This window comes from Cupressus sempervirens, chromosome 1, assembly GCF_028749045.1.
Source record: "Cupressus sempervirens isolate cs-2001-9-10 chromosome 1, ASM2874904v1, whole genome shotgun sequence".
NCBI lineage: Eukaryota > Viridiplantae > Streptophyta > Pinopsida > Cupressales > Cupressaceae > Cupressus > Cupressus sempervirens.
Window position 1 is genome coordinate 285060621 of NC_143118.1, and position 72089 is coordinate 285132709.

At 32.4% G+C, this 72089-nt stretch overlaps 1 protein-coding gene and 1 long non-coding RNA gene across 2 annotated transcripts; one reads left to right on the forward strand and one right to left on the reverse strand.

Moving 5' to 3' along the window:
• The first annotated feature begins 40565 nt into the window (after window positions 1–40565).
• LOC149577211 (subtilisin-like protease SBT3.9) lies at window positions 40566–51378 on the forward strand. The gene is made up of 11 exons (XM_089822661.1): window positions 40566–40795; window positions 40931–41022; window positions 41129–41226; window positions 41464–41619; window positions 42107–42218; window positions 42518–43061; window positions 43383–43480; window positions 43558–43797; window positions 43915–44029; window positions 46145–46358; window positions 50762–51378. Exons 1-11 carry the CDS (start codon window positions 40727–40729, stop codon window positions 51319–51321), a joined length of 2298 nt encoding a protein of 765 aa, XP_089678787.1. The 5' UTR covers window positions 40566–40726; the 3' UTR covers window positions 51322–51378.
• Window positions 46798–49571, reverse strand: LOC149577212 (uncharacterized). The gene is made up of 2 exons (XR_016362882.1): window positions 48650–49571; window positions 46798–48412 (listed from the first exon to the last, which is right to left on the reverse strand). It is a non-coding gene; the product is annotated as an uncharacterized LOC149577212 (long non-coding RNA).
• Window positions 51379–72089: the final 20711 nt, after the last annotated feature.

Sequence of the window (72089 nt, forward strand, 5' to 3'; positions counted from 1 at the left end):
TCACTTTTCAATCTACACTGGGTGTCTGATGCAGGAGCATCCAGAGGTATAAGGGCAATCCTGTGTCACCCAAAAAAAATGTACTTAGACTTAGTTTTTGCTTCATATGTTTTCATTTCTGGATACCCATTTGGGTCAAATGAAGGTTCCAACTCTCACAGTTCCACTATCACTATTCTAAGATAGAGTATTTGAGCACCTTGGGATATGTGTAAATGCCAAAAAAATAGGAGTATGTAATTGAGCCATAATTTTGGTAAATTAGAGGGTATAAATTGGCCAGATGAATGTAATTGTAATTTAGAGCATTCCAAAAAAAGAATCAAGTCAAAAGGCCCCACGGTTTGAAAGTTATTACAATTTTTCAGTTTCTGGAGACCTCCTAAGAATGCTTCAAAGTCAGGTTAGGGGCATTAAATGACCTTGAATAGGGTCAAAAATGGGGGATGAGCAAAGCTAGTCCATATGGCTATAGAGCGCTTCGAGAGCTTTCAAAAAATGTAAACGGTTCATCAATCGGAGCTACGGTTCAAAAGTTATGCCTCTTGGAAGTTCGGTTACCATTTCTGGATTCTTCTAATTTTGTGCCAACTTCTAATGCAACTTCTAGAGCCTTCTATTTGGTTGGTAGATGCCAACTAACACTTTTTAGAATGTATTCCTAATCCTTAACCCTCCAGGGTCTATTTAAGAACATTTCTGGCATTGTAAAAGGTAGTTTGGAGTGGACATTGGGAGAAGGTATTGGGAGAAGAATTTATCTCCAAATTTATGCTATTGTAAGCCCTTAGGGCATGTTTTAGAGTTTGTTTCTCTGCACTAAGTGTACTAGCATATTTTCACAGTTAATAAAATTTTCTCTTTCCTGTTGTGTCCATTTTGTGCTTGGGCTATGTCCCCATCAGGCAAGAACATACAATTAACTCTTATTAGGTTCATTTAAGTTAGTATTTAGTGTAATGTTATCACTTATTAAACAACTTATGATGGGTTACCCCCAGGACCTCTTAGGGTCCCTGGCCCCCATTGCAAGCCACTTCCCAACACTACATATAGATAACCTACCTTGCGCTCATGAATTCACAAATCATAGAATCGTAGTAAAATCACCTCAGTCCTATACAAGTGACTAAAAAGCATCATAAAGATAACCACAATAATCACATCAGTTCTCTATGAGCAACTAAAAGGCAACAAAGATAAATCATAATATCCATCAGTTCTCAATGAGCAACTAGAAAGTAATAAAGATAAATCACAATATTCGTTGGTTCTTAATGAGCAATCGGAAAGTATCCCAACAATACTGATCAATGAATCAAAATGGTTAAATCAGGTATCTCATAGCATAAATCTTGCTATCCCACAAAGACACTGAAACATAGTAACCAACAATATAACATATTCATCATAAGCATACCATCACATACATGGCTGAGCAAAAGGATCAAGATTGAGTCAACATGATACCACACTCACAAAACCCCCAAGCCCTTGGGAGACGTCTTATAATCTGGTCAACAATCTAGTTGACCCCAAAACCCAAAACACAGATAGCATAAAGAAAACAAGATACAAATACATGTTTTGGTTTGCTTTTGCAATCACATGGTTAAGCCAAATATGAGGTTTTAGTTTTCATTTTAGAGTTGTTATCAAGTAACAAATATCTCCTGATTTCTTTATAATTAGCACATGTTTTTGTTTCAATAGATTAAGATTTACCCCCATAACTTTGAAAACAATTTTCTAAAGTTTTCTAAGGATAAATTATATGTTTTTTATTTTGATAATGACCCCCATTGTGTATCCAATGGAATAATTGAAATTCGATAAGAGCCAGTTTTAAAAAATCTCCCTTAATCATTATCTAACCTTTATTTTCAAATCAATTTAATTTAATTTAATTTAACTTAATTTATATATATTATGTTAAATTGATTAATATTTAAATACTTAAGTTAACTATATTTTAAAATTAATTATTAAAATATTAAATGATTAATAAAAGTTTTATCTAATAATAATTATTATTTTTATTATTATTTTAATATAAATTCTCGCTTAAAACATTTTTTCAATAATAAATGTTTATGATATATATTTTTTTTTTTAATAATAATCTGTGATATGAAATTCTGTACAGGTAGAATTACAACAAGGAAATCTTATTTGAAATATACATTTATTTTTTCAATTCAATTTCTCAACACTAATTTGATGGTAAATTTATAATTTCCAAATTTATATATATATCTAGAAGGTTTTTCCCTATTTATATTCAAACCCTTTGCCAATAAATTTTCTCATTCTAAAATCTATTAGTAGAAAATTCATATTGAACATTTAAAACATTCCATAAATGGAAGAATTTCCAAATATTCAGAATTCAAAACATGATACATTCTTCACAATAATTATCTAGACAATCATCTAACAAACATGAAGAAGATAGGAAAGAAAAGAGTGTATTTAAATTATGCAAAATCCACAAGCGTCTACCTAGACACTAATGCTAATTTTCTACGCCCTAGAAAAGCTATAGAGAACAATTCCCCTTTCAAAAGCTTCACCTTTCCAAAAAAATTGTCCTTCTACAAATTTTGTAGTAAATGAAAATGAATCCCCAAATTGTGATAAAGAGTTCTCTCCCTAAAATCAGGGCACTAATTGTGTGTTCACCCAAGAGAACTCTTTGCTCACAGCCTTTTAACTCTTTATTAACTTTTATTTGTCTTTCTTTTATCTTTTCCATGCACATTCGTTAATTAATTAAATTACTTTATTTAATTTTTTACTTTACCTCTTTTTAAATTAATTTATTTAATTTAGTCTCATGCATGTATCATGCAATCATGAAACTTTGAATAAATTAATTTCTTTTCCACTTCTAAATTTATTTTAGAACATTAATTTTGATAACTATTTATTAACTTAAATAATATTATTATTTAGCATTTATTTAAAAATGAACTCTAAATATATTATTATTACATTAAATAAATATTATCATGTTCCAAATTTAAACTTATAACTTCATCTTCAAACTTAATAATTGTTATTTAATTATTTTTATTTAATTAATTTCTCAATTAATAAAATAAAATAAAATATTAAAAATATCATATAAATTTTCCATTAAATTAAATCATTAATTAAATCTTTTAGTTAGACTTAATTAATAGAGAATTCACCAAAGACTCCCAAAGTAAAAATACGAAAACCCATCATAGAAAAATTTATAAAAAATCAAACTAAGGGGTTAAAATCATGAATTAACATCATTCGATGCATTCGAAGGGTACACGACTCAGATACTTGTCCTAATTGTCAATTAGGACAAATGGCTCAAAGGTTTAGGATTTGGACTTAAGAATTTATCTCCCCTCTCTTACCATTGAGATAATGTGATAGGGTACACTCATCCTAGCAATTCAGAGAAGTTTGTACTCGGTACTTGCAATCTGCATAAAATCCATGCATGTACAAGCACAATGTCTACTAAGCTAAATAGGCAATGGCAGGAATTGCTGCATCATATAGATCCTGACTAGCAGGTGACTATGACTCCCTTCCTTAACCACATCAGAAATGTCATACATAAAGAAAATAAACATGCACACCATACACATGTAGTATGGGGTAAGTATCCATAAGAAAATGCATATAATAATCCTTCTAACTAATCATCATCAATAGCTGAAAACACTATAATAATCATCATGCACACATGGAATATAGAGTACCAAGTAATCTCATCATATATCATCTGAATCTAAAACAATATCTAATAATCTCAAGATAATGCTACTAGTCATCAAACATAAAATTGGCCTAAAAGAGTTTGGCAATGATAGCAAAAATTTAAACTAGGAAAATGTAGACTAGGGGCAGGCACTACAGAAACTTGGCAAAGAAGGAACAAAAATGATGATGGTCAACATTAATAGGTTCACTTGGCACATGAAGGATCACTCAATACTAAAGGATTACTCAACACATGTAGGATCACTCGACACACACTGTGGAACTCAGGACATACTAAAGAACTTGGCACACACTACAAAGGGAAATGGGATAACACACTAACCCAAGGGTTAACATGACATTGAAAAACTTCAACTCGACAATGACTAAATAATTACTAGCACTCAACAATGTCTATAACTCAGCAACAACCAACAAAACCAGTGGGATAACACGATGACTAGGATGCTCCTGCATCAATTAATTCTAATAGGACCTTGGAGATCCAAGGATTATCTAGAGATAATAATACTCTAATCTTTTAAGAGATATATCTATCAACTCTTACAAAACTAGCATCAATTATCTCCTAGGATATGTCAGCTCTCCATAATTGTACTAGTAGATTTTTCCCTTCACATTCATTTTCTATCTTCATCTCCTTCTCAAATACATAAACTCCTTTAAAAAGGAACATATGCATAAGAAAAGGGTACAATCCAAAGGGCTTATTAACGCTTCCCTTACTTATTCCAATAAGTTTAATGTGAATTTCTTCAGCAAGATATGAGGAAAATTTTAAAAAAATTGAATCCATCCCATACTACAAAATTTGAACCATCATGTACATTAATGGAATGGGTATATAATCTTGGTCATCCATACAAAATTTTTTACAAAAAGACATGTATACAACTTGAGCTTTAGGATTGAAATATTTTTTCAATAGTGGCTCTAGTGCGGATGATGAAATTGGGGTTAGGTTTCCAACCTTCACAAAATGCTCTTGTAGAAGCCTACTTCTAAGGTAAACCCTATGAGCTTCATATATTGAATACAATTTCTCAAAACCAAATTACTTCTATTGTGACTTTGAAAAAGCCACCTCCAAAGTGATTCCTCACCAAACAAAAAACTAGGTCATATCCCTTAGAAATTAGGGTTAATAGATCAACATCTATAAAAACCATCTTGACAACCAATTTTCCTAAATAAAAATTCCATACATTATTGTGAGGAGCATCCTAGTTTTTTTGGGAAAACCATCTCTTGAAAAGCTCAAAACCACCTATAGATGTATGTGCATCTCTAAGAGAATTCCCCTTATTATACAAGCTCTCATAAATTTTCAATCCAGGAGATTTAGGGATTAATTATTTTCCCTTAGCTGAGTCATGTGTTGACATGTCTAATTGTTCTAGAAAATCATCATGGACACTCCTATCCTAATAGTTTGTTTTTCCACTAAGTTCCTTTTGAAGAGGTATTTTAGAATATAGAAAATGTCACACACACAAATAACCTTTTCTCAATTTCCTAATGCAAAACAAAAAAAATTAAATAGGAGGAACTACTTACCCTTCTGCTTCCAAAATTTGTGAATTTCCACACAAATGAACCCTAGCTTGCTCACAATTTTTTAGTAACAATGAATATCCTTTCTCTTTTCAAAATTGATCAAGAAATTAGAAACCTTTTATCAAGCATGTAGTGCAATTTCCAATTTTACAATTTATTACGATCACACAAATTTGAAATAAATTTTCTATCAAGTCTTTCCACACAATGGGAGGAAAATTTCAAATATGGATTCAAATATGATTTATTGATTCAAAACAATCAAACATTTTTGCTTCAATTCAAATTTTGAATCATCATCCAAGTAATGATGGGATAGTCAAACCAATCAAAAAGTGCTAATTGTAATTAGTCTATACTCTCTAGACCCTTGTCTTGTTCTTTTAAAAATTCTTGGACATGTGTCACATTGTCACATTCTTTCATTTGTTGAAAATCTTGAACCTTACTTTAGTGAGAATGTGATGGTTGTTGATCTTTCTTGGTTGAACAGTCTCTAGACTTGAGTAAAATTTTGAAACTCTTGGACACATGTCACATTATTAATTTATCGCTTTTGTTAAAGACCTTGCATTTTCATGATGCAAGGAAGCAACAACCATTGATCTTGCTTCACATTTGATGGCTGGGGTTTGCATATGTTTCAACATTCTTTATCTTAGATCTAGCCCCACTAAGACACATATTAACTATTCACTTTTCTCACATTTAGTAAAGCTCTAGCATGTTCATAACGTGAATAAGTGACGACCATAGATCTTCCAAGATCGGATAATAGAAAATTAAATGTCATTCACATTGTAACTAGGCCTACCATAGCCACATGTCATTATGTTGAATTGTTACATTTGTTAAATTTTATGCATCTCTACATGGCAAGTATGTGATCATTGTAGATCTTCAAAAGATCTAAGTGTCAAGGAGGAACAAGTACATATTGGGACCTTTGAGACACATGTCATACTATTAATTTTTTGCTTCTATTAAAAATAATGCATCTTCAAGATGCAATAAAGTAACATTTGTTGATCACTGCACATGTAATGGCTCCAAAATGTTGTTGATAAGTATACTTGTCCTACTTTGATTGGCCCCACTAAACACATGACAGATTCTCAAACTATTTTCTAAAACCTTGTATCTTTATGATGTGAGTAAGTAGCAACTATTCACCTATCTTGATCCAATGGTTGGAAATTAAGCAACTATTTTAGGTCATTTTCCTTAGTGGGACAAGTGTTCATCCAATAGAAACATGTCAAGAAACTTTAAATTAGTGCATCAAAAGACAACTTTGATGGTACCACATACATTTTATCTAACTTTGAAAGAAAACCCCACAAATGAGCTTTATTAAAGAATTTAAATCAAAAGGAGACGTTGGCCCTAAGGGGAAAAAATGATATAAAGGGTTTTTAAAAATCTCTAGGGATTCTCTTTGAAATTTTTTAGAAGACATTAAAAGGGCTAACAAAAGTACTTAGGATCACAATGAAAATTCAAACAAAACTTAGCCCTATAAACTAAACTAACACAAGGAGTAAAGAAAATGCATAAAGACTTGAAATGACTATACTTTTGGGTAGGTTTCAAGATAGATGTAGCCAGCTTCATGGCCAAATGTTTAGAATGTCAAAGGGTGAAGGAAGAAAATTAGCACTTGGCACAACTTTTACAACCACACTCTATTCCTAAATGAAAATAGGATATAATTTCTATAAACTTCATAGTAGGGTTTTCCTTGACACCATAGAGACATGATGTCATCATGGTAATAGTGGATAGACTCACAAAATTATCACTCTTTATCCCTATTTAGACTTCTTATACAGCTAACTTGGTGGCCAAAGTTTTCTTGAAAGGTGTGGTTTAACTTCATGGGATACCTAAGAATGTTATTTTAGATAGGGATCTTGTTTTCACCTCAGAGCTTTGGATGTCATTCCAAATGGTTTTGGGTACACAATTGAACTTTAGTTCAGCCAATCACCTAGAAATAGATGGATAGGTAGAAAGGTTAAATCAGGTCTTGGAGGATATGCTTTGAATGTATGTTATGGATCAAAAGAGTCATTGGGAGAATTACCTATTTCTTATAGAATTTTCTTACAATAATGGTAATCATAACTATATAGGTATGGCACCATTCCAGGCATTGTACAAGTGAACCTTCCCCACTCCTTTAAGTTGTGATCATCTAGAGGATATAGTGATTTTATGGATAGAGATAATTCAATATATGGAAAGACAAGTACAAAGGATCAAGGAACATTTGGTAACAACACAGGACTGGAAGAAGAAGTACATCGGTGCTTCTAAGATTGATAATTATTTTAGTTGGGAACAATTTGATGCCATGAAAGAGTCTAATCCAATATGGGAAAGGATCTAAACTAGCACCATGGTTTGTTGGACCATTTGAGATCTTGGAGAGGATTGGACCCATTTCTTACTAACTTTTCTTTCTTCCTAGCCTCATTTGCATACATGATATTTTTCATATATTTGATCTTAGGGAGTATATTCCTCATATTTTTCATGTTTTAGATTGTCATTTTTTATAGGTCACATACTTAATAGTTGGCTTTGGAGCTAATGGGCATACTTTAGCAGAGAACCCTACAAATTAGGGGTCATATTATGGAGTACATCAAGGTCCAATAGAACCCAAATGATGAGTTGTCTCCTACCTCAGTGGATGCTGATAGATACAGAATATCTTACCCATATCTATTTGTTAGCTTTTAGGAGAAAGCCTAGTCCTGGGGGAGGAGGATATAATGCCCACTCAAGTGACTTAAATTATTTTGTACCAGATTTATATTTCATGTTAGAGATAAGAGATGTGCTACTAATTTACATGAGACAATAGAGATACACTTCATGTAATATGCTTTATATAATTTCCATAGAACATTATTACTATGATTTCTAACTCTACTAACCCATCTAGTACTTATACTCTTGTATAAGATACCATGATGTTATGTATATGTATACTTATTGGTGATGTAGGTGTGTGCAAGAACATGTACAAAAGGCTCTATGATATTTTCTTGTCGGAGATAAAACCATGTTCCATAGGCATCTGGAGCATTGAAGAGGAGTTAGTCACCTTATTTGGGGATCTTGGAAAATTTGTATACTTGACTTGTTGACTTATGCATGCTTTAATTTGATTTTTATTTATGTTGTTGACCAAATATGCACAATTATCTGAGTTTTTATGGGTGTACACATATATGCCTGAGTAAAAGTGTATATATGTATTGGTGTATGAATTTTAATGTGGATTATCATTTCCTATTAAATTTTAAATAAATTAAGGAAATAAAAGACATCAAGAGATTTAAACCTTGACCCCATCACTCAAATAACTCATCTTAGACCTACTTACCTATAAGACTCTTCATGAACCCTTCATAAGAAATGAAACCTTAAGCTTATAATCATAAAGTGGGAGTGGTAAAATCTTACAAGATTGAAACCCATGACCTTATAAGAAGGGTCACACCTCTCAAAAAAATGCCACCCAATGATTTTGTGAATTAGCTTCCCAAGATACCTTGATAAATAGTTATCTAGAAGCTTATTTCATTAAAAAAAATTGGATTATTAAATCAAACCTTAATGAAGCATGTTCAATAGATACAACAATCCCCAATCAAATTGCTCCATATAAATAGGGGGCTTCCTAGAAAAATAAAGAAGAGAAATTATTAAGGAAAAAACTATAGTCCAAATTATAGGAAACATACAAAAATTAAAACCTACAAAAATTTGGAAGAAACTGAGGAGGGGAAGGATAGACCAAAGAATACTAGAGAACTTGGAAAAACACAAACCCAAACATTAGTAGATATTATCCTACACTTGTGTCAAGAAATCAAGTAGGCTTCCAAATTCTTCATAATTAGTGTCATTTACTTTTTGAAAATGAATTATAAACAAATATAAAAAAAGAATAAATGTGGTCTGAAGTGATTTTAATCTACCCTTATCATTGATATGAAATTGTGGTCTTTATGATGGAGTCCAAAAAAATTTCTATGAATCAAATCCTCATGAGAAGGATGGGTTGTACACTTCCAACCTAGAGAATTAGCCACAAGTGGTCAGAAATCCCTAATATTCCAAATTTCCAATGAGAATCCCATTCATAGAATTCATTATATATATATATATATATATATATATATATATATATATATATATATATATATATATATATATATATATATATCTTCATTTTTTTATTTGTTTCTTTCTTTGTTTATTTATCTATTGTCTCTACAACAAATGTGCAAGTTTACTCAATAAATGTGCAAGTCTACAAACTATAGTATGTTTTCCACTTATTAACCTGCTTAAGTAAATGTGTCACCCAATAACACCTATGTGCTGATATAATAAATGTGGCATTCTAACTATCATATGTGTAGCCTTGTTACTCAAATGAGTTGTAACAATATATGCACCTTATGTCTTGACATATGTATGAGAAATAGGGATTACTGAGAGGTGGGGGTGAATCAATAATCTACAAACTTTAGTTGCCAACTAGATATTATTTCTTACTTTAAACCATGCATACAAAGAAATAAAGTAATGTTGAATAGTAATAGTAACAATGCACAAAGATAACTCATAACACTATTTTTTTTAACTAGGGAAACCCTGGCCAAGGGAAAACCTTAGTGGGGTTGATACCCACTAGATAATATACTAATATATAAGTTACTTGTTAGAGCATGGACCCTATTAGGAGTTAATGAGAAAATCCAGTATAAGGAATCCCTATTAGGAGACTTTGAATCCCTGTTAGGATATTCCAACCCTATTAGTAGTTGTGGTACAATAAATGCAAGATGAGCTCATTGCCCAAACATGCACTTCTAATTACAAGAAGAGCTCACTGCCCAAACAAGTGATCAGACTTCTTGAATATAGGTATTATTTCTTCTTCCTTGACTAATCTCTGATCTTTAGCTCAATCTCAAATCACAAAATAACTTATACAAAACTTTTCATATATCACTTTCATAGTAAGTTTGCACATCACAATATTCGCATAACTTGCATCTCAGTTCCTTCATAGCACATCTCTTATCACAAGATGTCCTTTGCATAAATATCATTCCTTTACACAAATTTTTGTTGGGTTGGCTAGGACCACAATCCACTTTTCCAACTTAGAGTAAACATCTAGGATTTTGGCCCTAATTGGACAATTAATTATCTTATAAACAAAATAATTTGTGCCTTCAATTTCATTGTCCTATTTCGCAAAAACATGAGTATCTATGTTTCGTATAGTTTGTACTAACTTCCAAGGTTATACATGTCATCACCAACATGTATACTATCTCCATCTAACTTCACTAGTCATAATATGATGCCAGCAACAAGTTATAAACAAAACAATACATTGATGTATACCAAATGCTATACTTAAACAATTTTTTGATTACTAAACATTATCTTTATTTCTGAGGTTTCTTGCAAGCATGTACATCATGTGTTGTCATAAATGAAAAGAATTACATATCTCTATTAGCCAATTTTCAACAATCTTCCCCTTTGGCATTGATGGCAACAAAATAGGGAAAATTCACAAAGTAACAAAAACTACATAAATAGTATAATAACATTGCATCTATTACATTTGTCAATTTTTACATATGCTTCCCCTTACAATATACTTTACAATTTTTATTTTTCTTACACTTAACAATTTTAACAACTTTCATGTGTACATCTCTCCCCCTTTGGCATCAATGACAAATGTCAAAATGTCAAAAACTATCCAAAACAATCAAAAGTGTTGTCATTCCTTAAGATGGTAGGATTTTCGTGCAATCATCAAAGTTTTCCTTAAGATTATCCATACCCTTAGTCCATCTCTCCTTGGTGGATTTAGTTGAGGTGAGAATTGCACATAAAGCATATGATGTAATCTCAACTGCATTAAGATCTAAATACAAAAAGTTAGAGTAGTGTTCTTGGCCTTGACACATTCTTCCAACTATTTCTCAACAAAAGATACTTTCAAAGAAATAGACTCTCTAAAATCCAATATCCTTTTCAAAATTTGTTCCTTCTAAAGTTCCAATTTCCTAATATCGTTATGGATACTGGCCACTTTTCCTTCAAAATCATTAACTTTTCAAGATGGATGCTTGATATGGCTAGATAGAGCCTCTAGCTCACTCATCTTTTCTTCTATCTGACTATTAATTTCCTTGTTCGACTTGTATGATAAAGTACACTAAATATACAATGTTTTCCCATCTTGTTGACATTTCTAAATTTCTTTGATACAAGTATTAAGACCAACCAAATCATTCTTAATGTTCTAATAGATGGTGCTAAACAAGTTAGCATCATGTAAAATTTGTGCATTTGCTTCTACAAAATTTAACAAGTTAGTAAATTCTTCATCAAATTATTTTAGCACAACTTGTGCCCTCTATTTAGGATTTGATTATATGTGTTGTACTACCAAAGTACTATGCAGTCTGTTAGTAACCTCCATCAAGGTCTTCTACAAGCTCTTTACTCTTCTATTCTTCTAAATAAGCTTTGATAGGTATGAAATCAAATCAGTTTGATCATCATCATCGGATGCTAAGATGGCAAGTGAAATCGAAGTAGATTAACTAGAAGGTTTAGTGTCATCCTCACTTTGCTTCTTGGCTACTGCTTTCATTCTTCTCTCTTCTTCTTCTTTCTTTTCTTTTTCTTTTCTTTCATTTTCTTTCTTCTCTTCTTCTATTTTCTTCCTTATTTCTTCTTCTTCTATTCTTTTCTTTTCCTCCTCTTCCTTTCTTTTTTTCTCATCCTCAAGCAATTTCTTCTTGGCCTCTTCTATTTTCTTATTCTCTTCTTCAAGTAACCTCTTTTCTTCTTTAACTTGCCTTAGTTTATCTTCAATCTCATTGGTATTTAGTTCATCAAGTTCAGAATCTTCAAATCGATTAGTATTATCAATGTTAATGGTAATATTGTTCTGATCAATGTGCATAGTGTCACCACTCATTGACACTTCTGAGGTTTTAGGTGTTGGAGGAGGTGTTTCCTTTGATTCTATCAACATCTAACTAATAGTTGTCATAGTATCACTTCTTAATTTATCTTTTTCACCCACCATAAATAGGAATGGTCTTACTTTATTTCTTAAGTAAGGTGTGATATTATTCAACAATCTCTTAAACTCTTCTTCATCATTAGTCTTGCAAATAGTTCTTATCATAGACTTCCAAAGTTCTAAATCATCTTCTCTTGTGGGTGCTTTCTTCTAAAAAAGTCTATCATAGACTTTCTAATTTATTAAGCCCACAATATATTTCAATTTCATATTAATTGTTATGATGTATCTCACAATAGAGATAGCAATCCAATCCTTCTCAAAATGGTTATACAAATTATGAAATTTGTTCATCTGAAAAAAGTTACTTCATTATCAATAGTTGTGTTAATATTTTCTATCTTCGGCTTCCAAGGTTGAAGAGCTTTTCCTGTTGATTGCTTTAATGATGTCACATTCTCTACTTGCTTGATCTCTTGTTCTTCTTGCTCTTCAACACTGGACTCAACAATTATCAACAATGTCTTTTTCCTTTTGCCTAGTCTAGTGGCTTGTTGCTTGACCCTTTTTGTCTTATTGGTCATAGCTTCCACCAATCTTTTAGATTTTCTCTTCAGCTCACTTGGCTGCACATCTGATACTATTGCATATGGAATTATTTTCTCTAAAGATGTCACTACAACAAATATTAACAAAGGTTGTGCATTTAGTATGCCTTGTTTCATATTTTTCTTGACTACCTCAGACTCACTCTCAGTCATACCAGCCTCTAATAAGGCTTTCTTCATAATAAACTCTATCTTCTTGTGTGATGCCTTCTCCAGGGTTGCTTGATGAGCTAACTAGGTAATCTTATCATAAGTTCCAAATTTTTAATTTTCTTTATCTTTCTATAATTTCAATAATAAATCAATATAACTAAATATTGCATCATCATCAATTTTTAACCCAAGGGATCAAGAAATGTTTCCTAAGATTCTACTACTTGTATATAAGTATAATCTATATCAACCATAATGCAAATGTCTTCTTTGAATCTATCTACAATTGTAGGTGCAATTTGGAATCTTTGTCTCATTTCATTCTAAAATGTCCTCATTATTAGGTTATCACTGTTCAATATCTTATCTACAAGATGCCTTTTGCATACTTCTATGATCTTCTCCAATGTACATTTTTTATTGCTCATTATCTTAGTGATTTATAAATATGGAAATATTTTAAGCACATGAAATAATATGTGATTAATCAATGACTAATATCTAAATGCAACATTCTTTGTCCTCTTGATCTTTTTCAAGTAATTGCATTCTTAGAATTTCACTAAGATTTACTTGTTCCTTCTCTACACATATCTTATATGTTTCATAGATGAATTCGGCTGATAGTTCATCAATCTTTGAGCTTGGACATATAAATTAGACAATGATTCTACTTAGAAATCTTACATCATCTTTCTTGATGGTGTTGATCACCATAGCCTTTCCATTATACATTGCTTTGGTATAACTCTCAACTTTCTTCTTGACCATTTTCTCACCTATCGGTACACTGCCTTGTTTACTGAGACCAATTACATCATGAATTAGGTTAGTAGAGATATCAATTACATTATCTTGCATCCATATTTTTCCATCATGTATCCTACTTAATATGATTAGTGTCCACTCATTTGTGTCCAATTCACAATAGAAATGATATTTGAACATGTCTAGTTCCCTTAAATGTTCAACTCTAGGCTTCATAGTCATGTCATGATTAAAAAATACTTCCATATCCATGTTCATGCATTCACTACCAATAGACTCAAATTTACTATTAAGATAATTTCCTATATCTTCAAGATATACTATGTTGTTTGGAGTAATGGATAATGTTGAGTTAAAGTTTCCTTTAGTAGGTTTTACAGAAATAACCTTCAACTTAGGTCTATCCTCATTCTCAACATTTCGCACTACTAACATATCCATGATTCTATCAAATATGAACTTTTCCCAAACAAATTTGCCAAAAAAAAAAAACCTCTTTCTAAAAATAGGGTTCACTTCAAAATCCCCTTGACAAGTCTCTTCTAAGTGCTCTTCACTTTGAATGTATTCATAATGAAGTGAAAATCAATTCTATACTCCATTTATTCCATCAACATATAACTACTCAAGATCATTTATTTGATCTTGAAATGTCACCTGAGGTTTATTATAGCCTCCTTTCATCATGATAATGCTCCTCAAGACTTCACTTCACAAAATTATCTGTAAAAACATGGTTTTCATCCTTTGCTACAAAATTAACTTTTTTTGTAATATTGGTAACTCTAAATTCCTTGATAACTTGTTTAGATAAGCTTCAAATTACAAGCGATGTTAGGTACCATCTAAACTTAACTAGATACACCTTTTCCCAACTTCACTGCCTCTAATTCAATCTCAAAATGAAGTTCTCAAATTCTAATGCTATGAATAAGCTTAATTCAACTTAGTTGAATCAAAGTCAATAACTAATTTTTATCCTCCTAGCTCATCATCATCTAGCTTTTCCTTTGAGATATCTACTCCTTTTACGAATTCCTCATTAAGTTCTTCTTGAAGTTCACTGACAATGTTTCTTTGGTCCACATTGTCTCTATTAGTTTTGGAGTTCCTTTCATGATTCCTTCTATCATTTCTAATGTTCTTTCCATCATTCCTTCTGTTCTTGATGTTTCTTCCATTGTTCCTTCTATCTTTGTAGTTTATGTCCATTCTGTAGTACTTCATTGTATGTCCAAAGTTGTTGCATAACTAACATATTAGTGCTCTACTTCTAGGATTTTTTTGATCATTAGGTCCATGAAAAATCTAAGAAATGTCTCCTAAGTTGTTACACTTATAACACAAGATCTATCTTCTATATTCATAAGATCTTCATTCACTTGATGTCCTTTCATTAGATCTTCTTCTATTTATAGGGTTAGTATTTCTAGACATTTTACTATTCCTTCTATCATTATCATACTTAGGTTTTCTACAATCAATTGCTTTATGACCCATACCATGAAAATTATGACAATAAAATTCCTTAGCATGGTTGGATGACTTATTTTTATAATACTTTTTCATATGAATTATTTCATTAAATAAAAATATACTTACCTATAAATTCATACCTAGTTTTTAGTATTTCTAGACATTTTACTATTCCTTCTAGCATTATCATACTTAGGTTTTCTACAATCAATTTCTTTATAACCCATACCATGAAAATTATGACAATAAAATTCCTTAGCATGGTTGAATGACTTATTTGTATAATACTTTTTCATATGACTTATTTCATTAAATAAAAATATACTTACCTATAAATTCATACCTAGTTTCCTTGGGAGATTCCACTTGCTTTGGTTCATTCAAAATTTCAACTTGTTTTGCTCAACTTCTTTGGATTTATGAGAAGATTGATTGGATTCAATCTTATCATCAGATTTATCTTTATTCCTTTGGATATGATATAATCTTAAGTTTCTTTATGGACATGTTAATTAGATAACCAAGAGTAGTCTTATCATAAGTAGGTCTCTGTATTGACATTGAATCATCAAGCTTTTCTCTACTAGAATAAAGTTTCTCAATTTTTTGCTTGCACTAAGTTAATTCACCTTTCACAATAGTATTGTACTTATGAAGTTCTTCATGATCTTCTTTCAATGTTTCAAATTCAAATGTCTTCTTTTCTATACTAGCTCTAAGATTTGTATTTTTAGTCTTCAAATCAAATTAAACTTTACTTGGACAATCCAAGTATAGGTATAGGAAATGTCTTAATTTCCTTTCAAGGGAATATTATCATGTTTGTTGTTTTCCTATTTCAATCCTAAGAAATTTTGTGCTCAATTTTGCATAGGGTAGAAACCATAGGTGAGTGACTCACCATAGTGTTTAGATGTCATTTTGCACAATGCTTAATGACAGGATTCCTTTCAAACTCCTCTCTTGAAAAGCTTATCTAGGATCAATTCCAAGGTTTTGGGTGATCTTGTGACCTACTGGAATCTGCTCAGTTGAAGATAAATATATTTGTTCAAAGGGAGGCCTTTGCTAGTTCTAACCAATTCAGATAAGATTTTGAATATGCTTGCTATTTCAAAAGAACAACCACACAAAAAGAAATATGTTTTTTATTTTTTATGTTTTTTAATGAAGTCAATCTAACAATGCTACTATTTGAATTCCTAATTTAACCAAGGGTTAGTAAAGCAAATAACAAAGATATGGTAACAAGAAATTTAAACAAATACATAAAAAGTAAATTCCTAATGGACATATGCTATAGAAACAACACATTTGCAAGTTAAGACTTCGAAAAGATTAGTTGGTAACCAATGAAAATAGGAGCAGTGCTTCCTTAATTCCACTGATGCAATCGTCAATAAGAATTCAATAACTGTAAGATGTTTCACTTTTCATCAGATCACAAGTTCATGAAAAGTGCACTCATGTGAGACAAAAAGCTATGCAGGAACAATAGGGTGATCTCTTCTTGAACTAAGTACATCAATGGAATTTGTAAAATTGTAGCAAACACCATAACTAAAATATTGCACAATCAAATCAATACAACAAAACCATTGGCTCCATTATTATCATGAATAAGAATCCACAAAAATAACACACTCAAGAAAGAATAACTACACTCTAAATGAGAGCACCAATAGCATATATTATTGCATCAAAATAACAGCCCAAAATACATATTACATTCCTAAATTTATAAGAAATCTTCTCCTCAATTTGTGTTGACAGTGAGAGATATCTTTATGCAAACATATGCTTCTAAAAAAATATATTTATGTATGAACTAACTCTCTATTTGGTGCTTACTAGGATTCCATCCTTATATTATTAAATGGATGCATGAGCCTTTAAATGTCTTAAAACAAAGAAAGCCTGAGAAAATAAGAAGAATAAAGCCATACAATGATGTAGGAGTCTCTAGAAGTGCCAAAAATAGAAGTTCTACATTCACTAAATATTTATAGGAGTTAAACTACCATCAAAATGTATTTCTAATGCATGGAAAGCTTTAATTTTGAAACTGATAGTTAACTATCAGTGCACCTCTAACTTCTTCAAAAAATATTGGGACACCTTGGAAGAAGCATACCTCAAAAGCAGGTCCAGAAAATGCAAAATTTATCAAGTTTCAAAACTAAAATTCTAGCTTATGAGTTTTGTTCCCCTTTATACTAGAGCTATGTCTAGGTATTTGCTCTTGAATTTCTTAATAATTTTGGTGACTTTGGTTGCCTCTAGCAAATCTAAAGCTTCATATTTTTCCTTCACTTTCTACCTATAATTGCCTACCTCGATGCGAGTCTCTGCAAAATCTTCCAGTTTTACATCCACGTCTAGTAATGCTTCTTTAATCCTAAATGCTTGTCTAATACCATCATCATTAGAATCTTCTTAAAAATTATTCGAATACTATTCAAAAACTACTTCTACATTCATCAATTTGTCCCTTGAATCAACTTTAAAAATATCTAAGCATGGATCATTGTAATGTTTCTCTACCTCCAAAGTTTGCTCTTGGGTTTGATCCTTGAGCTTATGAATATCTACATGTAATGTTTCCATTAATTTATTTCCATCTACAATCTTCTCTATTCAATCATCAATTTTATCTAACTCTTCTGTTGTATATACCTCCATTAACATCTGATACCTTTGGCACTTAATTGGCTATAATGCTTGTGGGTATTTACCCCAAGTATGCACTTCATCCATTAACCCAAAATCTTGGTTCAAAATAGCCACTAGCTTATTTGCATTATTTTTCATATGGTGTAATAGTTTAATATTTCCTTGTATAATCTATACACCTTTCTCTTCAAAACTTTCTCACCACTACTAACAAGGCTTCAAAAATGGATCAAGTTATACATTCTCCTTATCCCTTTTCTCAAGTGTTGCATTTAAAGTCTCCTCAAGATTTTTAGGATCTAATGGACCAACTACTTCATTTAGATGTCCCTTTAGGATCTAATTCTATCTCTAAAGTTTTACCAATTTTGTATCATTCTACTCTAAGTGCCTAAACACTTCTTTCATTCCTATTGTTACCATTAATTTGGCAGTGTCTATTGTGGGTTTCCCAAGCATGACCTCCCTGATTTGATAATCCTTTGGGGTTAAGTCCTTGATATCTACATGTGGAGGTGGAATAACAACATAAGCAAACAAGTCTTGATTATAATCACTTATGATAAAGGCCAATGCCCATGCATCTTTTGGAGGTGACTCGGGTTTCCTAAGAGCTTCAATCAATTCTCTCATTCCCTCTTCCTCAGAATCATACCACTACCTTTTGTTTCTAATCACCTCTTTCCTTAATCATCTTGGAATATGTACCATTGGAGATTTACATTTTGAAGAAGGAGTTTGTTCTTCTATGCTCTTCCCCTTATCACTCCTCTCCAAAATCTTTTCCTTTTGTGAGAGATCCACAATGGAAGTCTCTGTATCTATGGAGTCCATAGTTCTCACCTCTATATCTTGGGAAGTCTATTGAGGTTGCTCATATATTTTCCCTTCCTCTAACACTTTATGGCCAGGTATTTGGTGTCGCTCTTTTTCGTACTTGGCATGGACTTGTTCTTCATCATTTCTCAGAGGGAGAGAGGAGTAGCTAAACCTTTATCCACGCAAAATGTAGCTTGATTTGGTAATGGTGGAACTTCTTTGAGTCTTTTTCTCTTAGATTAATCACTCTATTAAGCAGGTTTTCTATATCTTCCTCTATATATTTAATAGATGTAGCTGCAATTCCATGCTAATTAAGAATATTCCTTGCACCATGGATTAATATATGATGCAATTCCTTAATAGTTTCATTCTTATCAGAATTCATAACCAGATTCTCAATGGCCAATTTTCTTCTTGATCACTGCAATATTTTTTCCTCAACAGAATATTTTGTAATTAGTTGATATACAATCACAGTTTTCTCTTGACCAATTTTATGGGCTCATGATTGAGCCTATAGATCCACAAAAGGGTTGAAATCTAGATTTGGTAGAAGAATAGTATTAGCAAGAAGTCATTCACTAACATCGCATCTTTAAAACAACTAAATTTGGGTGTACTATAAGCATTAGTTCTCAAAAAAAAAATAGTATAGCATACCATATATAATAACTGTGTCGGCACTCAGTTGCATCATATAATAAGTTAAAATTAGATAACCATTAAAACACTTTGTAAAGTACAACCTACATATCATATATAGCCACATCAAGTGAGTTCAAATTAATATACAAGCACTTGTCAAGGGACTGAATGAAGTGTTCAAACTTCAAGCAAATAAAATGAAACTACTTGAAAGGTGGTGTAAGAATTTGTGTTTCATTAATTGCATTATCCCTGCAAATGGAAGTCATTTGTTTGTACAGCTATAAAGTCCACCTTTGTTTATTTTAATTTAGCATGGTGTCCCAAAGTATTTGGGAAATCTTTCATGAAAAGATATGTTTAATTTACTGATAATTCAACATCCTTCAATACAAAGATGTCAAGAACATCTTTTTGCATCATCTACAAAATCTTTGTAATTACTCCATTGTTGATGCCACATAGGATCTTCACTTTTAGCATCTTTGATTAGTTAATTAATTTATTAATCTTTCCTGTATAGGAATGCGAAAATATGGGGAGTTAGGCCAACTATTAGTCATTGTATTGAAAAGGTAGTTCTTGGTCATGCCACTGAAGGGAATCATTTCAATCTTATTTTCAAACTCAGTACCTCATTTGTCTTGAAAGAATAATATATATTTTTCAATGTCTTTGAAATATTTGTGGCTGGTAGGCAATTTCTTTCACTTATTTTTTTCTTCCTCAAGTGGTTAAAAGTTGTATGGATACATTACATCACATTGTCACTGTTATTGTGTGGAAATGCAAGTATGTGACCATACCACAGATGGTCATGAAGTTGGGTGTTATGGAGCAAGTCATGTTGCATCACATTTTTTGAGAGCTCAATCTAAGGGTGGATATTTAATGCTTGGAAAAATAGCTATATTCCTTGGCTCTTCAATGCCACAGTTCTCACTCCCCTTCATGATTTCAGGGATCCTCTCACAACACTTTTTCATTACATAAATATCAAGTGACATTTCATATCACCATTCATTCTAAATTTACATTTTAGGGGTCCTATGAATCTTAACTAGGGTCCTAGAATAGTCCTAGATGGACCCATTTGACCTAAATATGTAAAGAGCGAAAATTTCTCAAAAGTTGTAAAGTTGCTCAAAAAGTTGCTTGAGCAATTTTTGCAATTTTTGCAAAAGGTTGCTAATGGAGCTTGGGAAAGTTGTAACTATCCATACTTAGGTATATGAGTATGGAAAACATATTTTGGAAGGTTAAAAGGTTTCTAGTTAGATTTCACACTCCTTTCCAACCAAGTTACATGTTTTAGCAACTTTTACAACTTTTGCAATTTTGCACGAAAAGTACAACTTTTGCAAAGTTCACTAAATTTCACTTCAAGGACTTGGAAAAGGTTCCAAATTATTAAAAAACAACTAAAAACACCTAATCCTAGGCTATCTTGACCAAAAACTCAAAAAGACCCAATTTTGCCTAATTAGCAATTTTTGCTCATATCTTGCATAAAGTGGCCTAAGCATACATATCTTACTCATATCTCTCTAACCATTTGGCATGGGATCAAACTATCTATTCTAGTATCTTCAAGTGGTTAGGTAAACCCTAGTTCCAAGCTTTCCCCATCTTGTTGAGCGCTCAAACATTCTCGAGCATGCCAAACCAAATTGACCCTAAGAGTCACTAAATGCCATAGGGCAATGATATTTGACGGGGCATATCTCAGAGCTCATGTGAGGTATGGATGCAATTATGGGTGCTACAAGACCAAGTTGTTGACACCTACAATAACCTCTCTCACTTTTTGGAGATTGGATCCTTTTTTGATTTTGTGGCCCCATCTCAAGTGATGCTGAAAACTTGTAGTGTTAGCCAGTACAAAGTCATCAACTATTGAATATCTCCAACCATTCATCATGGGGTCAAAATGTTTATTTTGTTAGCTCTAATTGGCTAGGTAAACCCTAGTTCCAAGCTCATCCCATACTATTTAGTACTTGAACATTCTCAAGAATGCCAAACCAAATTGACTCTAAGAGTCATTAAATGCCATAGGGCAGCAATCTTTGATGGGGCATATCTTAGAACTCGTACAAGGTATGGATACAATTCTAGGTGCTACAGGATTTTGTTGCTGACACCTACAATAACCTCTCTCACTTTTTGGATATCGGATTTCATTTTGATTTTGTGGCCCCATCTCTAGTGATGTTGAAACTTGTAGTGTTGGCAATTACAAAGATGCCAACTATTGAATCTCTTCAACCGTTTGTCATGGGATTGAATTGTCTATTATGTTAGCTCCAGGTGGCTAAGTAAACCCTAGTTCCAAGCTGATCTCATCATGTTTAGCACTCAAACATTCACAGGCATGTCAAACCAAATTGACCCTAAGAGTCATTAAATTCCATAGGGTAGTGATTTTTGACGAGGTATATCTCAGAGCTCATGTAAGGTATGGATGCAATTCTAAGTGCTACAAGATCATGTTGTTGGAATCTACAATAACCTCTCTCACTTTTTGGAGATTGGATTCTATTTTAACTTTGTGGCCCCATCATGGGTGATGTTGAAACTTGTATTGTTAGCCAGTACAAAGTCGCCAACTGGTGAATCTCTACAACCATTCATCATGGGATCAAGCTATCTATTATGTTAGCTTCAAGTGGCTAATTAAACCCTAGTTCCAAGTTCATCCCATCCCATTGAGTTCTCAAACATTCTTGGGCATGCCAAACTTAATTGACCCTAAGAATCATTGAATGCCATAGGGAAGCGATTTTTGACAAGGCATAACTCAGAGCTCATGTGAGATATGGATGTGATTTTGGGTGCTACAAGATCATGTTTCCAACACCTACAATAATCTCTCTCTCTTTTTGGAGATTGGATTCCATTTTGATTTTGTGGCCCCATCTTGGGTGATGTTGAAACTTGTAGTGTTGGCCAGTACAAAGTCACCAACTGGTGAATCTCTCTAACTGTTTTTCATGGGATTGAACAGTTTATTATGTTAGCTCTGAGTGTCTGGGTAAACCCTAGTCCCAAGATCTTCTCATCTTTTTGAGCACTCAAACATTCTCAAGCATGCCAAACCAAATTGACCCTGAGAGTCACTAAATGCCATAGGGTAGTGATCTTTGATAGGGCATATCTCAGAGGTCATGCAAGGTATGGATGCAATTCTGGGTGCTACAAGATCATGCTACTGACACCTATAATAACCTCTCTCTCTCTTTTTAGATTAGATTCTATTTTGATTTTGCAACCCCATCTCGAGTGATGCTAAAACTTGTAGTGTTAGCTAGTACAAATTCATCAACTGTTGAATCTCTCTAACCATTCATTATGGGATCAAACTATCTATTCTATTAGCTCTGGGTGGCCGAGTAAACCCTAGTTCCAAGCTCATCCCATCCTGTTGAGCTCTTAAACGTTCTTAAGCACACAAAACCAAATTGACCCTAAGAGTCACTAAATGCCATAAGGCGGCGATCTTTGAAGAGGCATATCTCAAAGCTCGTATGAGGTATGGATGCAATTTTGGGTGCTAAAAGACTATGTTTCCAACACCTACAATAATCTCTCTCACTTTTTGGATATAAGATTCCATTTTGATTTTGCGACCCCATCTTGGGTGATGTTGAAACTTGTAGTATTGGCCAATACAAAGTTGTCAACTAGTGAATCTCTCCAATCATTCATCATGGGATCAAACTATTTGTTCCATTGACTCTGGGTGGCCAAGTAAACCCTATTTCCAAGCTCATCCCATCTTGTTGACCACTCAAGCATTCTCAGGAACACCAAACCAAATTGACCCTAAGAGTCATTAAATGGCATAGGGCAGTGATCTTTGATGAGGCATTTCTTGAAGCTCATTAAGGTATGGATGCAATTATGGGTGCTACAGGATCATATTTTTTACTCCTACAATAACCTCTCTCTCTTTTTAGATATTAGAATCCATTTTGATTTTGCGACTCCATCTCGGGTGATGTTGAAACTTGTGGTGCAGAGCACTTAGGTGGCAACTAGATATGTCATCTCATCCAATGATGGAGACTTGTGATAAAAGGTAAAGGAGTGATCACACACCTCATTTTGAACATGTTTTTTTTATGGTGATAAGGTAATCCTTTGTTATAAGGTCAAAGAACTTGAGGTCACCTGTAAACTCAAGTTGCCTTAGTCCTAAGGATTTTTGCTTTTTTGTTGTTTTTGTTAATAAGTTGACTCAAGAAGTGTTTTGAGAGTCATTACACCTCATATAGGTCCTATGTGTTACCAAAAATCACTTGGTTAAGTTTTAGGAAGAGTTAGTGCCAAAATTGCATTTTGCAATAAAAGTTCCTAACAACTTTTTGGCAATTTTAGCAATTTTTGGAAAACGTTAAAATTAACCTTGTAACCAATCAAATCAACTATTAATTGGTTGGAATGGATGTCAAATTATGAAAATGACCTCTATGAAGTTAAAGGAGGCATAAGTTTTTGGTGATTATTAAGTTCTTTTTATATGGCAAAGAATCATTGCTATTGTTAAACTTGTATATAGGATCATTGAGTTATTGTCAAATATCATTACTCCCTATTTTAGAACAACAAACCTATACTTTTTTAGAATGAAACACCAGTTTAGTTGCATGTTATCACTATATGGAGTTAGTGGAAGATGTTAAGGATCTTCTTGGTTGTCTTAATAGCCATTTCATGGGTTTGAAACATAATCACTTCCCTTTGTGAAGAGTTGGCCAAAAATCAACAAACTACATGTCATTACAAAGAAAATATAGTCATAGGATGTTGGAAGATTGTTTTCACTCATGGGATGTTGAAGAATCTCTTGAAAGGATGGAATAGATGATAGAATGAAGTTTGTGAGATAGTTATTAGGAGTTCCTTGAAGTGTCTAAGGTGTTAGTTTAAAACAAGAAATTGATTATGATCCATTTCTCAAATTTTCTCATTTTTCCCTTACTGCTTCCCAAGTCTTGAATATGGAAAGTGATCAAGTAGTTTTGTGAAGTTGGGTAGAAGTTTGTTCACTATTGTAACCAATTGGAAAGAGTCTTTGAATACACTTAGGAAGGTGAGAAAGGTAGTTTGCCTTAAAAGTATTCTTGTTGAAAATCCACTAGCTTTTGGTGTGAGCACTCTGCATCATTTTGGATGCAAATTATATTAAAATGAAATACACGAAATGTACTTAAAAAGTAAACAAGAAAAAAAATATATATATTATGATAACCAATAATTTCATACATGAAAAAACATATAATATATTATGATAACCAATAATGTCATACATGAACAAACATATAATATATTATGATAACCAATAATGTCATACATGAACAAACATATCATATATTATGATAACCAATAATGTCATAAGTCTAATAATGTCATGCATCAAATATATGTCATACATCAAATATAAAATGTCATATACACATCAAATATATGTTGAATATGTCCACTAACATAAAATCCAAGATATATGTCCATTAATTCCTAGATACATGTGTGTCTATCCCTATACCTTCTCCTTCCCATGAGGGAAAGGAAACAAATCTCTAGAGGCCTTTGGTCATTTTGTGGAGGGAGATGATGGGAATGATGGGGTCTTCCTCACACGCTCGATTGTCCTCTTGTTTAAGCTCCTCTCTAACTGAAGCTAATACAAATAAAGTAGATATGAATTAATAATTATTATACATTAAAATCAAATATATGTACGTACACAAAAATAATTATTTTCTTATCACCATCAAATAGTCACTCTATACATCGACCTCAAAGGCTCAGAAATGATCAAGATTAACAAGGCCCTACAACAATTCAATCAACATAATCACTCGATCATACTTATAAGATTATCATTTAAAATTTCAATACTAACTATTACAAATAACAACTAAACTATGAAAAATCTTTCATACCTCAATCAATGACTCTGAACTAGCCATCATGGTATCAACTCTACGATTGATGGACTAGTGAAGATGAGGAGTTTTGGACGTCAACAACTACAAATCATATAATACAATTTGCATGTAACATGAAACATGAAACATAAAACTGTAAATATAATCAAATGAATTAAATTAACATGAAATGTAAATGTACCTCTACGAAGCTCGTATCATGCCTCAGCTAATAGTCCTTTGTGAATGTCAATGGTCTAGTAGAGAATTGGTGTACATTGATTAAAAAATGTCAATCCTTTATATGATTAATTAATAAATATATGTATTAATTTAAATGATTAAATCGATACAAATACCTCTTGATTCATCGATGAGACATAAAATGGGGTTGGGGAATCTATACTAGGGCCATCAACACTCTTACCCTAAATTTTGAACAATGTCAAGACATGCTAATTAATTAGTCATTCATTGTACATATGAAATCTGATCAAATTAGTTTATTATAATTATAATTTACCTATGTGTTAATGCCAAATGTGTCACTTAGGAACTCATCAATAACTAGCCCATCATCCATAGTGTCTCCAACATGACTACCAAATGTGTATAAGGATCTACATGATGTGCACATGTGACCATGACACAAAGAAAACTCCTCCTCAACTAATGGACTGGCACAATGAATGAGGGTCTATGTCAAAGCATTGATAGTCCCTAGAGTACTAGTCTTTATATGTTCCTTCACTATTGAAGGAATAATCACATGCTCACCTTGTGGCTTAACAATAGGTGCCCTATTTACATTAGAATCATGACATGCCCCCAGCCTCTCAATTGATGACACCCCACCTCTACCCTGAGAATCTAACATATCAAAATAATTTAGGATAAATTCACAATACAATTTCTTTAAGAAATACATTGGAACCTTGTGATTAGTGTAGGGAGGGGCATCAAAGACCATCCACCATCTATCCCAAAAGTTATTTCTTATATCATCATGTGTGCACCAATGGATGGGAACCTTTTAGTTGTATGTCTAATGGTGTCTTGTTCTCCAAGTTTTTTAAACAATGCACATATGCTACCTTTTGCTATTTCTTTTTTTCTTACATCTTTATAGGATAATTTGTTTGCATAATATTTTATTTTTCTTCTCTCTTAACATACCAAATATCCAACTGACCACTAACAGAAGCTACATGACTCATAATGGACTCAAAAGAGGATGTCAATTGTGCTCTCATAGGATTAGTATTCCCGCAAGCTTTCAACCTACCAATGATTGCTTCTAATCCATTTTCCCCTCTTTCTATTTCATTCATTATATTGTATTGAGTGATAGGAGGAGGTCTTTGAATTAGTGGAGATAGCGAAAGTTCATTTTAATCTTGTGGAGGGTTTTGATTTTGATCTTATGAAGGGTTTTGATTTTGACCTTGTGGAGGGTTTTCATTTTGATTTTGTTGATCAGGATGAGGATTTGATTGTTGATTGTTCACATTTTCTGATAAGAAACCAATTGCATTTTAAATAAATAAATAAATTTGAAGCAAAACAATGCAAAAACAAGAGTAGAAAACATACTATGTGATCCTAATCTTGATCTCTGACAATGATGAGGTATTTTGAGGAGGATAGTGAGAAAATTCTTCAACTATTACAAACTATGTGCATGCTATTGAGGGGAAACAAGGCAGCAACAAAATGAAAAAAACATGAAATGAAATGGGTCACGGGTTTGCAGCCCATATATAAAAACTTTTAAGTTTTTAAAGCACACCACAACTTGATGCATTCGCCCTACTAGGGAATATGATATAAAAGTAGGATATGAAAACCACTAGGGGATGTGATATGAAACTAAGTTATGATATGAAAGTAGACCACAAATAGGTATGAATGTCAACAAAAGAGAGATTGAAGTATGAGAGACTTATATTTGGGTTTAGGAGTTGTCCTCTTTTTCCCCTTTTCTAAGGCAATAATTTGAGTTTAATTTTTTATAATGATAAAAAGTACTATTACACACATATTTGTACTACAAACACTTTATGAAGCAAAAAAATTTAGTTTTAGGCAATATACGAGAAAAAATCTTCTAAACAATTAAATGCATTGTGTTAATCCCTACTTACCTTTCTAGGGTAGAACATGTTACTTGTTTACATTATTGAAATTTCCATCAAATATTATGAAAAATATATTTAACCATTTCATGTCACATGTGTGTGTGTGTGGGTGTGTCTATATAGGAAAGGCTCTATGCAATTGCTCAGCTTATTTTAGCTAGCAATCACTAGTTAGAATTTTAAGAATAATTTGTTTGCTTATTATTTTTTCACATAAAATTTATAAAGAAAAATGAAAAAAGGAAAAAAAAAAAAACTATTGACAAATAAAAGAGAGGAAGAAAATTGTGAAGTCATTCTATATTATAGGGATGAATTTTTAGGATTCTTTTTTATTACCATTTTAATAATTTAAAAAAATACTATTTTGAAGGGTTTTTCTCACTTTAAACCATTTCTTTCCATATGAAAGAAAATGGCTAATTACAAACAATATTGTGCTTATATGAACAAAATATATAATATATATTATATTTCTTTCCAATTTCCTCCATAATATTATTTCTCAAGAACATTAGGCTCTTTTGGGAATAAGCCGAGAGTTATCCTTCTGAGGCGCCTACTGCATTGAGTTAGATTATGAAAATAGGCGCCTCGAGAAGGATAACTCTCAGCTTATATATATAAGCTAGTTTAAACCAAATTATATTTTTAAATTATAACACCATTATATGACACTTGTTAATACAAGAAAAAAAAATCTATAATATAATATAAATTTAACCATTTTAAAAAACAATACTTTTGTATTTTTTCTTTAAAAGATCTTCAAGAAACATCATGCTTACTATTTTTTTTAAAGTTTAACCATTTTTTTGACGATTAAAATGGAATTTAAGTAATTTTAAGAACAATATTTTTATAATTTTTATTTCTATTTTTTGAAAAAATATAATACTCTTACATCACCCTTATCATTTTTTCTAAAAGAAATAACAAACTAGTTACATTGTAGAGTTACAAGTGTATAAAATCTTTTTCTATTATTGGAGAGAAACAATAATCTAGGAAATAAATATATATTATGAAGAAAAAGAGAGATTTATAATATAGATTTCTTTTTTCTATTATTGTGGATTTCGCTGGATGTGTCTTTTCTATTTTGTTGGATGTGTCTTTTCTATTTTTTTTTGGGTTTGTTAGTAAACTCTTTCCTTTTCTATTTTTGTTTGTTTGTTAGTAAACTCTTTCCTCATTGAATTCTATTTGAAAAAACAACTTTAAAATGATTGTTTGGTAAGTAGCAAAATTCCCAAAAGAGCCTAATGTTCTTGAGAAATAATATTATGGAGGAAATTGGAAAGCAATATAATATATATTATATATTTTGTTCATATAAGCACGATATTGTTTGTAATTAGCCAATTTCTTTCATATGGAAAGAAATGGTTTAAAGTGAAAAAAACCCTTCAAAATAGTATTTTTTTAAATTATTATACTGGTAATAAAAAAGAATCCTAAAAATTCATCATATATTGTTCTTAAAAATACTTAAATTCCATTTTAATCGTCAAAAAAATGGTTAAACTTTTAAAAAAATAGTAAGCATGATGTTTCTTCAAGATCTTTTAAAGAAAAAATACAAAAGTATTTTTTTTTTAAATGGTTAAATTTATATTATATTATAGATTTATTTTTCTAGTATTAACAAGTGTCATATAATGGTGTTATAATTTAAAAATATAATTTGGTTTAAACTAGCTTATATATATATAAGCTAAGAGTTATCCTTCTCGAGGCGCCTATTTTCATAATCTAACTCAATGCAATAGGCGCCTCAGAAGGATAACTCTCAGCTTATATATATATATATATATATATATATATATATATATATATATATATATAATATATATATATATATATATATATATATATATATATATATATATATATATATATATATATATATAAGATAGTATTAATTATGAAAATAGGCACCTTGAGAAGGATAACTATCAACTTTTTTATAAATATAAATATATATATAAGCTAGTAGTAGGTGTGGTGCATAATTAATCATAGTGTTTGTTTAAATATATTATTTTTATTTATTTTTATTATTTTAGCATTTTTAAAATATTTATTTTCAATTATTAAGTTTAATTAATTATTAGAATAAATTATTTCAATTATTTTTTTATTCAAGTAATTAAAATAAATTTATATATATAAGATAGTATTAATTATGAAAATAGGCACCTTGAGAAGGATAACTATCAAATTATATATATATATATATATATATATATATATATATATATATATATATATATATATATATATATATATATATATATATATATATATATATATATATATATATATATATATATATATATATATATATATATATATAAGCTAATAGTAGGCGTGGTGCATAATTAATCATAGTGTTTGTTTAAATATATTATTTTTATTTATTTTTATTATTTTAGTATTTTTAAAATATTTATTTTCAATTATTAAGTTTAATTAATTATTAGAATAAATTATTTCAATTTTTTTTTTATTCAAGTAATTAAAATAAATTTATAATTGAAATTAGAGTTTTTGTTTGCATTAGCATTAGCATAAGTTTCATCCTTAAGATTACATACAAATTTGAAATAGAGAAAAGGTCATACTTAAGTTTATATATTCTCTAGTATTTATGGGGAGGTCAATATTGGGTACACCCCGCTCCCCACTCCCACCCTCAATGTCTATCTATTCCATACCCATCACCATTCTCTCACTACCCCATCTCTCCCCTTCCCTGCTCTCTTCCAGCTCCCCCCCCCCCTTCTAGCCATCTCTTCCCCCTAATGTAATATATCTCTAACCCATCTCTCTCTCTCTCTCTCTCTCTCTCTCTCTCCCTCTCCCCCCTACCCTTTTCCTTCCCCCAATACCATGTCCATCTATTACTTTCCCTAATTATTATCATTGACTCTTTACATAATTTTCCTCCTCATTCCCATTCTCTCTCTAAATGATTACTCCCCTTTCCTCTTCTTCCATCTCCCTCTCCCTCTAACCAATCATACCTCTCTCTCTCTCTCTCTCTCTCTCTCTCTCTCTCTCTCTCTCTCTCTCTCTCTCTCTCTCTCTCTCTCTCTCTCTCTCTCTCCCTCTCTCTCTCTCTCTCTCTCTCTCACACACACACACACACACACACACACACACATTTCTCCTTTTCTCTCTTTCTCACTCCTCTCTATATATATCTCTCCACACATCTTTATCTCTCTAATTTTCCTCTTTCTGCCCTCACCAATCAAACCATATCTTCCCACTAATTACCCCCATCTCTTTCTATGTCTTTCACATCTATCTTGTGCTCATTACTCTCTTTCACTCTCTCCTCTCCAACTTACCATCTCCCTTGCCTCTCCCTCTCCAATGCCTTAATTATTCTCTTTCTCTCTAACTCATATCTTACCCCTCAATGTTTTTTTCTTCTTCCATATATCTTCCCCTTCTTCTCCATTTCTCCTATCTCTCACTCCCTCTCACCATCTCGTCCACCTAATTACCATTTATCTCTACACCCTATCTCTCACAATCCCTCAACTTGTCTTCTCTTTCTCTCTCTTTCTCTTTGTCTCTCTCATTTCTCTCTCCAACTAATTATTATCTTTCACCCCCCCTCCCCCACACCCCACTTTCACCCATCTCCTCCACTTAGTTAACATTTATCTCTAAACCATGTATCTCTCCCTCTCCCTCTTCTAATTATGAAAATGGTTTAGTAGGGTAAGTATTAATTTTCATTATTTGGAGTTATTATTTAGTATTTATGGTTATGATAATGGTTCACAATTAGGATTGGAATTAGAAATTAAGGTTAGGTTGATGGGCTTATATAAGAATCTAAATTTAGTGTTAGCATTAAGATTAAGGTTTCACCTCTATGATAAAGACATCAATAAGGGTTACTAATAGGGTTTAACATTTTGGAGGTTTAATTTTATTTAGTATTTGAATTAATTTTGTAAATCATATGTTTGAAAAAATTTATAGTTAGGGTTATGGTTTCAATTACTTTACATGAGGGTTTAATTTGGTTTAATGTCTGGGTGAGGGTGCTATTTAGTATAGAGATAAATTTCAAAGTGATTTAAACTTAGAAGTTTGTATTAGAGTTAGCATTATGGTTAAGTCCTAACATTAGGGATCAAGGAATTATTTAGGGTTAGCTAATATGGTTTTCAATTAGCTTTTCTATTAGTTTTCAATGAGTAATTAAAATATCTACAATTAGGATTGGAATTTGAAATTATGAAATAGAAGATTATGAAAATTATTTAACAAATTAAAAAAGATGAAATTTTAGAAAAGTGAATACAAAGAGTTTAGCATTTTAGACATTTGTATTAGTGTTAATATATTTAATATTTTAATAGAATACAACTTAACAAATTTTGGATCCCACCATCCTCTCTATATATCTCTCCAACCATTCCCACCATTTCACCTTCGGATGACAAATATGGAAAGGATGTTCAAACCACTAGATGAGGCATATGCAACGGATATTCAAAAAAATTTGAAATGACTATACAATAGATATAATTCATATTATGTTCTATTTTTAATAAAGTAAAAATATAAATCATCTATAGTATATTTCAAAAGTTAATGAAACAAAATGCACTACTCCCAAATTTGATAATCAATCACACATGTTAACATTAAAATCATTAAAGAAAGAACAAAATAAGCCTTTAATTAAATCTCATCTTAAATCCATCTTAAGATTTAAATGCATTAAAATGGAGATTTCAAAATCAAAATATTAAAAACAGTGCTACAAATCAGTGTCTCTTTTCTAACATAAACTTCATGGCCTCAAATTTCTCATTCAAAATGCGAGCAGAACATCAAATTCAAATCCCAATAGATAGATAACATCTATGACCAAGAACACCAACCTATAACAATGAGCCCCCACACACAAGTATTTGCATTCCCCAAATTGTATAAAGACCATCCCCTATTGTTCATTTTTAAAGCTTACCTAGCCTCAATGTCGTATAAAATTCTTTCAAAAAGACCTGAGAAGAGGAAGGAGTCAATGAGTAGATTCAGGATGAGGAGGGTGAGGATGTGCAATTCAAATGTAGTTCCAGAATTGAAACATAGAGATGAACACCATAACAGATCCCCCACTTCCTCTCTCACCACCCAAATGAATGACTCCTTGCTTGCCTCCAATGTCCCTACAATCGCTTAATTTCTTAGAGGGATAGAAGAAATATGTCACACATAAATATATAAAATGAACTACTACCTTTGTGTTGAAATTCATGACTACAAATTTCAAAGGAGGATGCATTATGTCTAAAGCATTTACCATATGAAACAAAATATTTGTGTAGTGAAATCAGTTACTGTAAATTTCTTAGAAGGATAGAAGACATTTAAATGATATCCACAATCAGTTTTCTTTATAATAGTTGGCATTGCATGGTGCATTTTCTTTATAATAGTTGGCATTCTACAATATGAAACAGATGATATTTGTGTTTGGACAACTTAGATTTTCAATTCTGTGGTTGATCAATGGATTCACACCAATTTCTTGCCACTTCAATGCATACTACCACCTTAGATTATCAATTTTTCAAAAATATTAAAATGTTCACAACAAAAGTTGCTCCCATTGTAGAAGCCTCTTGGCTTAAAAACAAAATATTTGTGTAGTGAAATTTGTTACTATAAATTTCTTAGAAGGATAGTAGATGATTAAATGATATCCACAATCAGTTTTATTTGCAATAGTTGGCATTGCATGGTGTGTTTTCTTTATAATGGTTGGCATTCTACAATATGAAATGGATGATATTTGTGTTTGGACAGCTTATATTTTCAATTATATGGTTGATCAATGGATTCACACCAACTTCTTACCACTTCAATGCATACTTCCACATTAGACTGTCATTTTTTTTTTAAATACTAAAATGTTTACAACGAAAGCTACTCCCATTGTAGAAGCCTCCTGGCTTAAAAATAATTAGAATATAACTAAAATAATTATAGTATAAATTATTTGTTTGAATTTTCTCCACTATCATTTAAAATAATTAAAATATCATAAAATATATATAAACACTAGTAGTAGCTTTATAAATTTATTCATTTAATTGTACTTATGTGTAATAATAGCTTAATTTATTATTTTAACACTATTAAATATTAATAATTAGTAAAATTTAATAAATATGAGAATGGTTATTAGTAATGTAAAATGATAAAATACTCTCCTAAAATATGTATAATATATGTAATAAAGAATATATATTATAATTAATAAGTACTTAAGCTTAATTTAATTTAATATGATTAATAAACATTAGTTTAATAACTAATAATTATTTAAACTAATTTGACCTCATAATTTGTATTGCTAATTGAATTCATTTTCGATACAATGCTTGTAAAATACCAAATTACACTACTCTTGATTAACTTTTTAATATTAGTGCAAGATTTAGCATATTCACCCACGACATTTATGGTCATATTCACTCATTATTGATTCTTATAGCTTTATTATTTAACTACTTCTAACAATTTTTTAAAAGTTTTGTATGGTGAAGATTTTGTGTGTGCATTGTCTTTTTTATCATTAAAAGATTTAACCTCTTGGTTTTCAGATTTTCTGATTGATTTTTATTGAATTCATTTTCATTGATACGTAAAATACCAAATTACACTACTCTTGATTAATTTTTTAATATTAATGCAAGATTTGACATATTCACCCATGACATTTATGGTCATATTCACTCATTATTGATTCTTATAGCTTTATTATTTAACTACTTCTAACAGTTTTTTAAAAGTTTTGTATGGTGAAGATTTTGTGTGTGCATTGTCTTTTTTATCATTAAAAGATTTAACCTCTTGGTTTTCAAATTTTCTGATTGATTTTTATTGAATTCATTTTCATTGATACGTAAAATACCAAATTACACTACTCTTGATTAATTTTTTAATATTAGTGCAAGATTTGGCATATTCACCCACGACATTTATGGTCATATTCACTCATTATTGATTCTTATAGCTTTATTATTTAACTACTTCGAATAGTTTTTCAAAAGTTTTGTATGGTGAAGTTTTTGTGAGTGCATTGTCTTTTTTATCATTAAAAGATTTAACCTCTTGGTTTTTAAATTTTCTGATTGATTTTTCCATCAAATATTGAAAAAATATTTTTTTTTAAAACTTTGTCTGTTTTTTATTTTTCGATTGATTTTCCAATGATGCGCTTAAATTTTTTTTTTTTTAAGTTCTAAAATTAAAATAATTCTTCTGATACTTTCTTTTAGCATTTTTCCTTTAAAAACCTTTGGCGAAAAAGTAGGAAAAGAAAACAAAATCAATTAAAATAATAGAAATATTTAATTATGATCTTATTTAACAAAACTATAATATTTAATGTTATTTTTATATAGTAATAAGTGAAATGGTATGTTAACCATTTTGTTATAAGGTAATTTCTATTTATTCTCTTGTTTTGATTGGAGGTATTATTTAAATCTTTGTTGATTATAATCTTCTTAATTGCAAATGATAATATCTCTTGTATTTTTTGTTATTATATAAGTTGAGTACAGTTATTTGAATCAATGAAAACTAAGTATTTTTAAATAATTTCACTCTTTTTAAAGATTAGATGTTTTTATATTAAAATAGTATATTAAACTAGTAGTTGCAAGTTTCTATACATGCAATGATAAGCCGAGTAATTTATTTTATAATAGAATTTTAACTTCTAAAATAGTATGAAAATCTTGAAAATATTTCATTTCCATAACACCAAAATTTCGATAAAAAAACAAAAAAAATGCATGATTAGAAAATAAAATTAATACATTCACAATTTTCCCATGCAACAATTAAAAATTCACACTTTTCCCATTCAAAAATTCTAATAATTTAAATGTATAAAGTCTCTGTCATCAACATTTAAGATCACTTTACTTATTTAAAATATAATTGTTATTTAAAATAAATTGCAATCTTCGAAGAACAGTTGAATAATGTATACAAATTCATATATAAAATACATTTTTCCAAGAATCACACTTTAAAAAAACTAAAGCTTCAACCATTCATAGCTTTAAAAGATCGTTACCTATAAATAATTATAAGCTTCAATATGTCACCTTAATATCTAAAAGCTTTTATGTTTGAAATTCAAGCTTTCACAATTTAATAGCTTAAGTGAAGGCAAGTTTACATAATTCAAAATCATTAAATTATTTGTCAAAATCTATCATTTATATATGTAGTGAAAAATTAACTTAATGTCATACAAATTGGTTATATTTGTTGAATTTGTGAAGCATATAAGTATCACCATCAAATAGTAAAAACTAAATAATTTCCCATAAGAAGCAAAAGCAAAAGAAAATATTTAAGGAAGCTATTCATATAAAGATTAAGAAGAATTAATCTTTTTAGTGTCTTAAGAATCATTATATAGGAACAAAAGTTTGAAGTAAAATGAATATTTTAGATTTTTGATTGCTACTATTTTTTCCTCAATCACTAGTTGGACTGCTTACATTTGGCTTGAAAGAGAAATAATTTTCATTTGAAAAGTATTTAAGCTCCCTCATTAGATAGTAAAAACTCAAGAATATTATACAAGAAGAAATCAAAAGTCAAAGAAAAGATGGAATTGAAGCCGAAACTGAATCTTTTGGCTAAAATTGGACGTGGTTGTCTTCATCTCCAGCACACTAAATGACTTGCAACTTAAGGGTCTGCTACCATGACCAATATTAAATGTACATCTACAATATTGTTAACAAAACATAATAAAGATAGGTGACGATGTATGTATCAGAAGAAAATCTGCAAAACAATATTGTTTTGAATGAATCTCTCTTAGTACCTAATGGGTGTGAATTCATTTGGTGCCTTCTTTATCTGTACATAATAATGCATATCAATGCCAAAGAAGCAACTATGTTATAACACCAATTGTTTATCTTAACATAATAGAAAGTTGCACGTGCGTTTTTTTTTTTTTTAAACTAAAATTTAGAATTTTAACATAATAGAAAGTTGCACTTTTATTTTTAAAAAAAATCCTAAAAATTAGATTTTTAAGATTATGATCGGAAAATCAATTGAAAAATTAAAAATCCGGTTTATCTTACAACTTTTCTATCATAAAGTCAAAATTTGGGAGCAAAGCTCCCACATAAAGCCTATCAGCTTAACAAGTAATTTATTTGAAGTGATTGGATGAGCTCTTTAAGTGTTATAAGACCCTTTTTTAGGAGCTAACACCAAATTTATATTAGAAAGTACTACTATTACTTTAGAAAGTATATATATGATGATTTATATATTAAGATTATTGTGCATATATTATAGATTTTATTTATGGTTTCTAATTTTGAAGAGGTTAAGCTAAGTTAATTTTGGCTATAGACAATCCAAATTATTCATTCTTTTATTTATTTAATTTAATTATAAGTGGTGTTTGGTTCAAATAAATATTATGGTTAATATTGCTTTAATTTAAATTTTATGATTTTATATATTCTTAGTCTAGCAACCATATCTTATATGCTATTCTTTTACCAAGTTTAATCAACGTACAAATTTTTAAATTCAGAATTTAGAATAAATTTATTTTATTTAACGAAATTGTTTAAGATTTAAAAATATTAATTATATCAGCTATTATTTAACTTAAAGAAAGTAATCTATAGTTTTATCTAAATTTAAAATATTAATATTTAAAATAGAATTAAGAAATAAAAAATCATGTAAATTATAACAAAGCTATTTTTACATATAATAAATATACAAATACTTACATTCTTTAGTATCTTATATAATTATTTTTAATATTTTAATTTATATTAAGATTAAAGCTTAATAAAAAAGCTACTTTAAAATATATTAAAATATATATATATATATATATATATATATATATATATATAACTATTTAAAATAATATAATGAATTTATAAATGCATTTTAATCATTTTATTAAATTATTTAATATCTAATTAAATTTTATTAAATATGAAAACTATAATTAACAATTAGGCATATATTAGCCACTACGTGGCACTTGTTATTTCTTGAATCTTGAATCATTTGGATCCCATAATTGTTTGTAGATTTGATTAATCTTCATTTTGTGTCTTATTCTTCTTACTTCTTGCATGAATGTTGAAGTCTTATGTATTCATTTGGTAAAAAAATAAATCTCAATGTATGATTTAAACACTTACCTAATGAGTATGGTAGCAACATGTCTATTTGTTCTTGCACTACCATTTTGTGGTATGCATTGCATGTGGTGATGATTTTCTTGCTGGTTCTTTTGTGTTGCTCATAGTAATTTTTATGAAATGATAGTACTGCTAGCTTCCCTTGAATTCTAGCATTCTATAGTTTGATTTTTGTAATATGTGATGGCGTGTGAGTAAAATATATTGAGAAGAATAATATATAGAATGTAACATAGACCCATTTTTCATACTCTTATGTATGACTACATAAGGCTATGAAAAATGGGTCTTATGTCTTATGTTGTTATTTCATTTTTCATTTTATAGTTTTATCTAAAGAAAGTAATCTATAGTTTTTTTTTGAAACAAAATAGAATTAAGAATAAAAATTCATGTAAATTATAAAATTTGAATTTTTTTTATTTGGTTATAAAAATTACAAAGCTATTTTTACATATAATAAATATACAAATACAATTATTTTAAATATTTATATAATATGTGATGGCCTGTGAGTAAAATATATTGAAAAGAAGAATATATAGAATGTAACATAGACCCATTTTTCATAGTCTTATGTATGACAACATAAGACCATTAAAAATGGGTCTTATGTCTTATGTAGTTATTTAATTTTTCATTTTATTCAAATGCTTATGTGCTCTACTAGGTCTTAATAAAAACTAAATCCTAGTAGAATGAGTGTATAAGATAGTAAGTATATCTTCTTTAAATTTAAGTTGTGCATTTGGTTATAACTATTTTCTTTAAATTTAAGTTGTCCATTTGTTTGTGTACTTTACTCTTATACATTTTTAAGAATGTTTATTATCAACTAGGAAATTTTCTTTATTATATTTCATAAAAGTCAAATTTTCATATTATAATGTGTTATAGAATATATAATGAAATTTTTGATATTTTACTCACACTAATTTACAACTTATGACCCTATTATTTGTGTTGTTACAATACAAGGATCATGCTTACCGCCATTGGTGATATTATGTTTGTGTCTCCATTGCAGTCTTTATTAGTGAAAAAGGTTAGCATCATCTACATACATTTAGTTTACCTTCCTTTGTGTTCAAGCCTCTATTTAATGATTTTCCTATACCAAATTGTGTCTTGTAAAGAGGAACCAAGTTTTAAGAAATCATATATATTTAAATTAAGTGTTAATCTTTATCTTGAAAGGACATTGATATTATGGAATAAAACTATTTTTTGAGTAGGAAAATTGGTGTCAAGTTATGAGTTTAGGACTTTTTTCTTGTTACACTTAAGTGGGTAGCAACAGATAAATAATTATTTATGGAAGCAAACTGTATAAAGGGTTATAGAATTAATTTTTATAACATATTTTTATTGAGCATATATTTTATTTCAAATTTCTTGTGTGCACAATTAGTGATCTACTTTGAAAGTTGTACAACTAATTTTACTCCTTCAAAAATCAACTTCTCCTATCAGCTCATTGATACATGCACAAAAGCATGCAACTAGTAGTTATCATCTTAGAAGGTAATTTTTCATTAAATTAGTAAGTTTTTATCTAATTAAATAATTAAGAAAACTCATCATTATCCTTTTATGAATTTAGAATAGTAATTTTCTATAACTAATTGACTTATTTGGATGCTTGATCAAATCTTTATGTGATTTGTTTAAAGTCTATAAATTTATCTTGTTATTTCTATTAGGGAAAATATAGTAAGTGTGATGTGAAAGAATTATATTTTTTCAAAGATTTGAAATCTTTTGATTGAAAAAAGATAAAATTATTGTTCTTAAAAATGATTAAATTTTTATTAATTATAGATTTATGTTTTTTTATTTTCTAATATTAGTAACTTCATCATTCAATCATTTATTAAATAAATTAAAGATTCATAATTATCATCATACGAGGTAGCTTTTTATCAAATTAGTTAACTTTTTATCTATTTGAGAATAATAATTTTATAATTTTCCATAATTAACTTCTTTGAATACTTAACAAATCTTTATCTAACTCTATAAATTTATCTTTATCCAAGTCTATAAATTTATCTTCTCTATCATTTTCATAATCACAAATCTAATAGAAAAAACCATTTTTATGAATTTTATATTTCAAAACTAGTCAATTATATTCCGGAGTTGGAAATCCACATTATCAAAGTCTTCAATAACTATGATTTCAATAATCTCAATCTGAGGTTTACATTTAAGTAAGAAAATGAAATGTAAAATTCGCGATTTTTAACTCTTATTTAATGTTTTTAAAATTGTAATTGCACACACTTCTTATTGGGAAAGACTGTATCTTAGACAAGACCTGCACCAGACATTAGCCTCGGGAACGTTGCAAGTCGGCATCATAATCATAGGAGAATTATACATTATTTGAATCAATTCACCCTGTAAACGTTTAATTTTTGAAATTTAAGTATTGCCTACATCCGTTAAGTTTATTATTGTTTAATTGATGGTGTTTTAGGAAATTGTACTTTGACTTGAAGGATTTGTAGCTTGAAAAGACGAGAATGCTTGACAATGAATCACTTCAAGTTCGTCAAAGCCAATAATAATTGCCCATTGATTATGTTGCTTCTAAAAATGTCAAATGCACAAACGAATCTTGGAATGAAAGTAATAATGGCACAACAATCACTTGCTGCTCTTTAGCCAACAGCAGAATTAGTACTCCAGACAATAAATATGCATCCTGAACACCAGCTCACAGTAGTTGGAGTCACAGGATGTTCATGAAGTACATCAACCTAGATCGTGTATATATATGCACGTATATGTATGATCAAAGTAAAGAGTTGTGCTTTTATTAATCTGCATAAAGATGAAGGTGTTTTATGTTCTCTGGATAGCCTTAATTCTTCTGCACAGATTGCGAGTTAATGCAAATAATGTAAGTTTCAAAAAAATCATTCATGGGCATTGCCCGCCATGGATGATATATGTGATCTTGATCTGCATTTCTGTTGGATGTTGTTACAGTAGATCAAGAAAACTTCAATTTGTTGTTAATAGCATTGGATTTCAGGTTCACATTGTTTATATGGGGCAGAAGCAATATGAGAATCCACAACTGAATCAGCAATTGCACCATGAGATTCTAGCCTCAGTTCTTGGAAGGTGAATATTATTCTGAACACCATTGTCTGATCTCATTATTTTTTTAATAAGAGTAGTCTTAGGTTCCATCCTTGCTTATTTATGCATGGTAATACCTCTGTTTCAGCAAGGAAGCAGCACAAAGCTCAATGGTTTACAATTTCAAGCACGGCTTTTCTGGGTTTGCAGCTAAGCTTTCGCATAGTCAAGCTAAGGCCATTGCAGGTGGGGGTCACTCATTGACAAATAACGATCTGGCAAAAGCACCAGATTCTTGCCCTCTTTCTCCTCCCTTTTTTCTGTAACAGAGTGATTGTTCAAATGTAGAAGAATAGGGTTATGTTTAAACTTTCATTCTTCACTCATTTTTGAGGATGAAGTAGCAATCGTCATCATTGGTGTGATTAATTACAAGTCATTCATTTGAAGAAAGAATAGGTAATAAGGTTACAAATTATGCAGATCTCCCAGGTGTGGCCCGGGTATTGCCCAGTAAGATTTTAAACTTGCACACCTCACGAAGCTGGGAGTTTCTTCAGCTGACTCTTAAATCGACCAAAGGCTTGCTTCATGAGAGCAGGATGGGAGCAGACACTATTGTTGGTGTTATAGACACAGGCAAGCTGTAGCATATATTTGTTGTTTTAAGTTTGAACACTTATAAGATTAGAGGAAAGATTGTAATCCCTGTCCCTTTAGTTGTGCCTTTACTATTTCACCTGTTCTATTTCAATTGCTTTAGTTCGGTACCCATGTTGCTTTTAAGTTGCATGGTATTTAGTATGCTTCTAAAAACAGATTGTGTAAAACTTTAATTGTATCAATGTTTCCGATCATACTCCATGGTTTTTCTATTCTTTATACTCTTTCGCATTCTGATGATTGATCAGATAAAGATTGGAAATATTGAAAAAATAGTTTTACACAGTCTGATTCCAAAAGCATAATATTAACACTGTCATGAATTGTGGAAATCTACTATCATTAATGCATGGTATTTTGAAATCTACTATCATTAATGAATGGTATTTCTTTAAGAGGTCATACAAAGGTAAGTTTCATGAAGATGTCTCGACTCTTGAGCATAAGATCATTGATGTTGCAGGGATATGGCCAGAATCTCAAAGTTTTGATGACAGTTACATGGCGCCAAAACCATCCCGTTGGAAGGGAATATGTCAGGAAGGAGAGTTGTTTAATACATCACATTGCAACAGGTCTGCTGTATATCTCAGGCATCTCATTATTCAGAAAGTCCAATGTATAGTGGGTGAAGTTTATTCAGTGGATCTTGTAATTTTTCAGATTATTGCCAGGGTTAGCTTCAAATATTTGTAAAAATACTATAATTTTGTTTTAGGCCTAGATGTTATGTGGGCCAAGCTTCACAAATTCATACTTCGTGAATTTCACCCAGACCTATGGATTTATCCTTAAACAGTTTTATTCATCTCTTCTTTTAAGTAGTCAAATTCTGTCCTAACACATCCATTATTGACTAGAGCTTATGGTTCAGGAAGATCATCGGTGCACGCTGGTATATTAAAGCATATGAAGCTGAATTTGGGCCACTAAATAGGAGCAGTGTAAAAGAGTTTTTGTCACCTCGTGATGCATCAGGTCATGGAACTCATACTTCTTCAACAGCAGCGGGTAATTTGGTAGATAAAGTGAGCTTTTTCGGGCTAGCTCCAGGATCTGCGAGGGGGGGTGCCCCAGCAGCTCACATTGCAACATACAAAGTGTGCTGGGCAACTGGTGATTGCAGTTCAGCCGACATACTTGCTGCATTTGATGATGCAATTCATGATGGTGTGGATGTGCTCTCTGTGTCTCTTGGATCACCACCTCCACTGGATGCTTATTTTGATGATGCAATTGCTATTGGGTCATTTCATGCTCTGGAAAAAGGAATTGTTGTAGTTTGTTCAGCTGGAAACTCTGGACCTTACTCGGATACAGTTACAAATACAGCTCCCTGGTTACTCACAGTAGCAGCAAGCACAATTGACAGAAGTTTCCCTACTGCATTGACTCTTGGAAACAATCGAACCTTCAAGGTTAAACACCCATACTTCTCTATTTAGCAAATTGTGTAAGATGTTTAATATAGTTGGATCATTCGTACTTAGTATCAATAATAAGAGATTTCTACAATCCAGATTGTATAGAGAAAGCTGTCTCTGGATTAAATTGTGTACACAATTTTTGTACCCCACTCTGTGATTCATAATATCCTGATGATGAATCATGAAATCTGATCTGAAAGATTGATACAAAAAACTTGTACACAATTTTAATTTTAAAACAGTTTTCTTTCTCTACTGATTTAGTAAGTTAAAGTTTGATGGCATTACTGTAAGGCATATTTTGTCCTACAGGGTCAAGCATTGTATACCAAAAAGCATTTGGGGAAGTCGTATAGCCTTGTTTATGCAGAAGACATTGCTTCTAGGGATGCTGCTGCCTCACAAGCTAGGTATGACTTCTAACATTTATTGCTAACTTTCACCTTGAATAAAGTAATGGTTCTCACAGGAAGTAATAAATCTGCAGGACTTGTGAAACAGACTCTCTTAATGCTACTTTAGCAAAAGGTAAATTTGTTCTGTGCTTCCAAACTAGAACACAAAAGCCAAGCAGTGCTGCAGCACTTAGTGTCTACAATGCCCAAGGAATTGGAGTGATCTATGCTCAGATCAGAACCAAGACTATAGTTTCTTCCCCTATTATTCCATGTGTACAAGTGGATTTTGAAGTGGGCACTAGTATTCTTTCCTACATACAGACATCAAGGTAATCAATTGGTAATTTCTACAAAGGAAACAAGGTAGCTATCACCCTGCATTTGCAACTGCAAGATTTTTTTAAAAACACTTTGACTAAAAATGCCCTGATATTGATACTCTGCAGATCTCCTCATTTGAGACTGGCCGCTACAGAGACAGCTATCAAGAAGACACTTGCTCCACAAATTGCATTTTTCTCCTCTAGAGGACCCAGCTCTTTGTCTCCAACAATATTAAAGGTAACCAATTGCAATCTTCCTACCCTTTTGCAATATGATTTATTTACTATGGATCCAATTTGACTGGTGTACATTATATCAAATGATAATGTCTCCTTTCAATAGTGAAAAAATTCTGCAAAACAAGAAATTTTTTAATGCCTCTAAAACTTAACCTCGGAGATTCTTTAGTACACATATTGCTCTTCTTGTTAAATATAATTATAAAAGTGCCGTACAATTTGAGTGAAATAATTATTTGCAATCTTGGGGTCATTATAAAACAACATTGTAACCAAAAAGCAACGGAAATCTTCATATTGACAAAAGCTGTGATGAACGTATTCCCCTGCTTTGTTATTGAATTGAATAATCATGTAAAAAAATTATTATATTTGTTGCTCATCTGTGTTTTATGGTATGCCATTTACACTTGCTTTCAATTGCATATGTTTGACTTTCATAAGCAGGCTTCTTGAAACACACCTCTCATGGATGTCCTTTCAGCATAGAAGCCGGGTCTGGAAATGTCTGCAGTGCATTTAGATTATCCTTCGCCTCAGATGCATTGCCTAGAACTTGAACCAGGCCTCTTCTCTTGTATTCAAATTTGAAATTTCACAAGTAATTTGGGTAATACCACAGCTCAACTGGAACCTTATTGCGTGTGGTGGAAGTTTCTTCTGCATTATAAATTTTTATATATTTTCTGGTCGACAGTCTTATCTAAAACTTTAACCACATATATAAGATCTCATGAGAGATGGATTCATGTTGAATCACTACTCATGAAACATGGGTCATCGAGTTTGACTCAAAATCACACAGTTAAATCTTGATATTCACATCACAATTTGACTAGCTGTGGAAATCATCTCCTACTTATCAATTGATGAGCTTAAGGGGCTTTCTAATGAATGGTTCATAAGGCACAACACTTGGTGAAGGTTTTGCAAATGGGGTTGCAAGCTTTGGGTTTAACTGTGGAGGAAACTCCGTAGTTAAGCGCGCTCAGGCTGGAGTAGTACTGGGATGGGTGACCTCCCGGGAAGTCCCGGTGCTTCACCCCTGTGAGCATCACCTAGATCCAATGAGTGCTAAGTGTTCCATTTATTCTCATGAGAGATGGATTCATGTTGAATCACTACTCATGAAACATGGGTCATCAAGTTTGACTCAAAATCACACAGTTAAATCCTGATATTCACATCACAATTTGACTAGCTGTGGAAATCATCTCCTACTTATCAATTGATGAGCTTAAGGGGCTTTCTAATGAATGGTTCATAAGGCACAACACTTGGTGAAGGTTTTGCAAATGGGGTTGCAAGCTTTGGGTTTAACTGTGGAGGAAACTCCGTAGTTAAGCGCGCTCAGGCTGGAGTAGTACTGGGATGGGTGACCTCCCGGGAAGTCCCGGTGCTTCACCCCTGTGAGCATCACCTAGATCCAATGAGTGCTAAGTGTTCCATTTATTCTCATGAGAGATGGATTCATGTTGAATCACTACTCATGAAACATGGGTCATCGAGTTTGACTCAAAATCACATAGTTAAATCCTGATATTCACATCACAACTTAATTGTTGTTAAGTTCACAATTTTGTCCTTCAGTTTCTATTGGTAGCAAATTTATGTTCGGATCTCATTGTAAGGTGCTTACAGGCAGGTTGTATTTTTTGCTTCCTTATATGGATTTTCTGTAATGCAAAATCTTGATGTTTACTTGGAAGAGAAACCCTTCTGCATATCTTCTAAGCCAAGTTTACAACACCTGACAGATTCAAACATCACATTTAATAGAAAATGCAATTTATGAATGTTACACTGATGATTGTAAATTTGTATTCAACATTATGAGTCCTTTTAAGTGCAAAAATTAGCCCTGGCCTTCTTTTCGAGCGCCAGTCTTCCAAGGATCTTCTATTGGATACTAAAGCTCCTGATGGAAATTTCAGGGTTCAAATATCCCAATAAAATGTACATATTTTTCAATTCTTTAATAAGGCTATTCTTTTGGATACTAATGCTCCCTGATGAAAATTTTGGGGTTCAAATATCCCAAAAGAATGTGCATATCTTTCAATTCTTTAATACGCTACACTACTTTAATGTGCATTGTATTATGTGTTTGCAGCCAGACATTGCTGCACCTGGTGTCAATATCTTGGCAGCATGGCCTCCGGTTTCTCCGCCATCTGATATGCCACTTGACAGGCGCAGTGTTAACTTCAATATTGAGTCCGGAACATCTATGTCTTGCCCCCATGTATCGGGTATAGTCACTCTTCTCAAAGCCTTGCACCCAAGGTGGAGTCCTGCTGCAATTAGGTCAGCATTGGTAACAACGGGTAAGAGGTTCTACCTTTTATAATCATTACTTCTACTTTGTTGGTAATATTAAACTCATGGCTCGAAATTCAACAAACTAGAGTGATATGAGATGCTCAAGTTTGAGGAAAGATAGTATAAATTTGAGAATGTATTATAATTTAGACCAATAATTATTCGAACTTGTCACTTATGTTTGTGAAGTATATTAAAATTGGAAACACACTCAAGAAATGTTATGCAGGGTAGGTTATATGATGTAAGACCTGAGGTGGTTTCTCAACTGAACAGGCAACCAACCCAGGCGACCTTGAATAAACCTTCAATCTTATAACTCAATTACTTACACATTTGTTCAAAGTCTTGTGATAAAAACAGTTTTAGTTCATTTCTGGGAGTTGCATTAGTTTAAAAGCATTATAAACTTAATGCACACGCTACAAACAATAATGCCAGATCTTTACAACACTCAAAAATTCATTTTCTCTGACTGAGAAATATACCAATATCAATATGCTTTATTACAATCAAACAAAAAAATAAAATGCGGTAGCTTTGAAGAAGACTGAATATCTGCTCTATAGATCTTTTGACTAAAAATTATTAAACTCAAACTTTAGAATACTATAAAAATCAATACAAAAGAGGGAGTTTGAACTCTCTTGTTTTCAAGGCAGATTCCCCATTATTTCAAATCCTATCTTCTGTCTTTACGTTGTTGCTTCCTTTTCCGACACAGTCCCTTGTCCCCCCTCCCTGAATATGATTGGCATTTCTTTAATCCTAATTTCAAAAACAACGTTCATTTCAGAAATCATCAGCATCTTCTGTCTGCTTTCTTTGTATTCACAAAAGCTGTAGCTGCTCATATCATTAACTGTTGGTGCTGTCTCCCACTAAAATGATGGGAAACTTGATTAACAGTTGAAGGTTGTCCTCTTCTTTTTCCCAAACATTTGACCTTTCTCTGTCCATTCCCCATTATGCATGCCAGTAGCATGTGTAAAATGAATGACACTTCTAGAATCATGGTATGAAGAACACTCCTAGCATCATGGATCAAGATAACCATCTGAGAAAGATTAAAGGACAAGATCAAAGGACAAGGTCAAATCAGTTATTCACTGATTTATTTATGTTTCCATTTGTTTTGGCAATGAGAATTGTTGTCTACCGAGAATGCTCTTGCATGTGCTCACAAATATATAGGACGAGTGATGGAAGTTGGAACCACTCTTTTGGCTATCTACCATTTTAACCATGTGAAGTACTTCCTGGTTTCTGACTTTTTGGTTTTCATTTCCATCTCTCCTCTTGATGATATACTATTTATTATTATCTTTGAAATTATGGACCGGCTGCTTCTTCTTACCTCATTTTGAATACTGCTGCAAGTCTTATCACCAGATTGTCTGTGGATCGCTCTTACAACTTCTTGTGCACAAAACCTATCACACCCTCTTGTTTGTGGAACAACTTATCCTCTAAACCCTACTTGAGGTGCTCCTGTAACAACACCTATACTTTCTTTCCTCAGATATGTAGTTTTGATAATCCGCATCCTTCTCAGCTGCTTTTGCTGCAACACATTCCTTACCTGCATCCCGCTGGACTGGACTAAACTCCAAATTGACACCCACAATCTTCTCTTTATCTTCACTTATCCTTACAAGCACTGTAAACATGTCTATGCAGGGTCCTTTGTGATCTTATTGTTTGATTATGAACAAAACAATTTCAAACCTTTCAGAGCCTCTTCTTCATTATCTGTGTGATCTATTTTCACACCTGTTCCGCTCTTCATCACATTTGAATCATTCACAGCCAGCCACTCAATGTATCCTTTGTCTCTATATCACTTACCTTCTCTACTGTTCAAACTTAGATGGTTTTAACATGGCAACAAAATATTCTTCTTTCCTCTTAACTGCAAGCAGCTCAATATAATTTTGGTGTTGCTGTCCACTTCTTCTCATTCTTTGAAAGGACTTAAAGTTTGCTTCTCTCTGCCCTGTTGAAGCATGTATCTGTTGGCTCTTCCATCATGTACAACTTCTTATCAAATTGCCAAGATCTACACAACAAAATAGGACACACAATAATAGGTGTAGCATCACAAAAAACATTTGCCCATACATGAATGAAATAGCATTGTTTGTTAGACGCTAGATTGTCTAATTTCCAAATTACCAGCAATAATTTTATAGCACTTACCTCCCAATTGATTTGGGCACGTAACCTTTTTCTAACATCTCATCAGACACTAGATTGTCTAATTTTATGCCCATATAAATAATTTTACAACACTTACCTCCCAATTCACAGACAACTTTAAAGAGAACCTTCTTTTGCATTGGTTCATTCTTCTTCTTTGTTTGTTTTAGTTCCATGGTCTTCACCATGAGAGTTTCTTGTTGCTCCAGTTCTTCAGTATGATTAGCAGATGCGACTGACTCTTCATCAACTTGTACAATTGAGTACTGCTTTCCTTCCTCCTACCACCGTCTTGTGCATGTGAGCATTCAAAAACCCTATGACTGTCTTGACAACATCTGAAAAATGTACGACCAAATGATGTAGCTCTTCCTCTGTAATGGATTCCTCCTCCTGTTGGTAGATATATTCCTTATCTAGATGGCTGATTTTGCTTGTGGAGTAGATTCAGCTCCTTGCCAATCTTGATTCCTCCCAATGCTTTGCATATGTCCATTTCTGTCAAATCTCCTTATTTTTGTAAATATATTGATATTCCCCATCCACAATACCTACTTTAATGAGAATTAATTCATCCAAGGGATGAAATTTCAGTCTATTGAGGCATCTAGCAGCTCCTTTCTTCTCTTCTTTCGCATTTCTATTATGACTTGTAGGTGCAAAAAAATTCAGTGAACTCGAACTTATATCTCTGATTCCTGTTAATCGTTTAAAAGCAAGAACTTTGCCTTAAGATGCTTTACATCTTCGGCTGTAACCATAACTTTTCCAAAATTTATGAATGCTATTGCGCCAAAGGGCAGAATGTGACTTCATTTTACTTCAGTCAATTGAACCTAACAGGATCATCTTATCAATTTCCATATTAACATACCTCTCAAACTTTTTCCCTGTATCCACAAGAGATCAAGTTTGAGACCCCTGTAAAATTCAATCCATATGGCTTAGTTTTTTGAACTTGCATTGTCATGGCTGGAATTATTTTTTCCATAATTGAGCCCTAATTGGAGCTCTTTGTACCACTGCTTCATATTTAGAATCTAAGACTAGTCACATGAAAGTCGAGCCTCCAAAACCTCTGATCTCCAAACAACTCTCTATTCGAATCTCCCTGGCTCTCTTATGCCTCCTCTAACCCTAAGAAAATCAAAACCCTTGTTAGCCATCTTTCTTCACTACTAGTTCTCTACCTAACCGTACAAGATGGAGAGGAACACTATAAACTCTGTCCACTGTTCTCTTAATAGAGGATACAATCCGGCCTCTTCTTACAAAACTTTTCCTTCTCTCTTCCATCTCCTAGAGCTACAGTCTTGTTCTGCCACCAAAGTGCTGTAGGACCTGGGGGATGAATCAACTGAATATGCAACCAACCTAAGCAGCCATGAAAAAATATTCAGTCTTACAATCCCAAATGGGCAACAAGGACGGGAAAACCCAACTATATACCAACGAAGAGAAATAAAATGGGTTACTTTTGTATAAGACTGAATATTTTATAGATCGTTTGACTGAAAATTATGAAACAGAATTTTGTCTCTTTAAAAAATCAATACAGAAAGAGGGAGATTGAGCTATCCAGTTTACAGTGTACATTTCCCATGCTTTCAAATCCGGCCGTGTCTTCATGTTGCTTTTTCCTCTTGCAATGCACGCACTTGTACTCCCCTCCTTAAATTTGATTAACATTTTTTTAATCAAAATTCACTGTGACAGCATATTTAAATTATTTAACTTCCGTATTCTGCTCTGGGTGTGTGCTATTCTTGAATCTCATAAACTACTTCGACCTTAATAAGACATTAAAATCTCTCATTCATTAAATACTACACAAAACCCTAAGCCATAAGACATTTTGCCCCTTTGCTCTACATTTATCAACACAAACTTGCAAGTTCTTCCGAAGGATTAGTTTTAAACATCATTCTGTTTTACCATTCTATATTCCATATTTTATGCCATTTGATTAATCTGAAAACGTTTCTTTGTCTTCACAAATCTTAAACTAAAATAAATTTGAATATGATGCGCCTTTTTATTTGTAGGAACTTAGAGATTTGAGTTTTCGTTGCTTGATCATAGTTGAATATAAGGAAATTTTCTCTTTTAACTTCTAATCCATATAATTATTGTAACCATGTTTCTTGGTTAAAACCTGTTTCTCTTAAAAACTTAAAATGACAATCAGTGGAACCCTTTCGTGATGTAGCTTCTGTGACAGATGAGTTTGCGCTGAAAATAGAAGCAGAAGGAGCACCTCAAAAAGCTGCAGACCCTTTTGACTACGGCGGAGGCCATGTCAATCCCAACAAAGCAGCTGATCCAGGCCTTGTATATGATATGAAATCAGATAACTACATACCGTTCTTATGCAGCCTTGGATATAACACGTCGGCCATTCATCTGATAACAGGGAAATCCAAATCCACTATTTGCAGTAGAAGTTCCAGAGATCTAAACCTACCAACAATCTCAATACCCAATTTAAGGGGTAAACTGACACTTTGGAGGACCGTTACAAATGTAGGCCCAGAATTGTCCCTCTACAAAGTTCATGTACATTCGCCACCAGGGGTTGAAGTGAGGGTAAAGCCTAAGGTTTTGTCATTCAATACCACAGGTTCAAAGATGTCATTCAGGGTCATTTTTAAAACAGGCCTAAATCTAGACGGGAGATACTCATTCGGAGCAATTGTTTGGAGTGATGGGGTACACCATGTGAGGACGCCGATCGCAGTTCGCACAGTGGAATATGATTCTTTTTCTTGAGTGCTTGTACAACTAGCTTCATTGACGAATCAAATTATGAGTAGTTTTTTTCTTAAAGTTGTCTATCAATGTATAGGGTTTTTTATTTTATTTTTATAATGTGTTTTTGTTGTTATTATTTTTATAGTGTATTATATTATTTAGTTTTATTTTTATTTAAGTTAAATTTTATGTGGTTATTAAATTATAGTTGTTCAATTAGTTTAGTATGATTGGTGACTATGTGGAATGTATCTATTATTTAAATGTTTAAATCGTGATGGAATAATTATGAAGGGAAATGAGAACATTCCAGAAAGTTGTCTAAGATTAGTATGTACAAAATGTATCCAATGATTTCTTGAATAGTTTATAAAAAGCAAATACAAGTACATACTACTATGCCATAAAAGAGGAAACAAACATAGTTGATTTCTCACAATTAAAACCTTAAAGGAAAGTAATTACAGTTTATCGGTCTAAAAATTTTGATAGCACTATGACATACAGATTTAATATTCTATGATATGCGTGGGAAAAACCTTTCAAGGTAAAAACCCCACCCTCCAAAACATCGAGCTAATTTATTATTCAACAAGAAGTTACAATACATTTTTAGCCTTTATATGGAGATTTTCATCTTACTTCATCCTAGAGAAAATCCGACACCATAACCTTTGTGTAAAGATTTCTCATATCTCTCTTACACCTCTTTAGCAACTCACAATAATTATAGAGTTTACGTACAAAAGGAAACAATTTCTAAAGCATCTACATTCAATGTATTTACAACTTATTTAGAAACTTCCTTTATGCACAACTCTTGCATAAAAAACAAACTTTCTATTTTTTGCTCCAAGTCTTTCCCGGTGGAAAATTTGGTCCCATATCAATGACACAACTATTTATCGTGGTTCGGAAAAACTTTGCCTACACCAACACTCCGGCATGGAATAAAATATTTGATACAATACAGTACATGACAACATATGTGTATGTATAGATTGGCATAAGCCTTCAACTAAAAGGTCATATGAAGTTGAATATACAATGTGACTGTTGGGCTTCATATCCCAACAATCTCCCCCATGAAGACCAACCAACACTGTCATGCACTCTAGCATCCCTTGCTCCTTTTTCTAAATTTTAGATGACAATTAAACCTTGAGAAGATCTCAAGGTTGCCAAACTTTGTTCCAGCATGGTCTGAATGAGCCTTCTCCAAGTTAAATCAAAGTAAAAAAACATCTTGCTTTGCAAACACAAATCTACCCATAAGTTTGTAACCAGAAACACTACTTTGCACAAGTTCAAATTACACTCCTGCATTCAAAGGAGAGTGCACAATATTGTGCTCTAGCGATTTCAAAAATTCTATATGATCATATTTGGACAACATCCAAACTAAATTTTCTTTTAAGTTTTCATTGGTTTTCCATAATTGCCATTAATTTTTCCTCTACCACTTTAGTTAATTCTGATTTAAAATTTCTCATGTTGTTGAAGTCATCAGATACTTGGGACAAGTTATTGCCTCCATGTCATCATTGTTTTTTCTTTCCGATCTCATATTATTTGGCATCTCCAATCTTTATTTGTAGCAAGATGAGTTGCAGCCGAATCCACAAGTAGTGAGAGCTACTGATGTGAGGTTTAATGTGACTACCATGTCTAGGGGTATTTTATTTACAATAGGTTATGAAAGAGCTTTCTCATCATTTTTCATATATGAGACCCAATCAATATTTGTTTCTTCATAATTGGAGTTAGAAGATTCATGGGGCACATTGTCTATCTCTTCATCTTCTTGTACAACAAATTTTGCTTTGCCTCTTTATCCTCTTGCATAGAGAAAATTGCAATTAATGCATTCCATTACACTCCTACTACTACAATTTGCAATGATAAATCATCAAAGTGTGTATTCTCTAACATGCCAAAGGCTTCTGGATCATGTGCAACCTTGAGCTCCTCACTTTCACCGGCCTTCTTGAGCTCTATAATCCTCAAGCTCCTTAGATATTTAGTTGTTGGGCATCCAAAATCTTCTTGTGATTGTTTTTCACCAAGAGGAAACTTCTCTCTCAGCGAGTCATACATATTTGCAAGATAAATTCCTCTAAATAGCTCTTCCTACTAGTCTCTTATTTCTGAAACAAAATTTCTTCAAAAAACTCCCACTCTTTTTATAAGTTATCTTTTTCAATATTCATTATGTGACATGAAACCTCCAACTTATAGTGCATACAAAACAGTTGGTCCTTCAATAGGAAAATTTCTCCCTTCAACCTCATAAATATTTCTTTTTGGTACTCCTTAGTTATCCTCGCTTTCTTCAGCATCCTCCTCTTCAACCTCAACTTTACCCCTGCTTGTTTTAGTATCCTCTTCTTCAATGGCATCCAAAATTTCAAGAAATTCTTCAATGCTAATTTCAGCATCATCATCTTCTTCCTCCATCTCCACTCAAGCCAAACTGGCTCTGATACCAAATGTAAGTATAAAAGTGAGAAGATTTAATCAATCAATGAAGAAGGCAAAATATAATGACACAACTATTTATCATGGTTTAGAAAAACTTTGCCTACGTCCATACTCTAGCATGGAATAATTATATTAATGAAATATGTGATACAATATAGTACATGACAACATATATGTAGTTATACATTGGCATAAGCCTTCAACTGAAAGGTTATATGAAGCTGAATAGACAGTGTGATTGTGGGCTTCATATCCCAACAATATATTCAGAGACTTGGATGATCTATTAATCCATGGAACTTAGAAAGAGAGGTGGATTGTTGGATTGTTGGATCGCATTTTCTTCCTATTGTGATTTTTCTTTGTAAATGCATAAATAAGAGAGCATTTTAATGGTCAATCTTATATAATTTTATTGGCTTCTGTGTATCAAACTCACAAATGGGTTATTGAGAAGCTTTGTTTTATTATGTTTTATCAAAATTTAAATGCATAGTTCTTCACTCAACTTATTGACTCATATTTCATAATAGTGGTTCACATGCATCCATCTTTTATGAGCATGATTGGTCCACTGAGCACTCATTAATCAAGTTGATGTTGATACAGATGAAGCATTAGGAGTTACTAAGATGATCCATTCCAAATCGATCACTTTTCCTTCTAGTGGTCTTATTTATCAATGCAAAAATAAGAGTCTTTTATGTTCAAGATTTTACAAATTCATTCATTTGTGTGGCATCAAATTCACAAGTAGAGAATTAGAAGGATTTTTTTATGATATTTTATGAAGATTCAAGTATATATTTCTTATCTTATTGACCCGTAGTTCACAGATAGTAGTTCACATTGACCTCTCTCTCATTATTATGAGCGGACCACATAGCACTCATTAATCTAAATGATGCTCATAGAAGTTAATTAAGATTTTCCCATAGTATACCAATCTCAATGTTATACCAACTCAAATATTCTTAGAGATGGGTCTCCCTCAAAATAAATATCAATCTTCCTCCCAATAGAGATCACTTCAACTTGCTACCTATTGGTTAACAATTTGTCCTTCTTGCTAACTTGGCTTTACCTTGACTCTAGATGCCCAAAATGTGAGGAAACAAAAGGATGTTACCAACAAACGGGTCAGTGTGTGTGTTATATCACTACCCTCTAAATTATAAGGTACAACTCCCTTATATGCAATATATGTAATGAATTGTGTTTTTAATAGATCATTGGAATATGGGGGTATGCTCTTAACCAGAAAGTAGAAGAGGATAAACCAGGACATTCATGACTACAAACACCCCAAGTAGAAATAGATTTAGGCAACTTATAACACCCAGTGGAATGGATATCATAAGCTACCTTAAAGTTCTTCTAACATCTACTCATAGTTCTAAGTGCAAATTAGTTATACTCAAATGCAATCTAGAGATAAAGCAGAGATGCATATGAAAGATGAAATGTAATCTACCTTAACTGATAACTTTCCACTAAAATGGACTCTAGTAAAAAATCACCAGCTTCAAATACATCTATCCTACTATCTCATAGAAACTATTTTGAAAATGCAAGGTTAGCTCGACTGAAAGAGACAATGAAAGAAACCAAAGCATGCTAGTCCTAAATGGAATCAGAACATCACATTACCCAACTACAAACATCATACAAATCCTTCATTCCATTTAACCCTTTGATTCTCACTCAACATCTAGAAATGCAAGGGGAAAGGTTAGATAGAATTGTTGACCCTTTCGTTATCAAATGAGGTTACATTTATAGTTTGTTGTTATCCATTCTTATTTATGGCAGAGCAATAGCCACAAATAGAAATAAAATGAGAATACAATATAAAATTATCCAATTTATATCATGATATGAGCACATGGTATCTCTTTTATTGACAATTCTAAATCCATAGTATTCCTGAAAATGCCCGATGCCTTTTCAACTTTCTGCAGTCTTAGAAAACCCTTTGAAAATCGTAATTCTTCATCTTTTGTTTTTTTGTACCAAATACATATATTTCATATTACAATGGCCACTACATTTCCAATTTCTGGTCATCGATCTCAAATTAGCAATAGTGATTTAAACATTATGACTTCCTTTATAACTTCCTATGTGGGTCACTCCATATACACGTCTTCTTGTCGCTTTGTCACATAGAATAACAATCGAACAACTTCACATAGTGAGATAGCAACATCTGTGGATCTCTTTCTAATTTGACAATGATAACAAAACGATGTTAGGTCTCTTTGTTTCATAGTGCAGGTCTGTCTTTCCATCCAAGCACATTGTGGTGAACAGTTGGCACCATTCCATTGCTCGAAGAATCTGATGTTGACTCTCTTTCCTTCATGGCACTTGGTGACTAGATTGTGAGTGTGCTTTGTAAAATGTGATGGCCCACTGAACATGTTCCTTTACATCACTTTGTCGCATAAATTAACAAACAAGCATCTTTATATAGCGACATTACAACCTCCATAGATCTTCTTTGATATGATGGCTGAACGCATCTAACTTGCATTTAATATTTGAATGGGACCCAATATGATAGGTAAGCATCTAACTTTCAACTAGCGAATAGCATGTGGTCTTTCGTTCAATTGACTTTTCAATTTAGTGGTATGGATAATTAGATGTGTTTAATTCGTCAATTTGATTCTACTTTTGACTTGATTCTTTCATCATTTTTGAGTACTCACTTTGCATCAAATTCAACTGATTTTGCTTGTATCTCATTCTCACGATCTGCATTTTGTTTTTAAGCCTTAGTCTTTGATATTCTCTGTCATCCTTTGCTTTGAATATGTATGTGATATCTTCATTCTACCTCTGTTATGTCTTTAATGGAACACCTAATCATAGAGTTAGGATTTTGTATGAATAGAACTTGATTCTCTCTCTCTCTCTCTCTCTCTCTCTCTCTCTCTCTCTCTCTCTCTCTCTCTCTCTCTCTCTCTCTCTCTCTCTCTCTCTCTCTCTCTCTCTCTCTCTCTCTCTCTCAAACACACACACACACACACACACACACACACACACACACACACACACACACACACACACACACACACATCTAGGGTATGCAAAAACTTAACATCCCAAATCTTAGTCACCTAGACTAATTGAATCTATTACATTATTCTTGTATTCCCACCTAGGCAACTCAGGGATAAAGATGAGAGAGGAAAAACCCTAATGGAAGCCTGCACCAAACACATTCATGAAACATTAACACAACCCTAATCCTATGATCTTGAAAAATATAGGGGACTGATATCATGGCAACAGTTGGCTTTGACTGAGGAACTAGGCATGTTAGTGCCTAGTCACGAACCTGGCAATCTTTGGTTTCACAAAAGCTCAGAAAAAACACACACAACAACAAACTTCCTGCTTCCTTTATTACATAAAACACCAAATAGAAAAGATCAGTGCCTACTTCATTGGGTGGCAAAGTCTTAAATGGCACAAGGAGATGCTATGCATTTGGGTGGTGGGGAAACAAGGCAACCAACACAAAAGAAAAGCAAACACACAGAAAGCAGGAAAATAAGAAAAGACAACTACACTAAACACACACCTAACCTATCATATTTACAAAGGTGAGATGAATCTTACCTTGAGAACTAGTAGCAAAAGATATTCAAGTGAATCCACTTACCGATTGTCTAAATTAGGATCCCCTCCTCCACAACTGATTTGATCTCTAAGTAGAATCCCTACTTGTAGCAAAAAATAAAGCATGACAATTCCAACTCTCCAAGTAGTATGTGGGACTTGACTAGATGCCCACTCAGATCCAAACAACCATGCTTCATTATATATTACCTCATCCTCCTTGGGCTCTTTGATCATGCATCTCCTTATTAGGAGAAAAGAGTTTGGCATCGGAGACTTCAATTACCCTCTCACATAACTGGGTTTTATCAATTAAGATAGAGAAAAACCTCTCCTACATAAGCTTTGTTATTGGATGGATACCCACTTTATTGCATTCAAGAACCAAAACTCCCTCGGCTATACAATGATATGCATTCTCCCTATCCTCCATTGCATCTTCATTATCTTCAGGAATGAAATCAATAGGTATAAATACAAAAGAAGGAGGAGAAAACTCAACCATTAATGACCCTTCTTCAATTTGATTTGGTTTTGTATTTGGGCTATCAAATGATTCTTCTTTCTTTGCATCCTCTAACATGTCAATGGTTTTTTCAATAACAGCATTATACTTTAGATTAACAATTTCTAGGTCATAAAGATGAGAAGGGGAAGCAGAAAACAACTCATCTTCAATAGTTAGACTTGTCATACCTAAGTTGTTGTTAAAGATTTTTTCCCTCCACTTCACTACTTCTTCAGAGGAGTTATGAACATTTAGCAAGCTCTCAAATAATACATCCACCATTAATCCTTTTTCAAAAAGTCCTTCATTAGGTGAGCATTTGTCAATAGGAGAAGAACAAAAGGAAAAAACTTCTTTTTCTATGTCTTCTACTTTCTTTTTGTCATCTAGGACTTGTGCTTCATCATTAGAGATAAGATCTTGATGATAAAAAATGCCAAGTAAAGTGGTCTCATAAAAAAGCTCTTCCTTACCATTCTTCTTGATCTTCAATGGAGTCACATCTTCTTCTTATCTTGTAGGAAGTGCATGAATTTTTTCTTCTTCATATTGACAGTTGGTTTCAAGACTCTTTTCTTCAATTACCTCTTTATCAATGATAAGATTATTACTAGTGAGTTCATGAAGTTCTTCCTCATGCTAATACAACCATTCTTCGAGTTGAACTTCATTGCTTCTTTCTTCAACTAGAGTCAGACTTGTAGCTATTGGTAGATCGCAAGTGGGATGTTCTAGTGCAGGAATATGATCATCAGAAGATTCTTTTTCAAAATAATCTAATGGAATATTGTTACCTTGATTTGTAACATCAGGAATAGCTTCTTGTCTACCAAAGATTGTGATAATATGAGAACTAGATTCAGGAGGCATTGTCATGGGAGTTTCATAATCAAGTGTAGATGTTATCTACAACTTTAGCTCCTTTCTATTGTCTTTTTGTTGATCCTTCAATTTTTAGAATAGGTTGCAAAGGTAATCCCATATCTTCTTTTCTTTGGGGTCATCTCCTTGATTGAGATTTTTTGCAAAATTTAACAAGATCTTTTTAAAGATCTTTTCCTTAATTGTATAAAATTCCTCAAGAGTAGATTTAAGCCTTAGCCTATCCAAGGGTTTTTCATGTTCAACTATATGCACTTGTTTCAAATTGTAGAATCTGGAGCACACACATTTCCACAAGGAGGCAAAAACATGATCATCTTCAATGCTAATAGTTTTTTGGATAGCATGGGAGATGCTTTCTTTATATAGAAGTACAAGCTCCTGCAACAGCATGTCAGTAGTTTCATTAAGCTCTTGGAGAGTGGGTTTAGGCCTTGGCCTTTTCCCATTTTTTGAATTTAGCATGACCATTGAATTACACTGGACCTTCTCAGACCAAAGAAAGTAGGTCCTTCATATAGAGTCACTAGTCTTCATCCTAGGGAAGAGACCTTTAGATTTATGAAAATGAGAAACCAAACACCCGGCTTTAGATTCCAATCTCCAGTAAAGTCGCCAAAAATTGTTGGTTAACTATTTTTCCCTCTTGCTAACTTTGCTTTACCTTGACTCTAGATGCCCAAAATGTGAGAAAACAAAAGGATGTTACCAAAAAATGGGTCAACACATGTGTTATATAACACCACCCTCTAAATTGTAAAGTACAGCTCCCTTATATGCAATGAATTGTGTTTTTAATAGATCATTAGAATATGGGGGTATGCTCTTAACCTAAGAGAAGAAGAGGATAAACCTGGATGTTCATGACTACAAATACCCCAGGCAGAAATAGATTTGGGCAACTTATAACACCCAGTGGAATGGATGTCATAATATACCTTAAAGTTCTTCTAACATCTACTCCTACTTCTAAGTGTAGATTAGTTCTACTCAAATGCAATCTAGAGATAAAGTAGAGATGCATATGAAAGATGAAATGGAATCCACCTTAACTAATAACTTTCCACTAAATGGAATCTAGTAAGAAATCACTTGCTTTAAATACATATGCCCTACTATCCCATAGAAACTATTCTGAAAATACAAGGTTAGCTCGGTTGGAAGAGACAATGAAAGAAACCAAAGCATGCTAGTCCTAAATGGAATCAGAACATCACATTACCTAGCTACAAACATCATACAAATCCTTCATTCCATTTAACTCTTTGATTCTCACTCAACATTTGGAAATGTAGGGGGAATAGTCAGATAGAATTTTCGACCTTTTCATTATCAAATGAGGTTACATTTATAGTTTGTTGTTATCCATTCTTATTTTTGGCAAAACAATAGCCACAAATAGAAAATAAAATGAGAAAAAAATATAAAATTATCCAATTTGTATCATGATATGAGCATCTGATATCTCTTCTATTGATGATTCTAAATCCATGGTACTCCTGAAAAATTCCCAATGCCTTTTCAACTTCCTGTGGTCTCAAAAAATCCTCTGAAAATTGTTTATTCTTCATCTTTTGTTGTTTTGTGCCAAATACATATATTTCATATCACAATGACCATTATGTTTTCAAATTTTGGTCGGTTATCTCAAATTAACTATCGCAATTTAAACATTATGACCTCCTTTATAACTTCCCTTGTGGATCCCTCCATATACACATTTCTTCTTGTTGCTTTTTTGTATAGAATAATGATTCAACAACTTCACATAGTGAGATAGCAACATTTGTGGATCTCTTTCTGATCTAACAGTGAACAAAATGATGTTAGGTCTCTTTATTTCATGGTGTAGGTCCCTCTTTCCAACTAGGCACACCATGGAAAACAATTGGCACCATTCCATTGCTTGGAGAATCTAACATTGACTTTCCTTCCTTCATGGCACTTAGTGACTAGATTCTAACTACACTTTGTGAAATGTGATGGCCCACCAGACACATGCTTTCACGTCTCTTTGTCGCATAAATTAACAAATGAGCATCTTTATATAGTGACATTATGACCTCTATAGATCTTCTTTGATCTAATGGCTGAAGGCATCTAACTTGAATTTAATATTTGAATGAGACCCAATATGATAGGTAAGCATCTCACTTTCAACTAGCTAATAGCATGTGTTATTTCATTCAATTGACTTTTCAATTTAGAGATGTGAATAATTAGATGTGTTTAATTGATCAAATTGGTTCTAACTTTGGTCTTTTCCACCTTTAACCTGATTCTTTCACCAATTCTACATTTTTGAGTGCTCACTTTGCATCAAATTCAATTGATTTTGCTTGTATCACATTCTCATGATCTGCATTTTATTTTAAAGCCTTAGTCCTCGATATTCTCTATCGTCTTTTGCTCTGAATATGTCTATGATATATTCATTCTACCTGTGTTATGTCTTTAATGGAGCACTTGATCATAGAATTAGGATTTCATATGAATAGAACTTGATTATTTCTTTCTCTCTCTCATCTAGGGTATGCAGAAACTTACCATCCCAAATCCTAATCACCTAGACTAATTGAATCTATTAAATTATTCTTGTATTCCCACATAGGTAACTCAGGGATAAAGATGAGAGAGGAAAAATCCTAATGGAAATCTGGACCAAACGCATACGTGAAACATTGAGACAACCCTAATCCTATGATCTTGAAAAATATAGGGGACTAATATCATAGCAACACTACGCCATTTCTTAAACTTTCAAACCTTCAACGATTGTTGTGCCTTATGAACCCTTTAAAAGACCATATAACTCTTTCATTAGCAAGTAGGAGGTGTTCTCCATTATAGGGCAAGCACAATAATTGTTGATAGTTTTTTAAATGGTGTGATAAGATGTGTACTTTATCTTGAGACAAAATCCAAGGTTAATCACACTTGAGTTAAAATAATAATAGGTGTTGGTGCCCCCATTTGATTATGTTGAGCTTATCGACTCATAGTCCTCTTGTTCATGCTTTCTTTGTTTAGACCATCAATTATAAGTGATCTAATAAACTTTCAAATAGGCTTCTCTTTGTCAAGGTTTACATAAGTACTAGTTCCACCATTTGCCATGTGTGTATCATGTCTTTAGAGTTGAAAAGATTGTGTCATGTCCCCTTGCAAAATGAAGATTCAATAACAAATAATTAAATAATTGACTAAATAACAATAAATTTAATATAATTATTGTTAAATTAATGATATATAATGAAGGATATATTTCATATAATATAATAAAGTATTACATGAATATAAGCATACAATAAAATCAATTACTAAATATAATATAAAATATAAAAATATGACATGAAATTAATAAGAATAAATACTATTATTATAAAAATAATAAGATTATAAATATCACTAGTGTTGGAGATACGTGCCTTAAAATAGGTTAAAGAATAGGCAATTTTCTTATGACATGTGGTACTCCCCCTTCCGAACTTGTCATGTAAATGTTCAATGTTGACATAGGTAGTATTGATTGAATCACTCAAGTGGTCCTACTTGGTAAGTGTGTTAAGATGAATGCTAATGATACTACTTTGGGGAGTATCCTGAGCATTGGAGAGTATTGGTATGTTGCATTCATCACTTTGTTTGTCATTGATGTCAACATAGCATTGTTTCTATAAAGACTAGCTGAGCAATAGATAGAGATCTTGATGGTACGAACAATGGTTTGATTGTCTGGTCATGCACACTTATGGACATGTGTGACACAATGTCCTGATGATGTGGTCAAGTGTATAGAGTCTAAGTCAAAGATGTAAGGAAGTTGTACCTAATTTACAAAGAGCAGTTCAGAGACAACGTATTGGGAAAGTAGTTCCTAATGATTGTTGGCTATCTTACATCTAGGATGTAATGAAGAGATGTGTAGGCAGGAAGTGATAAAGGACATTTTTTTGATGATGTCAGTGAGTGCACAAACCTTAGTATCGTACATGTGAAGTTTTATATAGACTGTGAGCTGACAATACTATTGTAATTAAAATTAATTAATTATCTTATTTTAATTAATTGGGAAAGCCTCGAGGCTAACTCAAGGAATTATTATGAAGATATGGTATAAAGGAAATATGTTTTCCTTGATTGTAAAGTGTTATGATATGTATTGAGATCATTGTTCAAGTGTGAAGTGTGAAAAGAAGCAAAGTGCTTACTGAATGCATGTAAGTGATCCAAGGGATTATTGGATGTGAGATTCAAGATCTACTTCAAGATATGAAGGAGGAAAATTTTGGCTGATAGGACAGAGATAGAGGATCAAAGTACATTTCAAGTCTACTATTCTGTAAGGAATAATATAGAGATCATTTGGATAGTGGGTTCACTAGTCTTGCCCTTAAAGTTATTTGTGCAGTGGGTCTAGCTGTCTTCCACAACTGTGAGTGTACAAGCCTTAGTATCGCATGTGTGAAGTTTTGTATAGGCTGCAAGCCAACAATACTATTGTATAATTCTAATTAATTAATCATCTTATTTTAATTAATTGGGAAAGCCTCAAGGTTGACTCAAGGAATTATTATAAAGATATGGTATAAAGGAAAGATGTTTTCTTTGACTGTAAAGTGGTATGATACTCATTGAGATCGTTGTTCAAATATGAAGTGAGAAAATAGGTAGAGTGTTAGAATTACAATAGGAAAGGTACACTTGTGAGAGTGTTGGGGGGGGGGGGGGGGGGGGTGGGGGGCATGAATCAGTAGTTTAAACTTTGTCCCTTAAAGCATTCACCACTCATTCATCTCATACATTTACTAAGTAAATTAAAATACCATGTAAAGCATGTACATTTAAAACATGAAAATAAGTAAACACATATGACACTAGATATGATTACCTAGAAACCCTCCAATGAGAAGGTAAAACTGGGGTGGGGATGACACCCACAAATCTTCATTACTACAATAATAACATGTATCCAATGAAAGTTATAATGCTTTGATCATGAGACATTATTTACCCTATGAAAGTATGCCCTATTAAAGGTTTACAAAGACTAGTAGGTCTTACCCTACTAAAGGATTTCAACGCCCTATTAGAAGTGTGCCTAGTTAAAGGACTTCAACTCAAAATTAAGCAAGGAACCTATTAAAGGATTTTAATATAGGTTGTTGGGACTACTCTATTAAGAGATTTAACTGATTCACCTACTAGAATGATTCAACAATGATCCTGAGGTAAGCAACTTGATTGTATGATGACAGATCGCCTCTATACGGATGCATTCTTGATCCTTCTTGATTAGATGTCTCTTTGTTGTATACTTTCCTTTCCTCTAATTTATTCTACAATTGAGTCTCAGATCATAACTCCTTAACCACCATGAATGTTTTGTTTGCGCATACAAAATTCTCTCCTTGCTCCTTCATACACCTTCTTTGCATCATAGATAGTTTAGGTTTTGTCCTTCTTAAGAAGAATTTGGTGATTTAGGGTTAGGTATGAATTAATGATTGTAATTCATCCATTTTTCTACTTAAACCTTCTTTTTTTCTAATTGGCTGCATGTAATGCATTGGGAATTCAAATTAAGATTTGTCCTTATCTCCAAATATCATAATTCAATCTTTAAGTCGATTCAAAAATGGTTTACATAGTTGTTTGTGACATTACAAACAACTATAACAAAACTATCTTGCTCAGAATCTAATGCTTAACATATACTATTCTTTATACTCTGGCTCAACATCTATATCACTCAACATCCATTGTTTTCTTGGCATCTAAGTGACTCGACACATGAGTAGCTCAGCATGTACTACTTATTCGATATGATTTAAGTAAATGACTTAAATGTGTGGACACTCACTTGTGAAAACTAATCTTAGCTCAACAATCTCTCCCTTTGACATGAGTGTAAAAACACTTGGTCATGCATTAATATCCTTTGTTCTTATGAGCATAACATATCTCTTATTCAACTTATATACAAAACTTCAAAATTGCAAAATTTGGTAACAACTTGTACCTCAAAATTTGATAACTCCCCTTGAGTTGATAGGTCTATTCTGTATATCTAAAATTCTATGCTCTTGCTAAGTAAATGTGCCTAAACTGATGCTCTTTTACTTCGTGTCATGTGTGCTTACTCCCCCATAGGTTATTTTATCTTTTCTTTGTCCCTTCTCTTACTCTCTGCTTTGTATCTTCCTCTTTTTATTTCTCCCCCTTTGCTCTCTATCTCCCTCTCTTTTATTTCACTCATTGTTTAATCCTCCCCCTTTTTGACACTTATGTCAAATGGGCTATACACTAATAGTGTGTTTTTCTAAAAAGGATTTATGGAAATCTAGGATGATTTTGAGAGCCGTATCCTAATTTTGACATGCTACATACAAAGACTTAATTTGGATAGCTAGCTCGTCAGCAAGGTGGACTCGGCCATATAATTTTGAAAGATTTGGATCTTTCTTCATGAGGGTTTTGGCATAGCCTAATTCCTTGTGCAAAATTTCCATGTGTGGGGTCAATGTCATTTGGATGCTAGTTAGTTTAGCCTTTATATTGGTTTCTTCTATTGACAATGCAACTAACTGACTCTAGGTTTGTAACAAAATTTTGAAGTGCTTTTCATTTTGAGCTGGTGTCATTGGCAATTTTGCACCTGATGCACTAATCTGACTTTCCAAACTCAAAATGTGACTTCTAGTCTCTTGTGTGAAGAGTTTTGGATTGCACAATTTTGTGTACAATGTGAAAATGTTCTCTCAAGTACCTTCTTCACACTTTCTACTTTAGTTTCCAATGCAAATTGTGTGAGTGCTACGTCACTTGATATTTTCTAATTAACTTTGCTTTGGAATTTATTTTCTGACCATTCTAACAGTTTAGCATTTGTATCAAGGTCTACATTACTAACCTTCTCCATTATGTTTCTTAGTTGTTCAATTAGTGGTATGGTCTCATTTGGAGTTGGTAGAATAAATGCATCTAAAAAGATGTCTTTGATATCCTACAATGTCTACTTTTGCCTATGCTCCCTTCTGAGCATTTCCTGATGCTTTTTTCTGGCTAGGGCTTCTTGAAGTATGCCCATTTGCTCAATTATCATTGTATCAAAATCATACTTTGGTAACACAATTTCTTCATCAGGGCTCACATCTCCATATTGTATGACTTCTTCAGCCTTTGATGAGGTTGGGCTTGGTACTGAGATTTGCAATGGTGTTGCATCTGTGCTTAGATTTTGAAGAGTGTGACTTGAAGAAGTGCCAAATTCTAGTAAGGTTACCAGGACTTGAATTGCTACTTTTTCCTTCACCTTAGGTGTCAATTATATGTCTTTAGGTTTATCCTTGACTTCCACAATGCCTTGTGATGCACCATGTACTTGTGTTGGAGGTGTAGATAAGATTATCTGACTTTTTTGACTTTTCTCTTTAGTAGTTGCTTGGGTTTCCACTGTTTCCTTTACAGTTGTATCGACATTTTTAGATGTAGCCTCAATTACTTTATCCAAAGGTTGTACATTATTGACTTGAAGGGTGATGGTAGGTGGTTCTTGTGTTTTCACCTCTTCCCTTGTATCAATCATAGTTTTCTGCAATTCATCCACACTCACCAATACATGATTATCACATAGTTTTTCCTGTAGTGTTGACTGATCAAGTATCTTCTTGAGATCTTCCTTTATAAGGCGGTTGATGTTTTGAACTATGACATTAGATACATCCTTAACTATAATTGTTTCAATATTTACACTTGGTGTTTGATGAGGGGTGACATCCCACAATTGTGCATCTTGTACACTATGTTCCTCTTGCTACTCTTCCTTAGCTGTTACCTTGTCATCTTCTTTTATTTTTGTATTTCCTTCAATAGTTTCTTCATTATCATCATCCTTCACCTTAATAGACTCTTGTTCACCTTTCTTTACTATAGCAAGTCCATAAGTTACCTTCCACATCTATGTGGACTTCTTCACAACATCTTCAATATTATTTTGCAATATGCTAAAGGCTCTATATTTAGGTATGAACCTAACTACATATTTCTTCATGGCCTTAGTAATTTGTGCCTTTCTAAGTTTAGGCATCACTTGTGCAAGTGAAGTCTCCATTTTTTGTTCTAAGTTCAAGCAATAGTGCCATTTCTGCTCAACTCTCTCATATAAGATTTTGGGAATTGAGTTGGCAATTTCTATTGGGGTTTTCTTAAAAAAAATTCATCATGGCTTAAATAGCCTCTTCCACTTGATTTTTCTCAATTTTACCAAGATTATTAAAATCCACATGAGTAAATCCTGTCAAATCTACATTATTCTTGATATTTTTACATAAGTTTTCTAAGTCTGATAGAGGATTGTGACTCACCACTTTGAATTGGCTATTATCATTTGACTTTTTTTTCTCCTCATTAGATTTTTCTTGTGCAATGTACTTTCTTCTCGGTCTTTTTTGCATTTCACCTCCCTACTTTGCTAGTTTTCTCTTTTCTTTTTCCTTTTGTGTAGTAACACATGCACTAGCCCTTGTAGTAGGTGTTGTAGATTTGGGCTAACTTGGCTTGGCTACCTTCTTTACTTTTGTCTCTAGTTATGCTTTAGCCTTCCTCTTCTTTTGGTTTGTGGGAGTAGATGCTTCCTCGGCTTCTTCTCCCTTGACACCTACAGTCTCCTCCTCTGGTTGGTCTTCTCCCATTCCTTGAGTAAGTGCAAGTGGTGCTTGTACTTGGGTGTCTTCTTCCTCTTCATCCTCTTCTCCTTCATCTTCTTCCTACTCATCACCTTCACCAAATTTAGCTTTTAATTTCTTCACCAATTACTCTTTCTTCTTGATAACAGAGGCAATCTTTAGTTCCATGGTGATTTTAGATTTGGCCATTTCATAGTTTCCAAATGCTTTTGCATTTTTATCAACTTCTTCTACCAATAATGTTGTAGTAGCTACAGAGGCCTCATCTATATTGATTTCATAACCAAGTGGCCTTAGCTATCTCACCCTTGGCATTGCTGCTTGGAAAAATGTATAGTCAACATCCACTAGAAAATATACATCATCATAATGCTTTTCTACTAGTGACACTGGAATTCTTAATCTTTTCTTCATTGATTGCTTTAAGTCCTCAAAATAGCTAGTCATAACTGATTCAAAGTTCTCTCCCAATTGTTCAATGAACTCACCAATTTTTACTACCACTAGCTTGTTGGTTTTCCATGCAACTATGCCAAATGTTGGAAAAGTATTTTGTACATAAAAGAAAATGCATATCAAAATAGAACCAAACTTGCATTGTGCACTCTTTGTCTTCCTTATTGCTCCTAGGTTTTTAGCCAATTGCTATAGTTGTAACTTTGCAAGATCATATGTGTGATCTTTCTTAACAATTTTATAACCAACATCTACTACAATGCAGGGCACACTATTCAATCTATTGTATTCATAAAACTTATGTGAAATAACCCTTACTGCAAACTCTATCAAGGGATTTATAATGGTATCAATAGTCATTCCTCTCTTATTCCATACCAACTCCAATATTTTTCTCAATAACTTCTTTTGAGTCACTTCTTAGGGTCTTAGGCTGATCTAGGGTTGGATACCATGCTACCCTATGGATAATCCTTTTGGTTATCTTGATGGGTCCATTATCTAACCAAAGTGAGTTGTCACGAATTTTGCTCAATACTATCTTAATCCATTCTATTTTGAACACATTTAAGAAATCTATTGCTCATGTTAACCGTTTCTTTTCTACAATTTTCTACTCTTCTCTTAGCACACTATTCTCACAAAGTCTGTCATATGCTTGCCTAATCTCTATACTTCCAATTTTATAGTTATAGCATTTCCTAACATCTTGCACCATTAAAAATTTTGATGGTATCATGGATAGTGCACTGGAGGGGTCTTGTTTGTAAGAAATGTCAGGATTGACTTTGAAAATTGGTTGCTTGACCTCATTACTAACCAACTAAACATTCAAAACTTCATTTCCCTCTAGATTCTTTGAACTTGATGTCATTTTGCAAAACTAGGGTTTATGAAAATATAAATAGCATAACTCAACACTTGATAAATACCTTGTAAGATCCGATGAAATGGTGTAGAATCATTGCTAAAATCTTCTGCAACTACTTTGGACGAGTTTTCTAATCACCTTTTGTTCTCCTTTCTCTTTCTTGATTTTGAAATGATGTGAAATAAGTTGATAATCGATCATATACCCTTTCAAGATCTTGCAATAAATTTTGAGTGCTTACATAGCTGTAAGCTCAACATAAACCAATTTTAGGCTTACTCGGCATCCATTACCATTATGTTTGTTTGGCAACAATTATGAGCTCGACATCAACTCGCCAATCTATTAGCTCAACATCTTCTAGCATTCCACTTGGCAGTCATAGGAAATATTTCATACTTGGTAGTAACATGACAATCTTAGAGATTTTCATTGATTCCAAATAACATCTTGCATCTTTATTCATGCCTATATAGTATTTTTAGTGCTCAGTCCTTTTGGAATTGATGTATGATATAACCTTTAAATATCAGTCCTACATATCTCTTGATTGCTTAATTTGATGAGGTGTTATCACTTGACCCATTGGTGAAGTGATCCCTTCTCTGTTTGACGTGTTGCTATCATCCTTTTTCTTCCATGTCTTATTTATCTTATCTTTGACATTTTCAACATCTGCCTTGCCTTTTTCGTTATCAAATTCACAACTTGGTTCCTTTGACCTTGTTGGATAGTAGCGACTGATGTGACCAATCTTCAAACAACCAAAACATGTGGCTTGACTCAACCACCTATTATAATCACCTCTGAAGTGTTTCCTAATGCAATTTTTAGAAACATGTCCAATTTCTTGATAGTAATGACATCTATATCTTGTGTTATAATCCCAGTTATAAAAGTTTTTATTTTTCCTTATCTTTATTTGCATATTTGATGACCACATGGGTTTGGATCTACAATCAAAAGCTCTATGTCTATACTTCTAGCAATTATAACAATATCCTTCAAATCTTTGTGTGTGCATGGTCTTGGTTCTTCATTCATTTGCTTAATGTCCTTGTTTGTTGCACTTATGACAGCGAACATGCTCTTATGCTTGACATTCTGATTTACAGTCTTGCTCCTACAAAAATTAGCAGTATGTCCTTTCTTATCACAATTATGACAAGTAGGTTTATAGTTCTTACCTTTGTTGTTCCTTTCTTTAGCATTTTTGGATGACTCTCCTTCTTTAGTGTTGGAGTATCATAGTTCGGATGTATCATTATTAGATCTAAGAGATCTCAATAATTGCTCAAAGTATTTGATGGATTCATTTGGTTTGTTGAAACTTTCATCAAATTCCTTTTCCCTTTTTAGGTTGCTATTTTATTTTCTCATTCTATAGTTTCAATGTTGTTATCTCAATGTCCTTGACATTCAATTCATAGTTGGTATTCATAATTTGGCTTAGAGTATCCAATTGCATATTGGAAATCTTGGTTAGCTCTAATGACTATTCTTCTAATCTATTTGTCAAAACTCTTTTCTCATCTTCAATCATGTCTTTGTCTTCCATAGCTTTCTATTTTTGTTCAGCCACCTCACATAGTAGTATGGCTTGTGATTCTTGCCCTAACTTGAGATTTTTGATTTCCTTACCTTTGGCTATGTTCGTTTCCAAAAGATCTATAATTGTTGCATCAAATTCATTGGAGTCTCCATTAGCAAATAGCTTAGTAGCATCTATCTCTTTGTATTGTGTGTCATTCTCCTCAATAGCAATTTCCTTCCTTCTCTTCAAAGATTTCTTTAGTTCTTCTCTTTCTTCATCCAATTGATGTAAAATGAGTTGTATTTCAATTTCTTGATTCTCAATGATCTTTTCCAACTTGTAGACTTCCATTTTCAAGATCTTTCCTCAAAGCTACAAGGCTTCTTTTTGTTAGGAATAAGGTGTCTCAACCTTGGATAATTCCTATTCTTATTATTTGTTTTGTAAAATGTATTTCTTGCAAATAATGTTGATGTGTTAGCATCTTGAATTGTGTATAAGGAGATCATCGCTAAAATGGTTATGATGGATTCCTATGACACGTAAGATCTATGTCAGAAAGATTCAATGATAGTTGAAGACATGTGGAAACTGATAAATTTGAGTACTGTACACTCTACCCCAATAGTGGGGTTCAGGGCATCGCCACAAAAATTTTTTTGGGGTTCCTATTTTCTTGGAGAATGGTAAAACCCTAATAAGGTTACCTTTGGGAGTAGCCCTAAAAGTGAAGAGCGTGATATAAGCATTTTTAGGGTTATGAAGAGGGGGGATGCGAGAAAGTGTATTGTTGGTACTGTGAGTTGTTACTAGAGTCTTCTGTTGTCATTGTTGAACTTGTATTGCAAGTATATTGTAACCTTGTGTTGAAGATAATACATTGTGCAGGTTCTGGAGGGGTGGGGTTGTTTTATCGAAAGGTTTTTCCCCACCGACAAATCTTTGTGTTATGTGTTTCTTTCTCTATCTATTTTTTTTATGCTTCGTTGGCTGAAATATTGTTATTTACATGATATTGAATCTGTAAATGTAAAAGATTTTAATAAGATTTGCACCATACTTCTCTTAAGAGATTAGTGTAGGAAGCTATTTCTGCACCTGAGTTTCCTTACAAGTGGTATCAGAGCCTAATCAACTTTTGATCCTACTTGTTGGTTAGGGATTTTTGAGATAATCTCAAGTTGAGTGGGAGTCTTGTGCAGAGCATCCTGAATCTTATTTGCAAATTGAGATGGCGAGTTCATCATATGGAAGAATGGAGGTGGATAAATTTAATGACACTAATTTCGAGTTGTGGAAACTCAAGATGGAGGACATGTTGGAAGATCATGACCTATGGAAAGCAACTTCAAGTGCTACAAGACCAGCAACTATAGCTCAAGAAGATTGGGATATCAAAGACCATAAAGCTAAGGGTCTCATAAGACTTTGTTTAACTGATGCAGTTGTTCTGAATGTTCTAGATGAGAAAACTGCATATAGTTTGTGGGAAAGACTTGGGGCCATGTATCAGGCCAAATCTTTGGTGAACAAGTTGTTCCTAAGGAAGAATTTGTACTCTCTGCGAATGGGGGAAGGTTGATCCTTAATGGATCATTTAAATGCATTTAATCTACTGGCTACACAGTTGACATCAGCTGGTGTCAAGTTAGAGGAGGAGGATCATTGCTATACACTTTTGTGTTTTTTATTGGATTCATGGGACCATCTTTTGATGGCTCTCGAAAGCACGTTAGT

Excerpts from the sequence above, each read along its gene's own strand:
- LOC149577211 (XM_089822661.1), top strand. The coding sequence starts at position 40,727 with ATGAAGGTGTTTTATGTTCTCTGGATAGCCTTAATTCTTCTGCACAGA. Across the intron at positions 42,219-42,517 it reads AATACATCACATTGCAACAG|GAAGATCATCGGTGCACGCT; the intron begins GTCTGCTGTATA and ends CTTATGGTTCAG. Across the intron at positions 43,798-43,914 it reads TCCTACATACAGACATCAAG|ATCTCCTCATTTGAGACTGG; the intron begins GTAATCAATTGG and ends GATACTCTGCAG.